The following is a 72,089-nucleotide window of genomic DNA, read 5'->3' as shown; positions in this document are numbered from 1 at the left end:
GGCAGTAGGTCTAGTTGGTGGAAGGATGCAATCCAGGGCTTCTAGCAGTGTGGTTCCACTGGCATTGCCACCTTTGTATATGACTTTTCATCCCTTGGACCACAGCATATTAGCATTTGGCTTCAGCATGCTGTCACCATTCCAGCTGGAAATTGGCACAAATGTTACCCTGTAGCTACTTTTCTTAATGTAGGTGCCACCTTCCTTAACAATTTCCTCATATCTGTTTAGCTTCAAATTCCCTGACACCAGCAGCAATAATCACGACACACAGTCACCTGAGACGTGCCTGTAATCATGTTGTTGACAAAGTCTTTGTGTCCTGTGGCATCAATGAGGGTCACATAATACTTGCTAGTTTCAAACTTCCACAGGGAGATGTAGATGGTGATACCATGCTCATGCTCGGTTTTCAGTTTATCCAGGCATACTTGAAGGAGCCCTTCCCATCTTAGCAGCCTCCTTCTCGAAATTTTCAACAGTTTTTTCGTCGATGCCAACACATTTGTGGATTAAATGACCAGTGGTAGATTTACCCGAATTACATGTCCAATGACCACAATGTTGATGTGGGTCTATTCCTTTATCATTTTGACTTTGATTTAGTAGTGGTTTTCATGATGCCTGTGTTCTGGCGGCAAACCCATTGCAAAGAAGCAAGTGCCTCCTTCTTTAAGAGCAATTTCTACCTCTGAATTCCTTCTCTGAGTCAATTGTAGCTCTGTCAATACTGTGCCAATATTAGAAAAGCTATGTTCTTGAATTAATTTATAGAGAACTCTTTTTTTTTTAGTAGACCCATGACTTGAAGAAAATAGAAAAAAATGAAGATGGGAAGGATGAGGTAAAATAGTACAACATGGTGAGGAAGTCATCACTTCCTGAATCTTTATGAGAATATTTTTAATGTTCATTTGAAAAAGAAGAGTGAATTTTAAAGTGGTTAAGAAACACTGCCCTGGGACCTGATACAATGGCTCAATGGCTAAATCCTTGAGTTGCATGTTTCAGAATCCCATAAGGGCGTCAGTTCATGTTCTGGCGGTTCTACAACCCATCCAGCTCCCTGTTAGTGGTCTGGGAAAGCAGAGGTGAACAGTTCAAAGATTTGGGATCCTGCACCCACATGGGAGACCCAGAAGAAGCTCCTTCAGATCACTTTGGTTCAGGTCATGGCAGCTACTTGGGGAGTAAACTAGCAGATGGAAGATCTTTTTCTCATCTCCTGTCTATAAATCTTTCCAATAAAAACAAAGTAATTATTTTTAAAAGAAAGAAAGAAGAAACACTGCTTTGAACTATAAACACTTGAAAGTAAAGATCATAATCTCCAAATGCATTTTTCACACTGCCTTCTAAGCGCTGATGTTTTTCTTCCTGGATAAACCGTGAGCAGATTATGACAGCAGATTTATAGTTTTCTTGCACATAGTAGGTGATTTATTTGAAGGACTAAAGAGGAATTTGTATTCCTTACTAGAAGAGTTGACTGCTTGGGGAAATGTGCACTCAAATAAATCTTACAACATTCTTTCCTTACTTATGAACATTAATACACAAGTTTTCATATTTCATGTCTCTAAGGGAAATTGGTCCAACAAAATAGTCATGGCATGACCCTCACTGCCTGCAGTACCACAGCCTGGTCAGTACCACTTATGCTGTTACCAAGGCCTTTTGTGTGTAAGATAATCCCCACAGAAAAACAGAACTCTTCAAGATGTCATGAAAAAAAAGTATTCAGAGGATGACCTGGTTATGTGCCTCATTTGTATCATGTAAGTTACATAAATATCATTCAAAAAGTCACCTAAGAGAATGCATCATGAAAAACATTGAGGGCCCAGCACAGTATTCTAGTGGTTAAAGTCCTTACCTTTCATGTGCCAGGATCCCATATGAGCACTGGTTCACATCCCAGTGGCCTCGCTTCCTATCCAGCTCACTGACTGTGGCCTGGGAAAGCAGTCAAGGAGGACCCAAAGCCTTGGGATCCTGCACCCACGTGGAAGACCCAGAAGAAACTCCTGGCTCCTAACTTCAGATCAGCCAAGCTCCAGCCATTGCAGTCATTTGGAAAGTGAATCATCAGATGGAAGATTTTCCTGTCTCTCCTTTTTGTATATCTGACTTTCCAATAAGATCAATCTTAAAAAAAAAAAAAAAGATAAATTAAAAAGAAAAACATTGAACTTAAAAATGCCTAAAAGAACATAGAAACAATGATGCACATAAATTTTATCTCTTTAAGATGTATTTATTTTTATTGCAAAGTCAGATACACACAGAAGAGGAGAGACAGAGAGGAAGATCCTCTGTCTGATGATTCACTCACCAAGTGACTGCAATGGCTAGAGCTGAGCCAATCCAAAGCCTGGAGCCCATAGCCTCTTCTGGATCTCCCACATGGGTGCAGTGTCCCAAGGCTCTGGGCCATCCTCGACTGCTTTCCCAAGCCACACGTAGGTAGCTGGATTGGAAGCAGAGCTTCTGGGACTAGAACCGGCACCCATATGGGATCCTGGCATGCACAAGGCTAGGATTTTAACTACTAGGCTACTGCACTGGGCCCCATAAATTTTATCTTAAAAAGCAATACTAATTTTTAGAGAAATCATGGTCCCATGTTCATGGGACGTAAGAAAAGCAAACAAGTCCAAGTAAATAAAGGTGTGCTACCTAATTTTGGTGGGAAACAGACACAAGAATTGACTTTTACATGCCAAATAATACAACAGCAGGAAATTTTTTCAAATATCTCAAAATTAATTTTCATTGTGAAAAAAACTGAAAATAAGTCATTGTAAAAGTTCAAAAGACAAAGTAAGAAAGGAGGGAGGAAGGTAGAAATCCTGACAGGTTGGAGGCATCACTATGCTCCTAAATCTGTGACATATATGAAATTTATTTACCGCATATAAATTTATTTACCTCATATAAATAAAATAATAATTTTTAAAAGTGCAAAGTGATCAAGATGGTGGAATAGGATAAGGATATGTTATATAGATGGAAAACCATTACCCAGGGTGAAGCAGAGAGGGCACGTCCCAAGAAACAGGAGAGGAAAGACAGACAGCAGAGGGGTACCTGGAGGCTGACAGACACAGGAAAGCAGCAGACACACAGTGTGGTGTTGAGGTGACCAGACACCCCAGTGGCATTCAGCAAGCAGCGATCTGGACTGCACCAGCAGCTGGAACTCCACCAGCAACCAGGTGGGAATGGGAGTTCACCAGGAGCTCAGGAGGTAAATACAGACAAAGAACTGCCCATCCTGCTGGTTTGATTGATTTGAGCAGGAGCAGAGACAGAGCAGCAGATCCCAAACAGACAGTACAGAAACAGGTGGATTTCACAACCCAAACCCCCAGTAGGGCCGAATCGAGTGCCATCTTGTATAGGGAGGCAAAGGCTATGGGACAGGACTGCACATGCACTAAGCTAGGAGCAAACTCATTTTGGGCTTAGTGAATTGCAATGATGTGGCATCCTACATGTTCCACCCAAAATAGGTCTGAATAGCCCCCAGACCTAATGGTCAGCAGATCAAGAACTCCAGCAGTGGCACATCAGGTTTCCATTTTGTACAGTGTGGCAAAGGCTTTAAGACTGCAGAGACAGCAAGTGAGCTGCACATATACTGAGCTGGGAGCAAACTCACTGAGATCAGTGCATTGCACTGGTCCCAGAATGAAACTAATACTGACTTTGGCATCTTACAACTCAAAATAGGCCCATGTGGCCCTCAGATATAATGGCCAACAGGTCCTGGCAAGATCAGCACCACCAGAAACCTAGTTATATAGGACACCTGGTATTACCCTAATCCTGGGAACTGCTCTAACAGGAAGTGGGGAAAAGTTTATACAGACAATGCTGTAGCCTCAGCATGGTATCACAGGAGCTAGAGAGTGGTGAGCCAAGAGCTGGGGCTACAGAGACCATGGTGGAAGTCTAACACAAGAGCCCAGGTCTGAAACTCACTGGAGGGAGTAGCACAATTGACAAAGAACCATGTACCAACCACAGTAAGTAAAATCGCATTGTAGACCTGTGGGTGACACAGCTTGGAAACCTGCCCCAAGGAGAAGAATCTGCTAACCAGACATACAATGACAAGAGCAAAAGAGGAGACAAAAACACAATGAATATTACTGAAAACTCCCCTACAAAAGAGCAAAACCCTATGCCAACCTCAGAGCTAACTGAGGAACACATTAGGAAAATAGAGGATGCAGAATTCAGAAAGCTCATTATAAAAGCTTCTTATCAGCAATGAGAAGCACATATAGGAGTTCAAGGAATTTAAAGAGTATGTAACACAGGAAAGAACAACACTGAAACAAATCCAAGCCTAAATATTGGGAATGAAGACTGCAATAGAAAAAATTAAAAATTCGGTGGAAAGTCTCAATAATAGAAAGAAGGAGACAGAAGAAAGAATTTCAAAATTGGAAGAAATTTCTAGTCACAACAGGGAAACAATCAAAAATCTTGAAACAAAGCTGGGTCAAGCTAAAAAAAAAGTATTCAAAAATTAAGAGACATTATTAAAAAGCCAAATATAACAGTTACAGTCATTCCAGAAGGCACAGAAACAGAAGGTTGGATTAAGGGTGTGTTTAATGAAATAATAAAGCAAAATTTCCCTAATCTAGAGAAGGAACTAGAAAACAACAACCAAGAGGTGCACAAAACTCCCAACAGGCTTGACCAAAAGTGATCTTCACCACGACACATGATAATCAAGCTCTCTTCAATCAAACATAAGGAAAAGACCCTTAAATGTGCACATGAAAAAAATAAATTGACATATAGAGAAATGGCAATTAAATTCACAGCTGACCTCTTACAGGAAACTCTACAGGCAAGAAGAGAATGGAGTGACATATTCCAGATTTTAAAAGCAAGAAATTTTCAGCCCAGAATAACATACCAAGCAAAGCTCTCCTTTGTCTTTGAAAATGAAATAAAATTCTTTCACGGTAAAGTTAAAAGAATATACCTCTTCCAAACCTGCCCTACAAATGATACTTTAGGCATTCTGTACCATGCTGTTTAGCTTCATGGCATTGTAAAGTTTCTATGTTCTCTTACTGTTGTTGATTGTTTTGTGGCTTCTCATTTGAGGGGATATATAGTGATTGTGTAACGGAGACTATCATATCCAGTGACATGTTGTTCAACCTCATGACATTATAAATTTCTGTTTTTCTTCCTGTTGTTGATATTGTTTTGTGGCTTTTCACTTGGGGGGATGTACAGTGACTGGGTAGTGGAGACTGACACGTCCAGATGTGAGGATACAGTGCAATCTGCATCTCTACTTCCGAATTGAGGATGGACTCCCAGTGAAACTGTTGGATGTGTCTTGACAACTGGATGCTGAACTCTCTGCCATTGTCCATGCCTGCAACTTATGACTGTTTTGAGGAACTATGCTGTTGTAATAATTTGGGAGAACTCAGGGGATGGAGTAAGGAGTAAGGGAAATCCCAGGGCCTATGGAATTGTATCATAAAATGATTATAAAAAAGTAAGTAAATCATAAAAAAATGCAAAGTAAGGCAAGATCCTATGACCAATTTGCATATCAATACTATTGTGTTAGGCATTTGTCATAGTTTAAGGCACATTTTTCTTCCTTTCACATTGATCCACAATGTCATGGTGTGTCAAGCAACCCATGATACCCTACCTCCAATGAAAATTTTCTGGATCTTGGAGAAGGGGACCTTCTCTTCAACATATACATGGCTGTAACCATGAATCAGCTCACTTCATTGCTATAGGGAAATATTTGAGTCTGGAGAATTGTGGGGAGAAGCTGTCTATTAGGGTAAGAATCCAAACAGTGTTGTGCCAACTCTGGTGAGAGATTCCTAGCTGTGCATCTCAACATGGCAGACAGCGGAGACACAGAAAGCCAAAGAGTGACCCAAGGGCCAGACTTTCTGTCTTATAACAACTTATGGCCCAACTACCTGGAATCCCATGAGAACTACGTAATCCTTTCTGAGAGCAGCATTCCCAATGACTTACTTACCTTCCACTAAGCCCCACCACTCAAAGGCCACACTACCTTTTAACACCACCATACTACCAGGTTTCTAATACATGAACTTTTGGGAGACAAATCCCTCCAAAACTAAAGCAATCTGTGGAGAGGCCATGTCATGAAGGTAGCTCTTTGTGTCTCCTCAGTTTTTTTCTGGAGATGTCCTCAAGCCAAGTTGGGCCAGAAAGCCCAACTCTCTGAGTGGGTTTCCCTACCTTTGTCACACAGCTATATCTGCTAAAACTCCATGAGAATGGTAAGATTATAAAATATGCCTTTAACAAACCATAACATCTCAACATAGCATGCGGGTGCTATTTCATGAGATGTGACAGTACCACAACCTGCAGCAACATAATATTGACACTGGCAAATGCAGTTGGTATCATATTGATCAGTCTGTGACCACAAGCAGTCAGCTACTTCTACATCACAATGTCATGCACAGAATGAATACAACGTTTCCTGGCCAAGATCTCACATCCTATATCCATTTCATTGCTTTGCACTTAATAAATGTTAAATAAAAATCATTAACTGTAAGAGAGTGGGCATTGTGGCAGGTTCAACTATTGCTTGGAAATTTCTGCAGCCTGGATCATTTCCCATCTCTGCTCCTGATCAAGCTTCCTGCTAAAGCATGCCCAGAGAGGCAGCCAATAACATTTTAAGCACTTGGGTCCCAGTGACCTATAAGGCAGACCTATATGGAGATCCTGGCTTGTGGCTTAGGGACTGGTTCAGTCCTAGCTGGGGCTGTTGAGAACATTTTGGAAGTGAAATAGGGATGGAAAAAAATCTTTCTCCCTCTCTCTCTCTCCCTGTTACTCTACATTCCAAATAAATAAAAGCAAACATTTTAAAAATAAATATAACTCACTGAATCCATTTCTTATATAGAGATTTCCACTTCAACTGTCACATTAAGGATACCTAAATATATGAAATCCTTATAATTCTAAAATCCTGCCCCTTTTATTACTCAAGGAGTATATCATAAAGAGGGTTATAAAAGGTTTATCTCTATCCTTCACACTTTCCCCTTCTCTATCCTAGTTAAGGTACTCAGTGTAGTCCCTTTGCCAAAGGAACAGAGAGGGAGTAGCATTCACCTTCAGGATTATCACTCAAATCCATAGAGTTTTCTTACCTATCCCAAAATATCCTTCTCTGCGGGATTCTGGGAGTGGGCTTGAACTGGATTCTGTAAGTTAAGACTTGGGCCCAAGGCCATCTCCACAGCCTCCAATCTACTAAGCAAATAAACCAATTTAATCCCCCTGACACAAAGAGGTACTTCTGGCTTCTCATTGCTTCATAGAGGAGGCAGTGAATAACAGAATGATGTTGGTTAAATATATCAACTGCATCCCTGTAGGTCTCCACAGTCCATCTCATTTATTCTCTCCCAGAAGTATTAATCCACAACTGTCTGAAGTACATCCCTCCACCAAAACAGCACTCACTCCAGTGTCACCAATAAACTGGCAGGAGTAATTTAACATTTTGCCAGCATCGATGGTTCTCTGTGATCTATTAGAGCTAAGACCAAATTTTTCTCCTGCACAAACGGAAGATCTCCCTTGTCCCTTCTGGGGAAACAGTCTCCCTGGCACTTCATTCTCCAAATTAGCTTCCATGTACATGCTCAAATATCATGCCATTTGCAAATCATCCATTTTCAAACTCAAAAGAAAGCTTAGACCCATGAAACTGGCACACATAGAAGGATTCCTAGGAAGATCCCTCCAAATGACAATTCAGCTGACTTGGGGCAGCCTCTCTGGTACCTTGCCTTTTCTTTATATACCCCAGGTCAGCCACCAGCTATATGCTCAAGCCCCCTTCATTCTCACAGGAAAGCTATGGTGACCAAGTCCATTCTCTGTTTATTCTTCATCAGATGTCACTATTTGCCACTCAAACAAACATGAAGCCAGCAAAATAGATCCCAAAAACTTAAGTTAGTGCCACAAGAACAGATTCATCCACCCATTCAGGACTGGCTGAACCAAAAACTCTTCACATCTTTGGAAAGGAAAGAAACTCATGTCCATAAGTGACAATCCCACTGGGTCCTGTATGTGCACCTCTTCACACCTATTCTTTTCTCCATCTGTGGGCATCTCCTGCATTATAAGATCGTTGATTTTGTGGTCCCAACAGAATCCGGTTCCTTCTATTCCTGTACCCCATTAAAAGGGTTTCCTGGGTCCCTCCCTGCATACTGGACAGAGAGAGACTGACTTGAGTCCAAAGCATGAATTAGCCCTTACTCTCCCTCCAGAAGGCTGGAAATAGGAAGCCCTATAACAGAGGCATGGCGGGGGAGACAGAATCTACCTTGGTCTTCAACTTGCTGCATCCACATCACACTCTCTCATTCCTTCATTTCCTCCATGTTGGTTTGACAGCAAATGTGCCCACTGAGCCCTGGATTGTATACAGAAGCTGATGCAGGAGTGATATATCTGAAAGTCTCCAAGAGTATAATCTACACAAGATAAATGAGGCAATTACCAATACTGCTCATACTCTGCTACACGGGTATGTTCTCAAATCCACCCTATTCTTCCTCCTTCATAACATGCTATCTTATACCATCAACTGACCTTACTAGGACCCAGGCCTCTCTAAGAGAGCACGTACCCTGCTTCTGACCCACCGGCAAGGAAGCTTCATCACCTGACTTTCAGCACCACACATCATTCCAGCAACTATCATCCACTCAACTATACAGGAAACATATTGCCTTGTAATAAAATAGTCTGCTGTAGATGTAGTTTTAAATATATTAACTCTATGAAAGCAGTTTTGTATGCAAGTGCAGCACATATTATTAGTGGGTGTTTTTGAATAATAAGTAAGTATTAAAAATCATTGTATTAGGAGCCATTCAGTGCTGTAGCATAGTGGGCAATGTTGCCACCTAAGGCAACTGCATCCCATATGGTCATTGGTTCTAGCCCTATCTGCTATGCTTCCAGTCCCATTCCCTGTTTATGTGCTTGGGAGAGCAGCAGAGATTGGTCCAGGTCCTTGGGCCCCTGCACTCACATGGAAGACCTGGAAGAGGCTCCCGGCTGCCAGCTTCAGATTGTCCCAACTCTGTAATTTGGGGACTTTATTTTCAAGATTTTTTTGAAAGGCAGCTTTACAGAGAGGAGAGATAATAAAAGAGGAAGAGATCTTCCATCCACTGGTTCACTCCCCAAATGGTCACAACAACTAGAGCTAAAGCTGATCTGAATCCAGGACCCAAGAGCCTCTTCCAGGTCTCCCACATAGATGCAGGAGGCCAAGGAGCTGAAGCCATCCTCCACTGTATTCCCAGGCTATAAGCAGGTAGCTGGATCAGAAGTGGATCAGCTGGGACTAGAAGAGACACCCTTATAGGATTTTGGCACAGCAAATTGGAGGATTAACCCGTTGAGCTAATGCTCCAGCCCCATTTGCAGCCATTGGAGGAATGGACAAGCCACTGGAGAATCTGTCTTTCCCTCTCTAACTCCTTCAAGTAAATACGTAACTCTTTAAAAGTCATTATCTCAGCTTCACTGCATTTCAGTTCTTCCAGTGTTGCTGAGTAGCTGACATGCTTCTGCAGGAGGCTGGACATTTTGACACTAAACTTCCTCTAAAAAGTCATTACAGCTCTGAATTTCAAGGCCAGCCTACAGATAAGTAGCTGCAGACTCTCCAGAATTGTCTCTAGTTTGGGGAAAGTGAACAATTCTATTCATACACCCTGAGAAGTAAAACATCATTGCTATGTTTTATCTTTAATTCATGGCTGAAGACATCATCAGAAACCATAACCTCCAATGAATTCTGTGAAAGGACTCAACATGGCTGACAGTCACTGAGGACCAGTTTATCATACAGCCAGGCGTTGTGGGGCTATGGAGAAGAAAAGGATGAGAGAGGGACAATTCAATTAGGGGTGGGAGGTAGACACGCAAATCAGCACAGTTACAAACAACTAAATAAGCATCAAGAATGTGACCATGAAGTTGATCTTTGTGATCACACAAGAAAACCACCAACTACATGAAAAGCACCATTTGTGTTGAATCTTGGAAATATATAGAAATTCAATCAGCATAAAGCAACAGAAAGGTAATTCAGTTTAAGAATACTATATGAACAAAGAAAGGAAGATGTGAGTCTGTGACTTATAAGTAAGGAAAAAATGAGAAATCACTTATTGCTTTAGCCTATAACTTTAATATTTATTAAGACTCACAGGGGAGGAGAATCAAGATGGTGGAATAGGGTAAGGACACGTTAAAGCAAACAGAAAAACATTTAATAAGGATGAAGCAGAGAGAAATAGAACAGCAGCAGAGGGGTACCTGTAGACTGACAGACACAGGATAGTAGCAGGCACAGCAGTGTGGTATTGCAGTGACTAATACTCCAGCACAGCGATCTGAACTCCACCAGTAGTCAGAACTCAACCAGCAGTCAGAACTCCACCAGCAGTCAGAACTCCACCAGCAACCAGGTGGGAAGGGACTGTCACCGGGAGCTCGGGAGATGAACCCAAAGAACTGTCCGTCCTGCTGGTCCATTTGATTTGACCAGGAGCAGAGACAGAGCAGCAGATTTCAGATGGGCAGTGCAAGAACAGAGTGGATTTCATAATCCAGTCAGCCCCCTAGAGCTGAATTGGGCGCCGTTTTGCATAAGGGGGAAAGGGCAAGGGAAAGGACGGAGCATGCGCTGAGCTGGGAGTGAGCTCATTTCTGACTCGGTGAACTGCAATGATGTGACATTCTACAAGTTTCACCCGGGGCAGGTCTGAGTAGCCCTTGGATCTGATGGCCAGCAAATCAAGAACTGTAGTGGTGGTACATCAAGTGCCATTTTGCACATTGTGGCAATAGCTTTAGGACTGCAGGGGACAACAGTGAACTGCGCATGTGCTGAGCTCCCAAGAACTCACTGAGGTGCGTGGACTGCACTGGTCCTGCAGGAAAATAACACCAACTGTGGCATCCTACCAGTCACAATAGGTCCGTGTGGCACCCAGACCTAACATCCAATAGGTTCTGACAAGATCAGCGCCACCAACAACCTAATTATATAGAATGCCTGGTATCTCTCTAATCCTGGGACCTGCTCCAACCGGAAGTGGGAGAAAGGTTGCAGAGACAATGGTGCAGCTTCAGCACGGTATCACAGGAGGTGGGGAGTGGTGAGCCAAGAGCTGGGGTGTGGAGACCACGGTGGAAATCTGACATAAGAACCCAGACCTGGAACTCGCTGGAGGTTGTGGCACAAGTGGCTGCAAGCAGAAAGTTGTGTACCAACCGCAATAAGTAAAATCGCATTGTAGACCTGTGGGTGACAAAGCTTAGAAACTTATCCCAAGGAGAAGAATCTGCTAACAAGAAGTACAATGATCAAGAGCAAAAGAAGAGACAAAGGCACAATGAATATTACCGAAAACTCCCCTGCGAAGGAGCAAAACCCTATGCCAACCTCAGAATTAACTGAGGAAGACATCGAGAAAATGGGGGACACAGAATCCATAAGACTCATTTTAAAGCTTCTGATCGAAAATGAGAAGCACTTACAAGAGTTCAAAGAATTTAAGGAAGCAACAAAGCAAATCAAGGCTGGTACATCAGAAATTAAGAACACAGTAGAGCAAATTAAGAGTACAGTGGAGAGCCTCCAAAATAGAATGAAGCAAGCAGAAGAAAGAATCTCAGAATTGGAAGGTATTTCCTGTCACCAGGGGGAAACAAACAAAAAGCTGGAAGCAGAACTAGATCAGGCTAAAAAAAAGTATTCAAGAATTGAACCACACTATTAAGAGGCCAAATATAAGAGTTATGGGAGTCCCAGAAGGTGCAGACAGAGAAGCTGAGTTTACAAATGTATTTAATGAAATAAAAAAGGAAAATTTCCCTAATCTGGAAAAAGAATTGGGAAACAAGATTCAGGAGGGGCACAGAACTCCCAACAGGCTTGATTAAAAGTGATCTTCACCACGACATATGATCATCAAGCTCTCTTCAATTGAACATAAGGAAAAGATCCTTAAATGTGCACGTGAAAAAAATCAATTGACATATAAAGGAATGCTAATTAAGCTCACAGCTGATCTCTCACAGGAAACTCTACAGGCAAGAAGAGAATGGAGTGACATATTTCAGATTCTAAAAGAAAAAAATTGTCGGCCTAGGATAACATAGCCAGCAAAGCTTTCTTTTGTCTTTGAAAATGAAATAAAATTCTTCCACAGTCAAGAAAAGCTGAAAGAATTTGCCTATTTCAAACCTGCCCTACAAATGATACTTCAAGATATTCTCTTCCAGGGAAGAGTAATAGCACCTACCAAAACCAAAGACAAATGGGAAGAACATCCCAGTAAAATGACAACAGAAGACTAAACCAATGAACAACCCATTCCTAAAATGACAGGACCAAAGTAACACCCATGTATACTATATTAAACTCTGAATGTAAATGGCTTAAGCTCAATCAAACATCAGAGATTAGTAGATTGGATTAAAAAACAAAACCCATCTGTTTATTGTCTGGAGGAGACACACTTCAACAAAGATCAGCGGAAACTATATCGCATGGGTTTTGTTGTTTTCTGTTGGTTTCATCTCTTCAAAACACTTTCTTCTGATTAAATAATTCAGTGACTCGTAGATCATGCAGTGGCATCATTTTCTTCAAGAAGGTTCTTGGTTTTCATTTCTTCAGCTACACATTAGTCATTTAATAGCATGTTATTTAACTTCCTGGTGTTGCTAATTTCTTTTTTCTCCCAGATGTTGATTTTGTTTTGGGGCTCTTCATTTAAGGGAATGTATAGTAGCTGTGTAATGGAGACTGTCATATCTAGTAACATGTCAATTTCAGGGCACTGTAAATTTCTATTTTTCTTTCTATTGTTGATTTTGTATCATGACTTTTCATTTAAGGGGATGTACAGTAGTTGTGTAATGGAGACTGTCATATCTAGTAACAATGTCATTTAACTTCATGACATTGTAAATTTTGATTTTTCTTTCTATTGTTGATTTTGTATCATGAGTTTTCATTTAAGGGGATGTACAGTAGCTGTGAAATGGAGACTAACATCCAGATGTGAGGATGCAGTGTGGTATGCATTTCTGCTTTCAGACAAAGATGGACTTACAATGAAACTGTTTACTATATCTTGACAATAGGATGCTGGACTCTCTGCCATTGTCCATGCCCGCAATGATGGACATATGACTGAGTATGAAGAACTATATGTTAGTAATGATATAGAGGAACTAGGTGGGGGGGAGGGAATTGGGGAGGGGATAAGGGAATATGGAGCTGTATCATAAAATGATAGCAATAATAGTAAAATGTAAAAAAAAAAAAAGACTCACGGGGGAGGAGCTAGTTAAAATGTATATTACCAGGCATCATTGCTAGTGGCTCTGATTCAACAAGTCTGAGATAGACTTGATTTTATAAACATCACAGATGATTCTGAGGAAGGTGATCTGAAAGCACACCATTAAAGGCTTCCACTAGGGCACATGCTGCTTGGAAGGAAAATAATAATGGACAAGGTAGAAAGACAGGTTGGGGCCATGTCATAGAGAATTTTGAATGTCACATTAAGGAAGTCAACCTCCATTCTACCAGCAGTGGGTAGACATAACTCTGTCTTTAAATGATTCCATTCTAGGTCAGCACCATGGAGTCCTAGGCTAAGCCTCAGTCTGCAGTGCTGACATCTCATATGAGTGCCACTTCAGATCCCAGTTGCTCCAGTTCTGATCCTGCAGTCAAGCAGCTAAGATCTCTGTCTGTCCTTCTCTCTGTAATTCTGCTTTTCAATTACCTACATACATAAATAAGTAAATTTACAAAACCATTCTATTCCACTTGAAAGGTTTAAAATATTCTAGTATCTTTGAAAAATACTATGTGGGTGTGACAGGAATCTAGTCTAGCATTTCGAGATGTCTATATTCCACAACAGAGTGCCAGGGACTGATTCCAAGCTACTAACTCCACCTTCCTGCTAAAGAGGACTCTGGTGGATCAAGTAGTTGGATTCCTAGAACTCATGTGGGAGACCAGACTGCATTTCCAGTTCCTGACTTTGGCCCTGCACAGCCCTGGTTCATTCATTCATTCGTCCGTTCTACCTCTCTTTCCCTCCCTCTCTCTGTCCCCCTTCCCTCTAGCCCTCCCTCTTAATAAAAAAATTCTTCCTAAAAAATTAATTCATAGAAAATGGAAACAGAAGATGTGCATCTTATAAATCAATAGAAATACAAGTATGGTATTAAAAAGAACCCCCTTGCTTTGAGGAATTCACTATAGAAACAGTAACTAGTTCACTTACTGATTTTATATTTCATTTGAATATAGAGCTGTTGGTTGTAACAGTAAGCAAAAATGATTTGGGATGACTGCTAGGATGCTGGGTATATGTGTTGCTGAAGCAAGCAGGATGCTGCTTCTCAGAAAAGGGTAAAATTAATTGAGGCCCTAAAGATCTGTGTGGTTACACTCCCTTTTTACTTAAACGAGTAAAGACAATGCTACTTTTATAAACATAGAAACATCACTAGGCATATCATATCACTAAGATAAAACAAACACAAACTTGTCAAGTTTTGAATCAGAACACTCAGGAAAATCACTTCAACAGTTGTCCTTGTAGAGGAGCAGTTCTCAAGCTTTCTGGTTTTCAGAATCCTTTGCTTTCCAATACATTAATGTGGAGCCAAAAAAATATTTTTAAAATGAGTTACATCCAGATAGGTTCGTTATATTACATGTCAAGACTAAGTATTCAAAAACATTTAAAATCACAATAAACCATCACATCTTAGCATAAATAACCTTTTATTTAAAAATAACACTTTTAAAAACCAAAAATTTTAATGAGTGAAACTATTTTTGCATTTTTACAAATTTCCTTAATGTCTAGTTTCATAGAAAACATCTGCATCTCCATTCAACCTGTCATGCTATCAAGTGTCACAGAGCTTCTGGAAAACTCCTCTCCATGTTTATGAGAGAAGAAGACAGTAAAAGACAAATGATGTATCCATTTTATTACAAAAACAGTTTGGAGCTCACAGAACCTCTGACTTTGGCTTGCAGACCTCTGAAGTTGCTAGAGCATACTTTGATTCTAGACTCCGTTACTCTGAGATGGAGTGAGGACATCTGATGCACAGGCAGACCTGACCGCAGCTAGACAACAGGCACCGTAACCCTGACATGCCCTGTACGGCACAAATCCAGACTGACTAGAGAGGTGCTAGGAACCACATCTATGCAGGTCCAGGAAACAGAACCAGAATTAGGTTAACCACTGCAGATAGTTAAAAATGAGTGAGAAAAACGACAGGAAGTATCTAAAGCTTGTTTATCTTAAATTTCACTCTAGAGTTCAGGACACTAACTTGGCATTCAACGAAAAACCACTTTATAGAAAAATGAGAAAGCACATTTTTAAATCCTGCTCCCAAAACCCTGCTTCACAAGAGTAAACACCCAAGGGGTGGGGTCTGCACAAGGGTATATTTACCTACTTCCAAGTTAAGGAATCCTGGTCTGTGTTTTATATATAGTAAGAACGTGAGCTGGTTATATAAGAGAAACATTAATTTTGACTTTTATTCCCAAGTGAATACATCTTCCTCAAACTTCATCGACAGCAGTACTGGTTGGTCTCTGGTGAATGGCATCTCCCTCTTGGTAAGGAATGTGTGTCTCCCAGAAAGCTCAGCTTGGTTGTGGTGGGTAAGCCTTCTGTCCCAGGATTTTAAAAATCACACACCCATTTTCTAAACATGACAGGCATACTACTTACTGAGAAATATGGGCTTTTTCATCCATATACACTATTTTTTCTAAAAATTAAAATGGTAGAAAAGGCTATTGCTATTCATAAAACAAATGATGGATGCACTGTTTCCATAATAAACATTTAAAAGGGTTTGTTCCTGATGGAAACTCATTGTTACAGAATAAAAATCTTGGAGCAGAAAAAGAAGTACCTTCATATATAATCTACACTGGCGATGCAAATTGTACAGAAACAGGCACCAAAGGATTTGCATGTAATCAAATCTAAAGCAAGTCATTTCAGAAGCATCATTACTGCGTACAGAAGGCTTACCCACCACGACCAAGCTGAGCTTTCTAGGAGACACACAATCCTTACGAAGAGGGAGACACCATTCACCAGAGACCAACCAGCACTGCTGTCGAGAAGGAAACTCATAAAACCACCGAACATGGAAAGCGGTAAGTTGATGCCAGTTAGGACTACCTTTAAAATGTAGCACTGATCTTAATTCTTATATTTTTGATGGTCCAAAGTCATGATATGAAGCAAAGATAAAGTAGAAATATTACTAACGCTGACTAGAACATACAAAAATGGAAAAACAACATAGATCAGAGGACAAGTAATTAGAGCTTTTCGTGACACCTTCATAATACGTATTGCTAGATTTGACTTTTGTTGCACAGTGTATGTTGGTATGATTCTAGAAGATAACTTAGATGAACATGATTTTCATAAAATGAGACTTGGATATGTACGCATTCTTTTCCAGTGTGCTGAAATTTTATGTCACTTGGAATGCAGTTTCAGTAAGCCTTTGATTATCAAGTGCAGAAGAAGAATCCACATTCACACAGAGCTAAAAATAAATTTGATTCGTGCATCTTGACTCAGATTTTTAGGCTAAGGATGAAGGATAATACATATTCACATATGACAAGGAAGAGCCTAAGCTGTTATTTCATGAATTCAAACTATAGATTGACCCTTCCTGGCTTGTTCATCCTAAAGAAATAAATGTTACTGTCAGTCTATGGTCAAATCTGTCTATTGCAAGACAAATTGAGAATTTAAAGAAGCTAGTGTTGTAAATGTTAACAGATAAATGATGACAGAGGAATATTTCAAAGTTGTCTTTTAAAGTGCCTTGAAGGAAAAATTGATATTTTTTTTTTAATTTTTTTTTTAATTTTATTTTAAATTCATTAATTACATTGTATTATGTGACACAGTTTCATAGGTACTGGGATTCTCCCCAGAAAAATTGATATTTTAAGAGCTGTGGCTCTTCGAAGTCTGATCGCAGAAGGTAAGAAGATAGTAAGGAACATGCAGCTTCTGCAGCATGGCATTGGTTATGAGCAGTAATGCTGGTTTTAGTTCCAACTATGAGGCTCAAAAGGTGTGAGACAGGGACACTGGGAGGGGGCTTTGCATACCTACTGTGCAGGCCAATCAAAACTTCCACAAAACCATAACATGTTAACTAACCTGACCTCACCTTTGTAAAACTTTCAGCTTTTATTTTGAGTAAAAGATTTCTTAAGTACTACACATTGTTTTTTGCTTACCAATAGTTTGAACATTTCCCAATTCTCGATGAACTTGGAGACCACATGTTGCCTTAGCTTGTAATTCTCCCAGAGGTTTTCCGTGATAAAACTAACATATCATCTCCACAGACGAGAAGGGTTTCTATAACATTGGGCTCCAACCACCACAAAGCTGGAAGGTTTGGTGCCTAAGCAAGCTTGCACTTTTTCAGTGCAGGGGCTCAATTGTTCAGCTGAGCTGGGATAGTGGAGGAAGCAGAGGGGCTGGCATAGTTGTGAGGGCTGGCACCTGAGCCAGATGGCAGCCCAAATCACAAGACTGCCATTGGACTATTCACTACCACATCAGTGGCATGTCCCTGTAAGCAGGGGATGGAAATATGGAAACTATCCACCAATAACCCACCAGTCTGGGTTTTTATTGTGTTCTGTTTTGAGGGCCAATGTGCCTGTGTTCCAGTGTCATGAAGGACTATCACTCAGAGAGATACCATATGCCATCCTCGGCTGGGCCATTTTCCAGTCAACAGAACTCAAAAACATACAATCTGGATTTTAAAGTTGTGGAGTAGTTTTAGTTTTCTCTTTTTTTATTTAGAACTATGTATTTCCTTACCTTATGTCGCAAACACCTGCTTAGAAACTCTAAAAGCTTAAAAGAAAATGTATTCTACAAATATCATTAAGCACAGTAAAAGAATGGGCTTCAGATACCTATTTATCATTTAATAACTAGAAATAATCTTGGATCACCTGTATTTTAAAAATATTCAACTTCAGAATATTAAAAACATAAAAAATATCAAATCAATTTCAATGTGATAGAAAAAATGCTTAATTCAAAAAAAAAAAACAGCATTAGGGCAACAGCACTTTTAAATCTAATACAGACCAAATTCTTTAAAGACATGAATAAGCAACAATTTCTTATATGTACATATTTATAATCCTACAGTGCCAATTTTTTTTTCCGAATTCTAAAGGGTAGGCTGTTTCCTATTGATGAATTTGCTTGTTCTTTCTCTCAGGAAACACATGTCTTTGTTTTCTCAACAACCAATCTGAATGTAAGTTTGTATCAAGAGCATTTGAATAAAAACTCTTAAGCTCTCTTGGTTCATACAGGTGTGGATTCTTTAAATAGACACAATGCACAGGGGGAAATTAATGTTTTGGTGTAGAAATACTGGCAGCGATTTTTAACTCTCAATAGCACCCTTTTTCAAAGGAGGGTGGAATAAGTTAACATACTTTCAGTTTTCTCAGACACACAAGGCAAATGCTCCAGGTAATATCTTTAAAAATTGGTGCTGGGTTCCACTACTTTATAAAGATTGATTTTGATTCGCCCTTTGTGCTGTTGTAGAATGCAGATAACACTGCCCTGGAGCATGATCCATCCCGCTATCCGTATTTCCTTACCACCTGTGCTCCCACAGAGCCCACCAAAACATCTTCCTCCTTCTATAAAACTGCTCTTGCTCACCTTCTGAAGTTCCTTGCTTTCCTAAGCCCTTTGCTCTTCCTCATTTTGCTCAACCTTTTCCGAAGCATTTTATTTATTCCATAATTATTTGCTTAATCTACAAGGTGCCACACATCCCGGAGTATTCATCCTTCTGCACACTTCTTCATTTCCCTGATGTTACCATTCTGGTGCATCCTCCCCCTTCAGCTTCTGTTTCCCTCAGCTCCTACACATGCAGTCCTTCCTTGGTCCTTTCCCTCCTGTGGGCTTCAGGACAGTATCCATTACTCAAAGCTCCATGCTTTTCTTTCTATAAGCTCTTCCTTGGAGAGCTTTATTTTTACAGTTTTAGTCATCATAGTTTTAGAAATGTTTCTTAGTTATATACACCTAACCCTGGTCCAAATCATCAACCTATCTATAGAATGTTTTAATCTTTACTTCATTGCATCACCTCAGCCTCAAAGTCAACATATTTAAAACTGAATTCTTTACCCCTACAAAACCAGTTTTTTTTTTTCACTGACTTCTTGAGTCCTCTTCTTAACCATGGCATAGTTTTCCTGTGTGTGTATTTCATGGAAAGTCTCTGAAATTCATTCTTCCTACATCATTGCCACTATTTCCAGCTAGACTTTAAACATTTTACAATTTTTTACTTCCTTGTTTCCTCATTTTCAACCCACTCTAGGATTTACTCTCAAAATAATCTTCTAAAAGTTATTCTAGGTGTTCCAAAACCAAGTTAAATGTACAATACTCTTCTAAATAATTCAGTTGTTTGCATCATAAAGTACATTCATGTGACTCATAACATTTAAATGACAGATTGCATCCATTCCCATAGATTATAATGCCCAGTGATGTCATAAAAGCCTTAGTTTGCATAAGTCCACTCTATGATGTTTGCACAATGGTTAGATATTGTAGTAATGCATTCCTTGGAACTCAACCCTGAGCTCCAACTCAACTTTAAGTATAAATTTATAAAGCTAGATTTGTAAAACCTTCAACATTTTCATTATTCTCAAACAAACAAAAAACAAAGTCTTTCAATCAATACTTACTAAACACTTACTATGTGCCAGGCACAAAGATGCATCGATGAGTAAAACCAGGCAGTTTCTCATCCTCACAGAGCTTATCTGCTATCAAAGAGCAGGCAGGGGATAAACAATAAGTTCACTAAATCAAGAAATCACATAGGACATTATAAAGTGACTGCTGCCACACAGAAAGAAAAGACAACAGGATAAGGCAGGGGTGGTCAAAACCATTTCATGGCAAAGAGGCAACTTACATAAGTACCCACAGAGAAGATGGCATTTGAACCAAGACCTGAAGAAGACAAGAGCATGTAGTCATGTGGATAATGCAGGGCAGAACATTCCAGATAATAGACAGAGGTAGTCAGTGGAATGTCTTGAGGCAAAAGTACATTGTGTTTCAGAAACTGGCCGAAGAACAGGCACCAAGGGAAAGAGTCTTAGGAGCTGAGAACATAGTCACCAGGGAATGGGGTCATGTGGGGTTGTTGTAGAAACTTTGGTGCTTACTCTGAGGAAATGAGAAACCATTACAGATTTCAAGCCCAGAAGCGATGTCATTAAAATTTTTAAGATTCACTCCAGCTTCTGTATTGAAAATAGTCTTGGGTCAGGGGTAAAGAATGGAAGAAGGAAGACAAGTTAGATGGCTATGGCAGTAATCTACATGAAGCAACCACAGAATGAACCTGGATAATAGCGGGAGAGGGAGAGGGAGAGGGAGAGGGAGAAGGGAGAGAGGGAGAGAGGGAGAGAGGGAGAGAGGGAGAGAGGGAGAGAGGGAGAGAGGGAGAGAGGGAGGGAGAGAGAGAGAGAGAGAGAGAAAGGAAGGATGGAGGGAGGGAAGAAGAGAACGGCACAAAATCACCAGACTCTGGATCTTTCTAAGTAGTGCCGTCACACATTCCTAAAGGATGGGCTGTGAAGTGTGAGAGAAGGAAAATAAAGGATGACACTACAGTTTAAGGACTGAGCAACTGCAAGGATTCATATGCCATCATCTGTATTAGGGAAGGCTTCAGATAAAGGAAATTAGAAGGGAAGAATTAACTTCATATCTGGACATGTGGAGTTTGAGACATCTGAAGATCAAGGTGTAGGTGGATAGTCAACTCTAAAAGTAAGGTGTGAGCTGGAAATATGCATTTGAAATTCATTTACATAGAGATGGCATTTAAATCTAGCAACTTCAGTTACACTAGGTCCTTACCCCTTCTGCACAGGTGTTGCTCCTTCCTGTCTCTTCACTCTTGCTTATGTCCACCGACTAAAAGGCCTTTCTCTCCCCTCCCATCTGATCCATATTATTATAAATGCAATCTGAATTCCATCTCTCCCTATAGAACTTTCATCATTGAACCAAAGTGTCACTGTCATGCCTTCTCTGCTCTTTCACATATAATTATCTCATTCCTCTTACTAAAAAAGGATCTCTTTGAGAACATCTGTTATGTGTTCTAAGATTATTTTTCATCCCCTGTGGCATATAGTTCCATACTTGGCACTAAGTTGATGCCAACTTGTATATAAGATTGATTCCCTTATGCTATGATCTGATTATTTGTTATCTCAATAACTTTATTCTTCTATTATTTATCATATGGTTATGTCTTAAACTTACTTAGGAGAATTTCCCTTAGGGTTTTCAGCATATCTACAAACCAAGAATTGCTATTTCATATCAAAATTGTCAATTAAAAATCCCTTCAGAAAAAAAATGAAACCATAATTCCCTCAGTCACAGAGGATCTGGTCTGCACCCCCTTTAACTCCCCCACCCCCTCCTTCTCTGACTTAGGTTTATAGACCTACTATTGATCATTTAGGCAGCTCACTTCCTGCTCAGTCAGGACTGACCTGGCTCAAGTTGTCCTCCCATCTCTGTCACAGTAACCTCCAAAATATCTTCCTTCTATGTAGGAAAGATCATCAAAACAGTGTATGCATTATGAATAAACTATTCATGGAGTTCAATTTTTGCACAGAAATAGCATCTTTTAATCCTATATTTCCATAAACGTTTGAAGGCCACTTGTATATCCACAGTCCTCAAACCTAAAAAAGTCAAAAGTATCTGGAGGGCCAGACCTCAGCCTGAGGGTTTCTGGTTCAGTAGTTTGGGGTAGGGCCTGAGACTGTAAATTCTTAAGTCTCTGGCCAGTGCTGATGTGGCTGGTCCAGGGATCACCCTTGGGAGTCCCTGAAGAATGGGCTCCCTCTCACCCTGCCTTGCTCTGACCTCCAGTATTTCCGTGATCTCCCGGTTGGGCTGCTCCAGGTTGAGTAGTCACTGCCCACTCCACCTTCACACTCTGCCCCTCTTAATTCCAGTCGCAGTGGTTGAGGCATTTATCCCCTGACTCCAATCCCATTCTTCCTCCATAAGATGTTCTCCCATAATCTCCCACTTCTTACCTAAATTTTCAGCCTTTCCCTCCATCCTCTTCAGATATCCTCAACTCTCTCCTATCCTTAAATACATAGTCATAAAAAGTACAGCAAAGCTCGCCTGACACTGGCATTTTCTCCCATTCTCATCTATTCTCTTGCTTCTCTTGATTCCTTCAAACTTCAAGAGTAAGCAGTTTCTCCTCCCTACCTCCACATTTCCAAAATCATTCTTGCTAAATGAAGCCCAACAACTGAACTGGAAGCAACAAATGTTTTTCTATTTTTTCTGGCATAATCTTCCTGGACCATTCTACCCTGAAACTTTTTTATGCCTCTCTTGACAAACCTCTTTCCTGGAGTTCTCTGATGCCTATTCTCCTGGTTTGTCCTGGTGCTTCTTCAACTGGTCTTCCCAGGCTGTCTTCACAAGGTTATCTTCTCCTCCTTCTTCAAATCTGAATGATCCTTGGTCTTCCATCTTTAATATTTTAGTCTAGGACTTCACAACCACTGGTTCAGAATTCAGTGCTCCAGGTATTCCCAGGACATGGATCTTCTCAGCCCTTGGTCTGTTCATCTTAGAGTTTGACACACATCACTGGTGTCTGTGTATACTGTCACATGATGGCTCCCACACACTGCTCCAAGGGATGTTCTCCACTTGCCTGGATTCATTATCACCCACTTCACAATGGCTCCAACACAGGTGTACCCAGAGCATCTCTGGACAGAAACTTGAGAATCCCCCTTGGATCATCCCTCATCTTTACCTACCAAATCTGAACAATTTCTGTGTCTGTGGAAGCCTTTCCTCCCCTATTCAGATTATCATGCCTGAATTATTCTAGGGTCCTTCTGACTTATCTCCCTATACATCGTGATTAGATCTACCCTCCACGCAGATGCCAGAAAAGTCCATCTTAAATGCAAATCTAAGCACACACCCCTTTGTTCTAAAGCCTCTGATGATCACGGTGAGAAGGTGAAGTCCAAACTCCTTTCCCACACCTGGACCCTCGTGACAGATCTGTGCTCCTTTTCAAGCCTCTGTTCCCTCCATTTCTACCGTCACACTCCTGGTCTGTTCTAGCCCATGCAACCTTCTACAACTAGAATGATCCTGCCCATTTTGCTAGCATCACCCCACAACCCCTCACCCCCAAGCTCCACTCAGCTATCACTTTGTCACCCTGACTCCCTTCCTATGCCCACAAGGAAGTAATGAACTCTAATTCTCTCAGTATTTTTTATTACACTCAGCAATAAAATCTGCATTATGATCTTTACCAGTATTTCTCCCTTAAGTGAGACAGTACACACTTTTGCATCCCTAGTTCTGACATGTAGAAAATATCCAGTAAATAATTGGTACACAAAGGTAGCCTTGGGTTTTCCCATATTCCTTGAAGTCATACTTATATTCCTTTGGAACGAGGTCATTGGCCTTTAAATTGGAGGAAGTACTTCCAGCCTCTATAACTAAAAGAAATCCATATAGAACAACCTCTGCCAAAATTAGACCAAAAGGGTCAAACAGCCTTGATTTTGTTGAAATCAATTTGCATATGGCTTTATTTGAACTAAATACTACATTGCCTTGGAACCTAGATTTGTTTTCCTTTATTTTTGTATGGATGTTTTTTATAATACCTGGTAGTTTCCTAAGCATTTTCATGTGCATATCTCATTTTTCACTTACACATCTCTGAAGACATCTAAGAAAAACACATTTTACGCAGGAAGAAAACAAAGCTGAGAGACTGTCATATTCCCAGTTCAGTGATTAACAGGTAGCTGCGCACACCCTGTCTCTTAGGCTAGCCCTTCCTTTACTCAAGGCATTGTCTGTCTGTAGCTGCAGTTTTGGTCTTTATCTTTTTTCTTTTTTTTACTTGTTTTGCAGAATTTAACTTTCATATCCAATACATCCCAGGCTATCTATGAATCAAATCAAATTAGAGAATTTGTTTTATTATGGGCTTCATACAAATATGCGTTAGTATAATCTGCCATTTTAGCTTGATGCTGACTCCTGTCCCAGATGAATTTACTAATAAGCCAGCAAACACCTCAATTATTTTTCTCTTATTTTTATTTATCTAAATGGCAGAAAGAAAGGGAGAGAAAGAGATCCTCCATCCACCAGCTTTTTGTTCAAATGCCTGATATCACTGGGACTAGACCAACTCTAAGCTGACAGTCCAGAACTCAATCTAGGTCTCCCACATGGATAGTTGAGACCTAAACATTTCAACCATCATCTGCTGCCTCCCAGGGTATATATTAGCACGAAGTTGGAATCACAGGTACAGCCGGGACTCAAATCCATGCATTTGGATATGAGATGCAGACATTCCAAGAGGTGTCTTAACTGCCAAGCACCTCCTCCAGTAACAACAACTCAATGAAAATAAAGTGAAACCAATCTATTTCAGAGTTAGAGAACAGTTGAAAGTTCCTATAGTTCAACCACTAATTTACGCCTTCCAGGCTTTCTGAAACAGCCTAAGCATAAGATTTCCCTGTCACTACTTGATCATTCTTAGTGATAGTTCACTAGCCCTAGAAAAAGTGCTGCCAATGTTAGAGCCTAGGAGAAACATTTTTCGCTTTGTAGCTTTCTCATAATGAAAATAACAAATACTTCTAGTTGTTAGTATTACAGACTGAAATCTGAATCCCAGCCCTGTTATCAGCAATTAAAAAACTCTGCAAAAAAAAACTTAGCTCTGAAACCCAAACGCATCAGAGAAATAATGTTTATAAATTGTCAAGGACTATGATCCTTCACTAATTGCACACAGTGAGCACTTGAAAAACAATTGTTGAATACTGAATAACTCTCCTCTTGTTTTGGGCCTAATTTTAAAGCTACCGTTCCTGATATCCAATCATTAAATCTTCGAAAACAAAGCCTATTTTCTTAAAGATTTATTTATTTGAAATTTAGAAATACAGAAAAAGAGAGAGAGAGAGAAAGGGAGAGCCTGAAAGAGATGTTCCATCTGCTGGTTCACTCCCCAAATGGCCACAACACCCAAAGCTGGGCCAGGTACAAAGCAGGACCAGGAGCTTCTTTCAGGTTTTTTCATATGGAAGCAGAGGCCCAAGGACTTGATCCATCCTTTACCCCTTTTCTGATGAACAGGGAGCTAGATCAGAAATGGAATAGCTGGGATTCAAACTGACATTCACATGGGATGCCGGCACTGCAGACAACATCTTAAACCACCAGCCCCAATAAAACATTTTTAGTGCACTAAACAGATTACAAATGGTTTTCTTCTTAGGAACAAAAACCTCTTAAAACAATCACTAGGGACAACATTGTGGTATACCAGGTTAAACTGCCACCTATGATGTCAGCATCCCACCACGAGTATTAGTTCAAGTTCAGGCTTTTCCACTTTCAGTCCAGTGCCCTGTAAATGTACCTGAAAAAGCAGTGGAAAATTACCCAAATGGAGTTCCAGGTTCTTGGCTTCAGCATGGCCCAGCCTTGGCTACTGTAGCCACTTGAAGATTAAACCAGCATGGAAGATCTGTCTCTCTCAAACCTTGTCTTTCAAATATGTAAATAAACCATTACAGAGGGAAAAAACAACAGTCCAGATGACCTGCATACTCACATCAGGTCCAGATGAGATCTCTGTCATCTGAAAAATGCAAATCTTTATCTTCCCAGAGTGGGAGTTTCAAGTTGCATTCCAACCCTTTGTATTGTAATTAATGCATAAACTACAATTCTTGATACAGCAAAACACAAAACCACAGGGCTCTTTGAAGAAACATTATGTAAAAGATGGACTAGCATTTCTTCCCCTTAAGCAAAGCTTGGATGAAGCTATCAAAGACCAGGAGATAGGACTCTACAGAAGCTTCTTCAAATTCAGTAATTTTATTATTGCAATGAGGAAACAGCATCGCCACCATCAGCCCTTGGATATGTCCCTCAGTAGGTTAACCTAATTACTCTAACCGTATCTGACTGTGACTATTTCATTTGCTCAAGTCCCAGGAGACTACAGCAAACGAGTATACCAAGGGGTGAGAGTGAAGCACACAGTCAAAGATCTCCTGGCAGAGAAACGGTCCAGACAGACAAGTAACTCGAGATTCAATGTAAGTGCCAATTTCATGTATTCTAAAGCATGAGAGCTTAAGCTTCCTCTACAGGTTAGTCATCTGCCCTTTCCCCTTATCTCTATATGTATCGCCCACCTTCACCTTCTCCACCCACTATTGTCAACAGAAAAGTTACCCTTCAACTGGTCCACACTATATAATTACATTGACTTTCCCCCCCCCCTTTTTCCCCTGTGATAGATAATCTGTCCATACAAAGCACACCTGCTTGATATCTCCTATCTCTCACTAGTGATACTAATGTTTATATTTGAACTTCCACATTTTCTTATGCCCTCATCATTCTATTCTAGGTTATACTGGCTTGTGTGTCCTTTTAAGGAAAGGATGTTATACCTCTACTTACATGCTATTAATTATACATCTTGGAAATATAAGTTGTGTTCCTCTGTAACTGTACATCCTATAAATCATAGTGACTAAATGCTAGCATTCCTCCTGACAAACAGGCCTGGTAAAATGGACAGGATGTGTACAGAAAGGGGGTCATGGCCCTGCCAGGAACCAGTTGTATGATCCTGGTAAGGTCACTTTACTTCTCTGTCCCAACATAAAATGAATCAATCAAAACAAGTCCCTTTCAATTATAAAAATCTGTATTATGAAAGCACACCTGTCATTCACCAGTGTGTGCTCCAAGAGCTGTGATTGTATTGTCCAGCTATGTCAGTGAGTGACAATGGAAACATGATTTATCCCAACTGTTTTCTTTTTTTCCATCTGTAAATTATCAAGGGCCCAGTTGGTGGGAGTAATGATGACCTTCATACACATGTTATTCTAAACCCAATACAAATAACTAGGAATATATCCCCCTCTGTAGCATGCAGAATCAGACTTTAAAAACATGGAAGCAACCAAAATGCCCATCAACAAAGGATTGGATAAGAAAGCTATGGTTCATCTACTCCATGGAATACTACTCAGCTATTAAAAAAAACAAAATGCAGTTCTTTGTGGCCAAATGGGCCAAACTGGAAACCATAATGCTAAGGGAAATGAGCCAATCACAAAAGGTTAAATACCACATGTTTGCCTTAATTTAAGATGATATGATGTTATGTATAACATGTTATGTTTTGAATGTTATATGTTGTGTATAAACTAAATTGAAGTATAGGTGAGGTGGTCACAGAAGGTGGCTGGGAACTCGCATTTACTTTCAACATGTTGGTTACTCATTACTATGTCAATTAATTCCATAATGATGTAAATTTTTGCTGATGGTATGATGGAGCTTTCAATTGACTGGGATAATACTCTGCTAGCTCTGTCTTCAGACCAGAGAGGGTATACCTAAGAAGACGTTGAACTTGACTGGACAATAAGATGCTGGACTCTATGTTTGGTGTATGCTTGCAATGGGGGAATCTCAACTGAACTTGAGCTGTGGTTATGCAACAAGGTGGAGGAATCCACCATGGTGGGAGGGTTTGGGGAGGGATGGGAGAACCCAAGTATCTATGTAACTGTGTCACATAATACAATGTAATTAATGAAGTTAAATAATAAAAAAAAAAACCCTAGTATGAGATGTCTTGATTCTGAAACCTTTACCTGCCATCTTTGCCTTCTGTTTTATCTGTTCCTATGCATCCAGAGCTCCAAAAGAACTTCCAAAATAGCAATAACACTTAACTGTAGAGACTGGTATATAACTACCTATTCTGCTAGATAAAATACAATGTCATAGCAGGCGTTTGTTGGGCATTGGCAGATGAAGAATAAGTGAGACAATAATGCACAGGACCTAATGTAGGGGCCAAAACACAACAGGTACTTCTCCTGCAGTTTGTCTGCTGCAAACACTGACAGCATGTTCAACAGGGCTCTGAAACCAAACTCCTGAGGTATGTTTCAAGTTAACCAACTCCAGCTTCAGTTTTCTGTTATTTATTTGCACCTTTAATTACATGCTTTCTGTGATTCTTTCTTTTAAGCCACCTCCTCCCTTCTAATTCAATAAATGAAGTCTAGCTGATTAGACAGAAATCTAAATAATCAGCTCCTTGCTGATCCTACTTCAGACTTTCTCATAATGCCTGCTTCAAATCATCTACAGTATAAAATATTGATGCAAACTTAGTCTCTTGAGAGAAGCATACACATGGAGAAAAGAGAAAGAGTAAGAGTGATCCAAAGTCAACTGGAAAGGAGTCACACATTCAATGGTTGGTAGAACTAATGTAGACTGCCACAATCACAAGTATAGAATGAACTGTGAAACTTGATCAAAGTGCAGGTAGACTATTAATTAGAAAGACAATATTCATTTATAATGATAAGGAACAGAAATTGTATCTGCCCAGAGTGAAGATATAACAAACCTTAGTTTTCATAAATACTTAAATATAAATGACATGGCACTCTGTCAGAGCTATGTACAGAATACAAAATAATATAGTGTAGAAAAGTAAAATTAACATCTGGAGATTCCATGATTAGAGCTCTTGTCTATACTCCTAGGGAATGGTGGCCTTTCTACTTTGTATTTGTTGAATTCTTTAATAAAGGACTAAACTTGAAACTTGTGATTGTAAATTGGAAGTATAACAAAAAAAATCAAAAGTAATATAAGGTAAGGAAATGCATGAAATCTGTTGTCTTTATACAATAAACAATTTTATTTTAAAAGAATGTAAGTTTCATGAAAAAGACAAAAAGAAAAATCAGCATTGTCATGCAGCAGTTTAAGTCTGTTTATGACACTAACATCCCATTTCAGAGTGGCAGTTCAACTCATAGCTACCCTGTTTCCAAGCCAGAAAATATTGGTCCACGTGCTTTAGCCCATCACCCATGCTGAAGACCTGAATACAGTTCCTGGCTTCTGCTTTCTGCAAATTCCAGCCCTAGCTATTGTAGCCATTTGAGCAATAAACCAATGGAAGAAGACGCTTCTTTCTCTGTATTCCCAAATATTTTGCCTTTTAAATACGTTAATAAAAAAACACAATAAGGCATACACACAATGGTAAAAATATTTTTTTAATTTTTATTTTTCATGATAGTTTCACAGGCTCAGGAATTTGTCCTTCCACTCTCCCTATCCCTCCCCCCACATTTTTCTCCAATATAATTATAGTAGTATACACCTTTAGCAACAATCACAAATCTATTATTCTGCTATTTAAGTGTAACATGACGTATAGACAATGGTAGAAAGTCCAGAATCCTATTGTCAAGATATATCCAACAGTTTCTTTGGGAGTCCACCTTTTATTCCAAGTAGAGATGCATACTGCAATATATCTTCACTTCTTGGTATACCAGTTTCCATTATACAGTTTCTCTGAGTCTATCTGTGTGTGTGTGTGTACATACATACATACATATACACACATTATATGTATTTTTACCAATAAATATTGATCTTGTATTTTGCATGAAGTTTACCTTTTAGTAGAGAGATTATGTGATATTTGACCTTTTGTTTAATTTCACTAAGCATAATCGTCTCTAATTGGGGCTATTTTGTTGCAATTGGCAGAATTTCATTCTTTTTAATGGCTGAGAAATATTCCATGGAGAAGATGTACCACAGCTTGTTTTACCCATTCCTCTTTCGACAGTCATCTTGGTTATTTCCACGTTCCTCTATTATAGAATGTGCTGCTATAAATATAGGAGAAGAGATCACTTTCTCATATGTAGATTTCATTTCCTTTGGAGATAATCCCAGGAGTTAGATAGCTGGACCATACAGATCACTTTTCAGTTGTCTTAGCACTCTCCATACTGACTTACATGATGGCTGTTAACAGTCTACACTCCCACCAACAATGAAGTAGGGCATATTCCTCCTCAACATTTCTCTGAAAGTTTAGCTCATATTGGAGTGGCTATTTGAACTGGTAGTGAAGAGACCAACTAGGATATCCATGTCTCATATGGGAGTACCGAGATCAATAATAGCTGTATTTGGCTCCTGGCTTCAGCTTCCTGTTAACTCAGACTCTGGGAGGCAGTGGTGATGGCTCAAGTCTTTGGATTCCTGCCACCCACAAGGAAGACTTTGAAACCATCCTGACTGTAGTCATTTGTCTTTGCTATCCTGGAAAACTAACATATGCATCATGAAAATTGTCATCCTGGATACATAAGCATCAGGAAATATTACATTTGATGCCAAATTACTGCTTTCTAAGAATGCTCTGATATGTTTATGCAAGATCATGTTGATCCATCTTACCACAACTTCCTTAGAGAACATCTGCTTTTAATACTATGAAAGGTCTTTCACATGTTTGCGATAGGAAAGAAAAACAAAAATCCCTTGCTTTAAGAGGCTTTCACCAAAGACTGTAAATTAAAACCACTTCTATACATTTTAGCCTTAATTCTGTGATTTTACAGCCTTAATTCTGTGATTTTAATTATAAGTAATGGTTTTTTATTCTCCTTTGTAAATTTTTATTCTTATTCTTTACTGCTAAATCTTCTACCAGAATATATAAATATGATCCAGCCACCAACATTTAGTACTGAAAGTGTATAATTAGACCTTCGATCACAGCATTTTTTTTTCAATAGCACTATTTCAACTAACTTTCATAAAAGTTGATCACTGAGGCCCGGCGCGATAACGTAATGGTTAAGGTCCTCACCTTGAACGCTCCGGGATCCCATATGGTTGCCAGTTCCCTGCTTGTGGCCTGAGAAAGCAGTTAAGGACAGCCCAAGGCCTTGGGACCCTGCACCTGCATGGGAGACCCACAAAGAGGTTCTGGCTCCTGGCTTCGGATTGGCTCAGCACCGGCCATTGCAGCCACTTGGGGAATGAATCATCAGATCGAAGATCTTCCTCCCTGTCTCTCCTCCTCTCTGTGCATTTGACTTTCCAACAAAATCTTTTTTAAAAAAGTTAACTATTGAATTTTACAAAATAACATCATAAAATTAAATAAGCTTTCTATTATCTATGGAGGAAGAAAGAAGCAATATGTCTAATAGCCACAATTTTTCAGTTTTTTTTAACTTCAGTGAATTATTGAATTTTCTAATCAATTTTTTTCTTAAGCTATAATAAAGATTAATTTTAAATAACAATATATCACAGGCAGCATAAAAAGTGAATTTTTAAAACTACTTGGGTAGGAGTTTTAAATGGAAATCAGTTTGGAATTAAAATAATAAAAACATTAAAATGCGGAGAGAAATAAGGTTATCATGCAATATGAGAGGGATTAGGGGTTAGCATCATGGCACAGACTAAGCTGTCACTTGCAATGCCAGTATCCTATCTTACCACTGATTCAAGTCCAAAACAGAGTAAAATAAAATTACTGCAGAAAGGAGGAATGTTATGCGATATGAGGGTGATTGAGGAGGGGTCTAAGAGTTAGGGCCTAATGGTGAATCAGCTCAATTTATACACACAGTGATGAATTTTTGTTTGTCTCATTCACCAAAATACTCAGTCTACAACACTAAAGAAATAGAAACAAAAGGTCTTTTAATTTTCCACATAGACATCATGAAAAGAAAATTTCTTGTTCTATTTTTGGAAAGTATAAACAGAGAGAAATGTTAAGAAGATATAACCTGAGTGGTAAATTATACACATGGATAATTATATATCTTTTATGGACATACATCAAAATCTAACTCTTATCACGCAAAAAGTTTCTTTTGTATCCACCTGAAGTACTTTTATGTCAAAACATAATTACCTAGCTATTTCTTTATTCTCAACTTTCCCAAGTCTTACATGCAAAGTAATGCCACAATCTACTCAGTAACATTTGTGGGGGTCTTCATTAATTTCACAGAAATGCTTATTATTAAAATGAAGCATGCAGTCTTCAAAAATATTCACCAAAATAAACTGATCATCTAATTCTACTTTCCATGAATTTTCAGAGTATCTTCATAAAGCATAAGGCCACAGGGCCAGCCGCAGTTCCCTAGGCTGATAAACCTTTCTAATTATTTTTAAAAGGGAAACATTGCAAACAATGGAAAGCAGGGTAGCCATTGTACATGCTTGATGGGACATGTGGATGAACAGAAGGTAAATGAATGCCCTATTCTGTGTTTATGGCATAGAATAATTGAGAGTGTTTGAGCTTCGCTGAGAGGTGGACAGACCAACTGCAGAACAGATGCGTCCTGGCTGTCTTCCCATCAGGACTGCTGGTTGGAGGGTTGTTAGTTACATATCCAGCTGCTGCTTCGCTACACCAATCACACATTCACTGAGTGTAAACACTATGATATCCAGATCTGTGATTTGCATTTAGAGTTCTCGGATAATACTAGGTGGGAAATAAATAGTTGGAAACTATATCTCAACTTAACTGCAACTTGAGGAACTATCCCCAACACAGCTCTCTGACACCCAAAACGGACCTTTTTATTAGCTTCAAATCCTTTTTGACCTTGGAAGGCATTGGGCACTTCCCTTCTTGTCTCTGAATCTCAGCACCCTTGTCAATAAAATGAGAGTTGGACCATACCTCATTGCAATTCTGCTTTAATTTCAATATTCATTTTTAAAATTCAGACTTGAAAAATTATATCACATCTCTTGACCTTTGTTAGGCATGTCTCAAATGTTCCTATCTCACTGTGTAGGTTTTGAAATAGGTCTGCATCTCAGAGAACCCACTTGTACCCAATCTAAAGTGTCTTTGGGATGTTTCAGATCACCATCTGGAAACCCATAGCATTAAGGCTTTCAGAGGCTTGTCTTCTAAGACACTAAGACACGGGCAGCATAGCATGGTAAAGGATTTGGATTCTGGTTCCAGGCAATTGGACTCCAAGTCACAGCTCTGTCATTTTTTAACTGTGTGATGTCAACAAAGTTACCTGTCTTTAATGTTAAAAGAAGATAATAAAATGACTCGCAAGGTTACCATAAAGGTTATATTTGAATACTGACAAGGGCTTGGCATATGGTAGGTGTTCAGTCAACACTGTTGCTATTAAATCCTTAACCACTTACAAGAAATGAAGCTGATCAGAATTCAGTGACTGCATACAAGAAGTGATGCTGAATACTCAGAATCCAAAATGGTTTAAGAAATTCAGAGCTTTGAAGAAATGTACAGTTTAATTGTGGGAGGAGAGGTAATCCATGAAGCACATGGCTAAAAATACAAAAATGGCTTTGCTCCAAGTTCCAAAAGAGTAATTGTCATCAGTGGTAAATATTACAGAGGCCCAAGGGGAATGACCCAAGCACAGACAGGATTGGTGGAAGCAGACTTCTGGGAGGAGGTCTGTACCTGGGCTAAGATTAGAAGGAAGGAACTGACTTAGATGAGCAAGCAGAATACAAGGAAAAGAAAGGAGGCATTCTCTTTTTCTGCAATGTGGGGTCCATTAAGGAGAACTAACAGGGAAGTTTGGATGATCTGCCTTGTGCCTAAGCTTCCTGTTTTTTGTCCTAAGTATTGACTGTTAAGGGCTCCCAGAATTTTCTGTTCCCATAGCTTCCGGTATATTCTGCTAAAATACTTCTGACATTGGTCTAAACTTTCCTGCCTGCATGCTTAAACATTTCCCACAGCTAGCTAATTCCTTGCTGTTTCTGTGTTTATCTTTCGGAACTTTCAGCCTAGGAAGACTGATGGAATAGTAGAATGGTTAAGAGTCCGCCTCTCCTGTGGATATGTTCTGAGGAGTGAAATAGCTGGTTCCTATGGTAAATCTATTTTTAGTCTCCTGAGGAATCTGTCTTCCATAATGGTTTTCTGGGGATATTGGCCTCTTAAGAAGAAATAATGAAAACCCTTTACTTACCTTTAGGCTAATTTCATAATTTTTATCATAATGTTTTCTACTGCTTTGTTTTCTTTATTAAAATTTTGATTGTTTAAAAAACTCAAGTTGTTTGTAAGACCTAGGGGCTTTTTTTTCCTCCCACTAGGTAACTTTCTGCATTTGTTTTTTTAATTTTTTTTTCTGGCACTTTGGTTAAATAGGCGTTTTAAATGGTGAAAACTTGATTAAAGATAAAAATTAATTAAAAATCTTTTTTCTGAAGAGTCTGCATCTCAGAGTGAGAAAGATGTAGGCTTTAACTTCCTCAGTTTCCTCCTGTGTAAACAGAGACCACGATACTCCATGCAGAAGGGGGCAGGAGAGTGAAATGAGATCATGTGCATAAAGCACCTGGTGCAGCACATGGCGAGTGCTGAGCAAATGGCAGATCTGATGGTTTTTATAGAATCTGGCATTTGGCACACTTGATAAATGTCACCGTAAAGGTGTGTTACCCTAGGGCAGACATGCACTAGATTATAGAGGTTCTGAAGAGCACACTTGAGAGTTAGATAATCCTGATCTCATCCTTATGGATTCTAACGTGATATACGCAACTCAAACCAGGAGGAAGGCCACTGGATGGCCTTTTTAGGTTTCATAAATTTATCCAGAGTGAGTGAATGAAAAAAAAAGTGCAAGCAGCAGTTAGGAGCTTCACTTTATTCTGACTCAAAACGACCACCCCATTCTGGAGTCCTTAAACATCCTTGAATAACAAACCAAAAGCTACTTCTCTAACCTGGATTATCATTTTATGAAAAAAATCCAGCTTCCAACAGGAGAAAGAAGCAAGCAAAAGCGCCAACATTTTTATCAGGATTTGCTACTAATTCACCGACCTAACAAGTAGTGTTATTTTCTTAAACTTTCATTTCCTCCATGTCAAGGGATTTTATGAGCAGAAAGGGATGAGTGTTCACAATGTACTCATGAGGTCTCTGTCTAAAGCTGTTTCTCCTACTTACTGGTTATCCTCCTAAAACAATCTATTTTCCCAGCCCTCAGCACATGTTGCACCCACTGGCATCTCTCTATCTATTCCCTAAACTGAGCCTCCTTTTCATTAGAGCAAAATAAATCCCATTTCTTGTAGTTAACTAGAATTCTGCAATTTGTGTTTCAAGAAAGGTAGAAAACAGAAAATTAATAAAGCACAAAAACAATGTTATGGCCTACAGATGTCATGACACGGACTCCCAGGATCTGGTTAGATACGGGAAAGGTTAGCAGAGTCAAGGTGACTAGCAAGCCTGGGTCCTTTTCCTTTGCTTCAGGTCCCTCTGGGGTGCATAAGAGGCAATATAACAGCTATCTTATTACTTCTGGGCTATGAAACAGGACTTCATAAATATTCCCACTTACTTACTTTCAAGGTCATTTCATTTATCAACAAGAACACAATTGTTTCACATTAGTTTTTCAGATGAGGGAGGGAGAATCCTGTGATAACAGTAGGATTTAGATTGAGGCCCAGGCTTATAGGACTCCAAGTCTTGGTTTTTCCCCAACAAATTGCCTTCTTAAGTTGTTCTCCCCCATTCCAAGACAGGAGAGACTTTGGAATTATCACTTTGCTCCAATTCCTCCTGCTTGGTTTCCATAGTACCCTTCAGACATCATACCGGATGCTCAGTCCAACTAGTGTGTCTTTTGCTCTGTCTCCACACCCTTCCTTCCTTCCTGTGCAGTCACTGCTCTACTGGTGCCATATCCTACCTGATCCAAGACCAGTGCCTTCCTGTCCTGTGACACCCAGATATCTTAGAACCTGCTAGAATGTAGCCTCTCTTTGGCATTCCCCCACAGCACCCAGAGGACCCTGGTCCCCTGGGGTTCTCCACTTCCTGACCTACAGTCAGAGGTGCCATAGACTTTGCAGGATACTCTTTCATGCTGTCTTCGAGAGCAATAGGGCCAGTCTCATTCAACTCACTCGTCTTTGACTTTTGCTTCTTCCCTGAAGCATACTCCTCTGCAGTGTCTTTTGATGAAATATGATTTCTTCTCTAGGCTTTGACAAATTGATCAGAAAGGCTGGTATCCACTACCCCACCCTTGGGGCTGGATATAGAATGCCACTTTTCCAACTTCAGAAAGTAGAAGCAAGATCAGCTCCCTGGGCTGTTACAGTTTTCCATATCAGTTTACCTGCTATCTCTGGAGACTTCCTCCAGTGTTCTAACCATAAGATGTCTGTGGTTCCCTCATACTTGTATACATGAAAGCATGTTCTTAATAAGCATAACAGTCTAGTTTCCTTGTGCCCTTAGCTTCTTGGAGATGTATGAGAAGAACTGAAGCAATTTGTGGGAGGTCAACACCTTTTTTTTTTCCAGCTACTAAACTCATTTTTTAACAGTCATGTGAAGGACAGATGGGGCTAGTAGCTAGCATACTGAATGTATTGTAATTTTAATCAAGCTGCATAGCTAAAACCTGCTAAAATTTGGAATAGTTTGGATATATTATATAGTATGCTATCACCCTTTGGCATTCTAACAGTGATGATAAACAATATGAAAAGGACAAAAAAGCATCCAAATGCAAATATGCCCACAAGCTAAATATTCATGTCTTAAAATTTCGTATTTGGCCATATAACTATTCAAGATCGAAATGACAGCCACTGCAGTCATTACAGTATCATCCCACTCAAGAATATAATACATCAAAGGCATCTGTTGAGTCCATGGTTGGAAGAAGGGTCAGCTTTGGATAAAGGCACCCCAAGAGCAAATCAGCACCACTGCTACTTCCAGGATTCCTCTGCTTTCTCAATATGCATATGAAAGTCATTTTCATCTTTTCATATCACTGACTGAAATAATCCTACAGTATGAAATGCTTTAGTATAATCGCCATGCTTTGCTGGACAAAGAGCCATCATAAGGCCTAACGTACATCTTCCTGCCTCATTGCTTTATTTTTCCTGTATTATCTTTATTTTTCCTGCATTATCTTTATTTTTCCTGCATTATCTTTATTTTTTGTGTGTTTTTAGCAGTACCTATTGTTCTTTTTGCTCACCAAGGCTCTTACAGAAATTGTAATTTTTCTTTGTTAAATACATTTCATTTGCCATACTTTTTTACTGAATTGCCAACAGGAGCTTTATTTACTTATTTATTTATTTATTTGCAACAGTACTGATTGAGAGAATCAGAGAATCAGTGGAGAGAATCATTAGCAGTGTCTCCCCTGTAGCTCTTGCTCATGCTCTTTGACAGTGTTTTACATATCACTTGTTACTGTAACCAACTAACTGCCTTCATGAGCCCAGAAAGGAGAAAAAAATTCTGAGCAGGCGATACCTTGTAAACTCAAAATGCCAATGTTTGAACACAGAGGTATACATCACATCCATGGCTTTCATTTGAATGAATGCTCTGTTTTCTAAGACTTTCTAAATGGCCCATTGTCTGATTTTAATTAGCCCACTGTCCTTCCCTGTTTGGAAAACTGAACCACATTTCCAGAGCTTCCCATGTTCCCCACCCTACCACCTGTTCCTTCACAACCGCAGATTTTTTAAATAATAATAATAAAGGCAAACTTTTTGCAAGGAACTTATTTTTTCAGCTGCTCTATTGGTTTTGTGGAGGTTTTTTTTTTTAACATCATGAAATTTAAAATAATCCCTGGTGGTGAATTCTTTTATACAGCTTGCAAAAATAATCAAACCTTGCAGTGCAACAGCCAGGACGAGTCCATCTGGCAGGGCTAGGGTTCCACAGAGTTCTGTTCAAGTGCATCCCCGTGACTCCTGTTGTTACATAAATACAAATAGCATTCCAAAGGCACACCAAGATCCAGGGCTAAAAAATATGTTTCACTTTGTAACTTAGGCAACAGGAACCATTTTCTCACAAACACCCTGGATGCAATTTTCTGCCAAGCAGGAGAGTGGTAACTACGTGGGTTTTCCAAATGACTTAAAATATTTCAGATCCCAGAAATTTCAAGCACTTAGAATCATATTCTTCTAAAAAGTTTGAGATCTACAATAAGCATATAAGACAAAGAGCCTATGCATTTATTAATTTAATAAAGCTGGGCTTGAAATTCATTACAATCCATTATAAAATGACAATCAGAATGAAAGGACACGAAGTGAAAAGTGGAAGTCTACTGGAGCCTCCTCGGGCCCTAATCCTCCCCTTTGTTCTATATCCCAGGGGCACCATAATCAACATCATGTGCATTCTTCCAGAATTCTCATTTACCAGAGTAAAACTAAGGTGTTGATGCATATCCAAATCTGTCAAACAATCATATGTACTATTACCAAAAAAAAAAAAAAGCATGCGAATGGATTTTCATGAAAAGTCTCTTTTCCTGAAGAATGTAAACATGACTTTTAGTCTTCATTCTACCTCTTATACATCTGAAAGCTTTAAGAAAATTACTTAATCCTTTTATGCCATCAGCATAGCCCCTGCTGTTGTTCAACATTGGTGATAATAGACACAAGGTGTGCAAAATCAGATAAGCACTGAATAACTTCTTCCTTCCTATTCTCTAGGCTTTGTAGACATAAGGCAAGGGTTTTGATGATACATGTTTCAAAATTACTTCCCTAATTGAAAATTAGGACCCTTACAATGAACTTTTAAATCACTGAAGAATATAGGATTTTGTTTTGTTTATAAAGGGAATACAAATGAAATCTGCCAGTCCCTTCCATACATATACACAGATACCAACAGGACAAGTTATGAAAAGAGACAGAGAGACAAGCAGAGAGAGAGAGGAGAGAGGAGAGAGAGAAAAAAGGCGGCCTTGGAAATTGCCCACCTCCCAAAGCAGGTGCTAGCAGTCCCTGGTGTCACTGGACAAATATCTGCCTTGCTAAGACACAACCCCTAAAAGGACACCAAATAGATCTGGACAGAAATGTCACCTGCTAGCTTCCTAAATATCCAGTCCTGCCGATTCCCAGATCATCGTGGGGTCTCTATTTCAGCTACAAGGGAACACACACACACACACACACCCCACCAACCATTTCATACCTAGCATTTCTTTTTTTTTTTTAAGATTTATTTTTTTGGAAAAGCAGATATAGAGAAGAGGAAAGACAGAGAGGAAGATCTTCCATCCAATGATTCATTCCCCAAGTGACAGCAACAGCTGGAGCTGAGCCAATCCAAAGCCAGGAGCCAGGAGCTCCTCCGGGTCTCCCACCTAGTGCAGGGTCCCAAGGCTTTGGGCCATCCTCGACTGCTTTCCCAGGCCATAAGCAGGGAGCTGGATGGGAAGTGGGGCCACCGGGATTAGAACCTGTGACCATATGGAATCCTGGTGCTTGCAAGGCGAGGACTTTAACCACTACGCTATTGCGCCAGGCCCCATACCTATCATTTCAGTACCGCATTCAGTTTTCTAGAATGATACTTCCACCATGACTCATTCCTGATGTCTCATTGCCTGACACCAGGACCAAGCACAAGTTCCTTAGCCTAGCTCAGGAAAGCCCTTTACAAGCCACCTCTTGCCTCAGCTTCCTGCTTCTCCTCAACTTTCCTGTCATCACACTTCCTGTTCATATCTCCTTGTGTCCAAGACACCGTCTGCTGCATTGGAACCTTTGCTTTTCTCCTTCAGGACAACATCCTAGCTGCTTGCCTGTTGTTCATTTCCCTCCATCCTTCAAAATTAAGCCAAGGCTTGGAGCTAGATTAGAATGTGAGTAACCACGTTCAGCCTCGCCTCCACCTCTCTCTTTCTGTATCTAAATCACAGTCATCTTAATTTCAAAATTAAATTTCAAAACTAAATTGAACTTGCTTTTGATCCAGGCTAGAACCCTGCCTTTGTCACTCACTAGCGTTGTGACCTTGGATAAGTCATACAGAGTATCAGTTTCCCAATCTATAAAGGAGGGCCAATGATATGACACTCCATCTCATTAATAGAGAAAGTTTACTGAGATGTGCATGTAAATCCTTTCGCATACTATAGAGTATGAAAAGCACACAGATACTTGAAGTCACTAAAAACAAAATCGACAAAACCAGACACATTCACATACACTCACATAAAGTATCAGACTGAATCTGACAGGAACTCGGACTCAGGAAATACTGCTAGTGCTTGCAACCTCAACCCATATGTATGTTACTGCACTAACCACATAGTGAAAGTGTGTGCTGTCCAAGGATAGAGGCTCTTTTACCCCCTCTTTGTATTTCTGGAAACTACACCATCCAGCAGCATTTTCGACAGTATTTCTCTAGGCTTCTGTTCCCTATCCAGCACCTTGCTTATCACACCCTGATGGACAGCTGTGTTGGCCTATCCCAAGGATCGATTTACAAACTTCCTCCAGCCTGGGTGCTTCTCCTCCCTACACGCTCTCAGGCTTCAGCTCACCGTTCAAATCCTCAGCACCTGGAGTTTCCTCTTCTCTGACTTCTGGTCTGCAGAGCATCAAACATACACCTTGCGATTGGGTATAAACAGCTGTTTGTCAAGGCTTTCTCGTGGTTATGTCCCCATCCAATATTAACTGCAGCATAAAAAAAAACACCCAGACTGTAGTAGCTTAAAGCAGTACTGATTGATTCTTGGAGTTCTGCGTGTGGATTCTTCTCCTGGGGGCTCACTCACGCAGGTCATTTAGCCAAGTGGGGAGAGTTCAGAAGCACTCCCCTTGCACATCTGCATAGTTAGGCTGGCTGGCTGCCTTGATATGCTTCCACACAGTCGTTCATGCTCCAGACAGCTAGTCTGCTTTTCCTCTGAGGAGGCAGAAATGCACCATTTCATACAAGTGAAGGTTAAAAAAAAATCTGCATATCCCCTAGAGGCCTAGACTCTGAAATCTGCACAACTTGCCTTATGTTTTATTGGCCAACACAAATCATAATACCATCCTAAGTTCAAGAGGTAGAGAAATTGAGTCTACTTCTCCAGAGGAGACACCACAAAGAGACTGTAGCCATTTCTGATCAATCACAAAAGACTTGTCTCCCTAAGGAGAGGCTAATCTCTGATTGAGAAACTAGTACAGAGAACTTGCTTGCCATGGTCTTGTCAGGTGTAAGAATTATCAGTTTGGTACTCAGGGAGTCATGAGTTTAAACCCTGGTTCTGCAGTTTACATGATGGGTAATCTTGGTCATGTTATTCAACCTCTCTGAAGCTCTTTCCTCTTATGTAAAACTGGGATGAGAAAACCTATTTTACACTAAGATAGCATCATATAGCATACCTGATACACAGTGTGCCTATAACTGCCTATCCTACTTATGTAATATTTTCTTGTTTATAATTAAATAAGTAACTCAAAAAAGTGATCCATAGGTCAAAATGTTTCAAACTTACTATTTCAAAAGTAGTGAGATTTATTAGACAGTGTTTAGAATAATTTAGTCAACATATAACATTTTACACCCATCAGAATGTTCCTGGTTTTATTATGTTCTTTTCACATTAAGTAGGACATCTCATTCTCTATGCTCATCCCCCACCTGGGGGAAGAAAGTATTCCAATCTAACAGGAGTATCCAAAGTCTGTGTTAACATCCACCATGGATTTTGCATTCATCCCAAAGTTAGAATGAGAGGCATATGACCTCTAGGGAGACTAAATTCAGACGTTAAAATGTGATGTGGAAGTGTTCAATATACTATTACCTATGTTACTTCTCTCTCCATGAGATGTTAAATGTTTAAGATCGGGCTACTCCCTCTATGATACTGCTGTTCACCTTGGTAAGCCTTAAGTTTAAAGACACACATTTTGAACTACATAATTCAAGTTAAAATAACACTATGCAATAATACGAAAAATTTGATACCAACAAGAGATTGCATCCTTATGACATTTTAATATATTCCTTCAACTAGGTTGACACCTAAAAATATTATTATAAGGCCATAAAAATGGCCATGAGTATACTCAAAGGAAACTCATTACATTACCGCCTTGATAACCTATTAGTTCAGATTAAGTTATTTTCATGGAACGGCTTTTGGGACAGCTGCACGGTTGCTGAGTTACTTACAGGAAGTTGCAGACTAGCAAATTTCATTCAAATGTAAACCTCTAAATTTGGCTACCTGGCATTGCAGGATCCTGTTGTTTGCAGTATGCAAAAATAAAAAATATATACCATCTTGCTTGGTCAAAAGTTAGGGCTCTTCAATATTAACATCAATATTATCTCCAGGGAATTCATAGAATGAAAGGCAACTGTGTGAAATCAATATATTAAACAAGAAAGGAATGTGAATGTCCCGTCACATGGGGAATGACAAGTACAAGTGACTCCCGCAACAGAACATTCTCTCCCAAACAAGGAATTATGGGGATGGGGTAGGTTAGTAGGTCTCAACTCTAAAATCTGTCCAGTGCAATTCTTCCCAATCCTACTTAGGCCCTTCAGAATTCTTCTGTGCTGAGATGAACTGAAGAGGCATCTACCATGGATTTTATTTGTCCAGTTAAATATTTTCCAGCTCACCATCAAGGTAACAGCATTAATTTTGACTGTAAAATAACAAATTTTGTGGAAATGTTTTATTTCATGGTCACAATGGTATATCACATGTGTTTGTCAAAATTCATCATACTATGATTAAAATTTGTTGGTTTTATTTTATGTAAGCTTTATCTTGATAAAGCAAATCTCCAAAAATTCAATATTATTTAAATTATTAAGCATACATGTATATATACACATATATATGTATATGTATCTTATAACTCTGTGTGTGTATATGGTATTGGATATTTTCCTGCTTGATGCATATATATATGTGTGTGTGTGTGTGTTTTGAATAAAAGTATACAATATCTCCACATTCCTCAACTCTCACTTACATAGTTTTTTTTTAAGATTTATTTTTTATTTGAAAGTCAAATTTAAAGCAAAAGAGAGACAAAGAGAAAAATCTTCCCTCTGCTGGTTCACCCTTCAAAGGGCCACAACAGCCAGAGTTAAGCTAGGAGCCAGGAGCTTCCTCCAGGTCTCCCACACTGGTGCAGCATCCCAAGGCTTTGAGACATCCTCTACTGCTTCCCCAGGCTACAAGCAGAGAGCTGGGTGGGAAATGGAGCAGCTGGAAAATGAACCACCACCCATATGGAATCCTAGCACTTGTAAGGCAAGGATTTAGCCACTGAGCTCTGGCACTGGGAGATATATATATTTCTTTTTAAGAAAAAACTATGATGCTTTCGTATTTTTACTTTTGAGTTATTAAAATGCTTAGAGAGCAATCTAGTGTGGTAGTTCAAAATGTAGACCTTGAAATTGGAAAGGTCCTCATTTGATACTATCCACTACCACCATTATCACTACCACAAAATGCCCCATCCTAAGAAAGTAACTTGGGTTATTTTCTCTGTACTTCTGTCTTCACATCAGAATAATGAGAATAATATTACTTCTGGAGTTGTTTTGATAATAGTACATATAACAGAATTAACCACAGCAATACTTATGAGTGAAATTACTGGAAGTACTTTTGCTACTCAATTACTCCCTTTACAATTTAAGCCTCTGCAAGGAAACATTGGAAAATAACGAAAAATAAAACTATATGTGTTAAGTAAAAGCCAAGAAGGCATCTACATCCTACATCTAGGTTCAATGATCTCTCAGGTAAACTGGAGAGTCAGCAGGGAAGAAGAGGTGGATTCTTATAACAAAGCTAGATCCCGCATACAGCAAAGTTTAATCAGTGTAAAACTGGTAAAATGTAAATGAAATCTCCAAAGTTGGAGGTAAGGAGAAAGAATCTGGCATGGGAAACTGGGAGTAAGTTTGGGCAAAAAATAAGGCATTGACTGATGAGAAAGTAGACACACAAGGCGGCATGTTGCCCTGAGGATCAGGTCAAGATTGGTTCTGAAGGTGCTGCCAACAGTGCAACACTGAGTCTAAGACCTCAGGAGGAGCCCAGGGAACCTGGAAGGCAGCTGGTCACCTAGGAAAATAAGGACAAATTGTCTACCAGAAAACACTTCTATTTAGGACATCACAGTCCCAGATTACATAGGCGTTCAAAGATCCCCCGCTTCATAAGAAAATGAATGACAGTGAAACAATCAACCAAAACAAAGAGCAATAAATTTAAATTTCCAGAATTTTCAGATATTAGAATCACCAAACACAAAATATACAGTCACTTAATAACACACACTCAACAAAATACCATAAAAAGTTATCAAGTAGAAAAAGTTAAAAAACAGAATTTGTAAAAAAAAAAAAAAAAAAGAAAGAAAAGAAAAGAAAAAGAAATATATAAACTAATTGGCACATACAATTCAATGTGTGAATTAAGTACTAAACTAACAAAGAATTTGTGAACTATATTTAAAGAAATTTGTGATATTCTATACCAAAATGCAGAAGGGAAAAAAACAATACAAAAATAATAGGGATCAAAATACACAGAGCATAAAAGTAAAAGTCTAACATGTATTTGAAGAAAGTCTTTGCAGGAGAGAATAGGGATAATAAAAACAAGAAAATACTTGAAGAGAAGATGGCTAAAAATTTCCAGAATTTATGAAAAACATAAACTCCTGGATACATGAAGCATACCCTGCTTCAACCAGGACAAACAAAAAATACATTTACTTCTAGATAAAAAAAAAAGGTGGATTTGGAGAACCTTCAAGACAGAGAAAGCATATCAAAGCAACAGAACAGAGAGACTGGCACAAAAACCAACTATAAGATTAATAGCTGACTTCTCAACAGCAATCATGGGAACAAACTGACAATGGAACAATATTGTCAAAGTTCTGAGAAAAGAATAAGCACAAAACTACAATTATGAGCCCAGAAATACTACTTCTCAAGTATAAGGACAAAATAAACACTGAATTTTCTCACTGGTGCCACCAAACATGAAGGACTTTATACTGAATTAATTTAGAGGAAGATAATAATTACAAAGTCTGAATAACAGGAGGAAGCAATAGATTTGATTAACAAAATGACAGACACAGTGTCTAATTTTTGCAGATTTAATAAAAAGGAACAAATTGAAAGACAGGGAAATAGCACATACATGTAAATTAGAAGAGGAAGGGTAAGAACTAATGTTCTAAGTTTTTGTCTGGCAGTGGACGGTTTAATGTATTGTTTGTAAACTTTGTTAAATATGCATGGTGACCATTTATGGATGCTCATCAAGAATGAAAATAATGACTAGAGCAGGCTGAAGGTCAAGTTATATTGGAGAAGAGTACCCAAGATGCTACTTTTCACCAGATAATATATCAACTAGGCTTTGCAATTAGGAAGTGTTTGCAGTTTTCTGATACTAAAATTGAATTGGTACTTCTCAGTAATAATTTAGCCTGGGAAGGAGCAGGTGGCATTAAGAAGATGCTAAAAGTTGTTGGCAAAGATAGAGAAAGGTAGGAAGCTTTTGAAAGGTGAAAGGCGAAGGAGCTACATCAGGTGCAGAGATTTTGCCTGGGGTGTATTCACACATGGGGCAGAGGCAGGAGGCACAGATGTGCCAGCTGATGGACAGATGAGTAGCAGACTAATCCCAAGGGGAGATTGAAGTGCTGTCCACCAAATTGGGCATGTGCTCTATGTTTCACAGACGCCTTCATCCTGTTCCCAGTCTTGATTCAAGTATTTTAAGAGGAACAGGCAGCAAGAGAAGATGGGAGAAGAGATAGAACATTCTTCCTCAGGCAGTACCCAGGACAGCTACCACCATGCCACCCTCTATTTATAAAGGAGGCAGGAGGAGAAGCCCGAAGGCATTGGCATAGATTCTCAAGGAAAGCTGGAAATTAGAGGCTGTCTCCAGATTGTAGGGAACCTAGTGACAAGGGAAAACATGTCCAAACACAAATGTGTACATATGTCAAATATGCCTCCTGTTCTTGTCTACTGGTGATAGGGGGACCCTGATCTGCACCCACTTCTGACTATGGGGCCATGAGTTCCCTTTTACCATCTAAAACAGGTAACTTTAACAGGAAAACATTTAAGAGCATTTTTAGAATATAAGATGTGAAGGGATCTAAACAAATGCACTGTCACATCATCGCAAAACATGTACTACTTACTCCATTCCAGGTACTAATCCTCATGCTTCCCATGGATGACCTCATAGAAGAGGCACATGCCCAAGATCCCCCTAGCTAATAAGAGCCGGTGCTCAGCACAACACTCCCTGGTTCCAGAATCTTCATCCTTAATATTGTGCTGCTTCTGAGCAGTTGGAGGATATTTGTGTGGTGATGCTATTTGAGCTAAAATTCTATGTTAACCCCATCAACTAAATGTGTCCCATGAGACTCCTATGCTGAAGTTCTAATCTTCAGGGCAATAACATAGAAAGGTAGGTCATGGATGGGTGACTAGGAGAGGACAGCAGAACCCACATGAATCTCTGTAAGAAATAAGATCTCTTTCCATAAAGACACAACAAGAATGCAGCCTTCCACAAACCAGAAAAAGAACCCTAACCAAGAACCCAGCTTCCTGAACTGTGGGAAACCAACATTTCTTGTATAGGCCATCCTGTTTACGGAATTTTTTTAATGGCAGCCCAAGTTGACTAAGTCAGCTGGGAAATGACTGGTTATCCTGAAGGTCTGTATACAGAAGATCCTAACTTATACTACAGGGACTAAAGAAATTAAAATCAAGAAAGCAACTCTGCTTAGCCCATCTTGTGAAAGTCAGGGATTCCCAAAGCAAAAATGGACTCCCTCTGAGGACACTGAGTTCCCTGTTCCTGGAGGTGAGATACCTTTGGTATTACATGGTGAAAATATAAACAGAGCAGGTAGCTGAAAGAGATTGTCTATAAAATCTCTTGCAACTCTTGAGTATCTACAGAGCTCTGAAAGCCAGGCCTAGGATTTTGAATTCAAAGAAGTGGATGGTGAGCGTCCTTAACCCCAACAGAAGCATTATTTTCCACTTGCCATGATTTGCATTTGTATATTTTCAGACTGCACACCTGGATACCCTTCCTTCAGAGGTCAGCCTGGGCAACACCTCCTCCAGGATGTGGCCCCCACCTCTAAGGCCAGCAGAGGTGCCTGCATCCCTGCCTCTTCTCCAGCCTCGCCACTTCTCACACTACAATGAACTATCTTTTCCTTCTTCAATGTGACCCCATACCAGTTTTCTAGCGTTTCATCAACAAATTCTCTCACGGTCCTGGAGGCCACAGATCTGAACTGCAGATGTCAACAGGGCCATGTTCCCCGTGGAGGTGCTAGAGGTAAAAGCTACCTCACTCCTGCCCTGCTTCTGCTCTTTGCTGCCAATTCCTGGCAGTCCTTGGCTTGAGGCTGTACCACTAAGGATACCGTCTCGTCTCCTCTGTGTCTGGATTTTTCAGCGTCTGTCTCTTCTTACGACAAGAGCAGCCAAATCAGCCTATGCTAATTCAGTGTGACCACACTCAACGTAACTCATTTAAAATTCCTATTCCCAAACAAGATGCTTTCACTATATGGGGACAAAGATCTTAATACCTTTTTCTCAAAAGTAACACAACCCACACCTCAACTTCTCCCACTCACCGGACCTTGAGTCTCCAGCCCACACTTATATTGTCTATCATGAACATGTTCTTTGTGGGGCACTGAAGCCAAGTCAGTCAAGGTCCCCAGAGTGGGTAGAACTTCTACCCTGTGTGTAAACAAGCAGCAAAACCTGGACATTCCATGTAGAAGTGAAATGCCAACACACACACACACACACACCCCTCAAGGATTTCATGGAAATGGAATTTAAAACTACATTTATTTTAGTATAAGACAAACTTGAAACATCTTGTTTTCTCATAATACTTATTTCCATGAACTTTTTTGAAGCGTTCTTGTATATATTAGATGACAGACTATTAACACAAACGGGAAAACACAAAGGCCCAAGGATTCTACACCATCTACCCAGTACCGATTGGCACTCTGACCACCAGGCCTAAAGGTTGAGTTTCTCTCTGTCCCTTGTATAAGTTCTTTCCATGTACTCGAATTCTCATTCTAAACTTACTTCCTCAACCCCACTCCCCAAATAATTTGAGTATCAGAGAAGAAAATTTTTATACAAATGGAATCCTAACTTTTTGTTGTTCTAGTTAAGTTCAAGCTTGCAACTAAAGTAGAAAATGCTTGCTTTCTGTTTGCCTTCCAGGGCAGTGTCAGCTCCTCTCCATCTCCATTTGCCCAGATGCCAGGTGAGTACTCAAGTCAGTGAGCAATTCATTTCCTCTGGAGTTGAAACTAAGTGTGTGGGTTTCTGCTCTTCTATGACTATCTTACAGAACTTTCAAAAATCTGCATCCTCTAAGGAGTCACTTATAAAACACAGAAACAGTGAAGATCTACCCAGTCATTCCTGAATATGTAACAGCTGAGGCTGGGCCAGGCCAAAGCCAGGTGCTAGAAATGTAATTCTGGTCTCCCACACAGATGGCAGGGACTGAAATACCTAAGCCATCACTTGCTGCCTCCAAGGTGATGTTAGCAAGATCTTGGAATTGGAAGCAGAGCTAGAATCAAGCCCAGGCACTCAGATCTGGAAGACAGGTATCTCAAGATGTGACTTTAGCCACTTTGTCAAATGCCCACTCCAAAGGTAATCTTCTGATCTCTTCCTAGCAAGAGCAGTTGGGGCAAAAGCAATAGCAAGTTAGTGTTCAGATGACTAAAGTTCTGACAGGAAACACCTGTTGCAGAACTGAGAAAGGAAAGAGATCTGAGGGTAGGTGAGGGAGCTACCAGTAATGTGGTACCCTGTATGTGAGACACTGAGTTCAACATGTTGTACCCATTTTAATGCACAGGGTTCATTCTTAATAACAGTGATGAGTGCGCACACACGCAAACACACACACACACACACACGCCCTTCTGGATCTCAAACTTAGAAGTGCCCACAGCCTTCTCCATAGCATCAGTGCCTTCAAAGCTGAATTAAAGAAAGAAATAAGAACCAAATACATGAACATTTCTATCCTGTGTGTCCCTATGTTTCCTGTCACTGGAATCTTATTGCGCCCGCTCTTCTACAAAAAGGAAATTTTTGCAGCTTCTTTTTACAACTCAATCTATTCTTCCTCAACTAAAGGACAAAGTTGCATGCTTAGGAGGGCACAGGCTGTTGCTTTCACTCCATGATTGCTTTTCCTTGGAAACTGAAAAGAAATCCATGACATCCTGGAAGCCTTGTTAACACACTTTTCACCTTCATCACACTCATGAATATAAACTTATGACTTGAGACAGATCCGCACTCATCATTAATTTTCATCTGAACATATTTTCCCCCAAGGGAATGTACTTACAATGAAAACTGTAACTGCAGCCTCCAAATGCTTGAGTAGATTAGAAGTTCTAGGTTATAGAATTTGAGGTGGAAAAAAGGAGTAGAATTAAGCTAAAAAAAAAAAAAAAAACTTCCACGGGAGATTGTAATTATCTTCTGAGTACTCCATGGAATTGTGGGACGCAATGTCATACTCTTGGGTGTGTAAGGCGTGATCCACGCCCTCAGCGACCTGGCAGAGCGGCATTAGGTGGAAGCAGTGGGCTTCACAGAAACAGCCAGATTATATAGACCTGGGTACGCAAAGTTATGGATGACCACGTCAAGGTGGCAAATGGGAGGAGACAGTCTTCCCGAGTCTGTCTTCCCTCTCCGTGGAAAAGGGGGGCAGGAACAAAGCTCAGAAGGGGCCCAGCGTGGTGAGTGGAAGGTAAGGAAGACGCAGCCCTTTTGTGAACTCATTAGTCCACACCCACCAGCAGCTGGCAATGCTGAACCATCTGCTCTACAGGCCTTGAGTCCATGCTCTCCCCAGCCCAGTTTAAATGAGCATGAATTTCCCGCGACTGCTGAGTTAACTCGGGGATTGCACCCTTCTGAAACCATTTCACTAGCCTCACCTTGAAAGAGACTCATCACAGCCTTTCTCCCCTGCCTCCATCAAAGGGAAACTGCTACACTTGCAGCTCCTTGGGGAGCTGGGGGAAGGACCGGGTATGGCCACAAGAGGGCAGCAAATAACACGAGACGGCAACACGAGGCAGTCTATCGTCGTCTGCAATTGGTGCCTGTGAAGTCGTTTGTAACCCCGAGGCATGTCCTATACCTGATGCCTGCTGGATACAAGACCCAGTGTGGGAGGATGAGGGGAGAGCACGCAAACGCTGAGGCGGCAGAGTGCAGCCTGCCTGGGATTCGAGGCTTGCATGTATGCCCTTACCTGTGTCTCGGGCAGCAGGCCCAGCGCAGCCTCTGGTTACGGGATTCTGCCTGCTAGGACAGTTTAAGCCGCTGGGCATCGGTGCTGGGCACCTGGAAGCTGAACACAACAAAAGGGTGGTGCATGAGTGAATGATTCAGTAGTTGCCACACAGTCTACATGAACTTGTCCCCTTTAGGTAGCGCGACATGGGTTACTTGGTCTGGAAACGTGAAAAATGCAGGAACAGGCCTGTGTCTGAGGCCCGCAGTAGCGGCGGGGTCAAGCTCACCTGGGAAACACTTTCCTCCCCGACCCCATCGCGGCCACCTCCCCGCGACCCGCCACACACACACCCACACACACCCTGGCTGCACCAGCGAGGCCTCGACCTGTCCAGGAGCCACCAGACGCCCACTCGGTTTCCGTCTGCCCGCAGGCTCGCCGGCCTTGTCGGGCTACTATGGCGTGCGGAGGTCCTTCCTGTCAGACTCAGACTTCCCCAACGGCAAGCCGTTCCCGAACGACGCCTACAGCCCCGGCGTGGCGAAGCCGTTCCCGTGCGAGGCGGCGCCGAGCCACACGGCCCTGCTGGAGCCCTGCTTCCCCGAGCCCTACGGAGACTACCGCGGCCCGGGCCTGGGCCCTGGCGCGGGCTCGCTGCTCGGCGCCGCGCCGCTGCTGCCGCCCTTCCCGGCAGACCCCGCGCACCTGGTGTTCGTGAGTCCACGGGGCCGAGGGCGGGCTGGCGGGCGGGCGCACCTGCCCCGAGATGGGCCTACCCAAAGCAGCAGGGATACGGAGGACCCCGAGGCAGGGGCATACATTCGTTAACACTGTGGTGGTTCTGGCAGAAGCCCCCCCAGCCGGTGAGTGCAAGTCAGCATCGAGGCAGGGCCAGGAAGTCATCCCCCCCAAGGCAGGTGCCTCCCTCATAATCGCCTACCTCCCCCTCTCCCCTACATTATCCCTACCCTAGGGTTACTTATTTCTCCCTCCTGAGTGAGGAGAGTTCCCACACAGCTGAAGAGGGCTAACCCTTCTTGGGGAAGGACACCACAAAAGAGTGAATTCTCTACAGATGGAATTTTGTGCCAAAGGTGTAAGAGATGGGAATGAAAATGATAGTCTACCCCTTCCAACACCCCCCAGGAACTTTTTTTTTCCTTTTTGTTCATCTAGTTTTTGCAACAACCCAACATGTATTTTTAAAAAGTCCCATTTTACAGGTGAATGAAGCCAAGTGCTGAGTCAGGAAGCAGCCTGGCCCCAAATCTTGCCAACTCCAAGCTTAGGAAGGCAGAGTAAACCGCTCAGCCCTCTCAAAAGGCATGGCGTGATGGGAGACCTCTGCCTTCCAGAAGTGGGCCTGGCATTGTCCTCTCTACCCCGAGGGAGTGTAAAAAACCGTATTCCTGTAGTAAATTTAAGGCTAGGAAATGATGCAGGAGCGTGCCTTATTATAAGAGTCAAACGGTGTGGAGATTCTCACCTTGCACTAGTTTCCGGTGAAAACAATCAGACACACGGAGAGTATCTGGAATAGAAAGGAACTACCACTTACACTGGCTGGCGGCAAACACCAGGGGGAACTCCCCCAGTAGAGGGAGGACATGAAGGCTGCTGTGGAAGCCAGGGTGCCCACCGCACCCCGTAAGTCCTAGACCTGCCCAATGACTCTGCCCCTCGCCATGGCCTCTCTCACCTCTGCAGAGGGATTCGTGGGAGCAGACGGTGACCGATGGTCTCAACCAGCCGGAATCGCTCTCCGCTGACGCCTTGCAGACCATGCCACCCAGCACCAATTGCCTCTCGCAGCTGGAGCCCGGGAGTGCCAGCCTACACAGGAGCTCCAGCTGGGCGCCCGCTCTGCCAGCCACCCACTCCTACTCGCTGCATGCGCTGGAGGAGCTGCACCACCCACCCGGCTACCCCACCCCACCTTCCTACCCCTTTGCCCCATTCATGGCCATGCCAAACGATCTGCCACCCAAGGCGGCACCGCTGGCCCCGGATGAGGGGGCAGACGCCTCTTTACTTCCTGACCCTTCTCCTTGGACGAAAGAAGAGGGCGGCACAGCCTGGGGAGCATATGAATGCCGTAGACCTTACTGAGGAAGGCTCTTCCGAACAGATTGCCCTAGGCAGGTCAGACCACTCGTCACTGGATCTCCAGGATAAGTCATAAAGCCACTCTTTGTGGGTGGCCAACGGCATCGTAATTCTCCCTGCCCTACCCAGCTGAAATTCCTGCACAGCATCCATGAAACAGGCAAGGATTATTTTAGTGACACATCCTTACAAGCTCCTTCTCAAATCTTCTGCATCCCCTCACCTATGCGTCCTCTATCATCTTCTGGACACAGATTTTTCTTCATAAATTACATTAAAGGAGTTTACACAGATCACAAAATATTCTGATTTTCTTGTCTTGTTTCCCTTAGCAGTGAACCACATGAATAATAATAATAAAAAAAAGAGTGGATGGGTTTGATATAAATTGGGGCATAAAATACAAAGTTGCACTGTGTACATTTCCCCCCTCACAGTGACTTGGAAAGGCCCAGTGGAAAATATGATGCATGTAAACACCCTGCACTGTCAGTAAAGTAGCAAGAGGTCAGGAGGCTATGGCTTCACCAATGGACCATTTTGGTTAGGACCTAGCTCCTGGGATGTCCAAGGATTAGACCAACCCGAAGAAGGACAAAATTTTCCTTTGATCATTAAAGTACACCTTGCTTCTGATACCCTGCAGTTGCCAAAGTGGATGAGTAAAATGAGCATTCAAATTCGAACCAATACACTCGAAAGAAAATCCAGAAATTAGGACTAAGCTGTTGACGGGGAAACAACAGACTTCAGAGCACCCGGAGGCAAAGACCCTTGAGAGCAGCCCACTGTCGGGGGGGGGGGGGGGTGCAGCAGGCAGCATCAGACTCAACCTCTCCTAACTGCGAAGCCCGGCTGGCGCTGGCTTGTTGGAAACACACAGCTCCTCCAGGAAAGGCTCCAGCAACTGCAGCATCACCCTGAATGGGTAAGCCTGGTTGCTGTGGATTTCCTGAGTAATTTCCTCAAGCACTGAACCCATCTGCAGGTCCACCCATCCCTAAATGGCTTTCAGACACTTAAAATTTGCAAACACACGAGTTAAAGCTGCCTTCCCCGCCCCCTCCACCTATGCCCTTCCTCCTGTCCTCCTACCACCTCCCTTTCTGTACTCCCTTCTCACACCTTTCTGAACCCTGGTGACGCTCCTCACCCAGTGTTTTGTCTCTCAGCTTCTGAAAAACAAGATTCTCACTTTCCACCCAGTTGCCCCAAAGCCCTCAACCCAGTGGTTATCATGCCCTCAGTTGACATGCTACTCTCTGGCTCAGGTAGATAGGGCGTCAGGAAAGCAGGGAATTCATCCATACTGACAAATGAATGATGGCTCTTCTTCCTTCTCTGGGCCTCCAAAACCATGCTGCTATTTATGGAGTACAGGCCCAGAGGTCCAGCTAGGGGCTTTCCTGTACCTACCCAGGCTGCCCCCTGCAGGAGCACATCAAGCAGAAGCAGCCCTCAGCTGCTGGGCAGCCCTCTTCTGAGTCCATGCCCTGCTTCCCTCCCACAGTCTCCACCAGCAGCTCTTCTCTGCATATTACTTTGTTTTTACTAACAGCATAAAAGTTATATGCATTGATGGGAGGAGTGTAGTCATGTGGTGTTTGCCTTTCTGTGACTGACCTCCAGGTTCATCCATTATATCGCAAATAACAGGATTTTTTTTTCTTTTTAGGCCCACGTAGTATCCCATCAGGTGTCTAAACTGTATCATTTTTATCATTTCACCCACTTGCGGACCCTGAAGTTCTATCCCTTGGTTATTGTAGATAAGAGTTACATTAACATGAGAGTACACATATCTCTCTGACAGTAAAGGCATCCTCAAAACTTGTACATAGAACTACCTTCTGACCCAGCAAGCCCACTAGCCAAAGGAAATGATATCAGCCCAGTTGTTACTTGGCTAAGAACATTTTGCTCTTTAATGAAAGGTGGCAGCACCCACTGTGAGAGGGAAGATGCTCTTTCTTAATTTCTATGCGACTTGAGATGCAGTCCTGCTTCCCAACGTCCTTGGCAGAACCATCTGTTATTCACTTGGTCATAATCTTGACAGCCAGACCCTGCATTGAAAAGAAGAGATTTGTCACTGTAGATTTAGAAGTCTTCACAAAACACCTGGAGTCACTTGGTTGTGTGAAATCTGAAATGATTACAGCCACCTACCACTTGCCATGCATTACACAGTAGCAATAACACAATAATGGTTGTGTCAATCATAAAGACATACCCATGTAACTTCCAGTTGATTAGAATATTAGATATTAGCATTATATCATGCTTATGTGCTTTATTGTGCTGACATCTACTCATATATAATGCTGACTCCTCTAAGTGAAGATGAGTTCGGTCACTGATGAGTAGAGCTTAGCAGCTGTTGTATGTGGGGATGGGGGTGGAATACTGTGAGTGCTATGGTACCTACATTCTCAGAGCATCCAATGCCTTTCATAGTGTTTGACGATATTATAGAAAGGGAACCATTTACAGGACCATACTTCTTCTAATGTCTGTTTCAGTCACCTGATCTAATAGAGTCTAGCATGATTAAGAGTAGTGCAAATAATTCCAGATGGCTGGATCCAATGTGGTGACACATTAGGCTAATCTTACACCCTTTGATGCCAGCATCCCATATGCATGCCAGATTATGTCCCAGCTACTCCACTTCCTAGCCAGTTCTCTGCTTGTGGCTTGGGAAAACAGTGGAGAATGGTCCAGGGCCATGGAATCCTGCACCCACATGGGAGCTCCCAGCTTTGGATCGCAGCTCTGGCTTTGCAGCCATTTAAAGGAGTGAACATAAATAAATCTTTAAAAAATAATTCCAGATGCTTCATGATTGTTGATAGTTCTATGTAGCTTAACAATATGCTTTTATATTACATAGATTTTAATTTGTCCTTTTTATTGTCCTGGAAATGTCTTGTAAAGTGAAACCAAACCACAAAACTATGATAAGGAAACCAATTTTATTTCACTATTCCAGTTTCCATTCAAGAATTTCCTGCTTTCTACTACATGTATAGGCTAATTTCATTTCATAGAAATGCATAATGCTGGTATATGGGGAAAAAAACACTGCATACTCTCTCTCCCTTTCTTCCTTTACCCTACCATTCTCTGACTCACAACTTCCTGGGAAGACCAAGAAAATGAAAGAGCTCAGGTTCAAAAGTCCACCTCCTTCAGGCCCTGCCAGGACAAAGGAGCAAGCAGCAATGTTGATGTTGATGTCAACTTCAAGCTGCTTAAGAAAATTGACTAGATGACAATGTCAAAAAGAAGCTGAAAGTGAAATTGGCCCATGCAAAAGCTGCATTCTAGTCAAATCCTCCCATGAGTCACTGGAAATAGTTGAAAGTCTTTGTGTTGCTCTTACACTATAATACAAACTCCAAAGAATGAGAAAAGAAAACCACCTCTTTATCTTGTTTATTTAATAAATGCTTTTAAATGAGCTTTGTGACTTGCTACAGCTCAATTAATAATACAACATCATGGTACTTATTGTGGTAAAGGAAGAAGACTGAAGTACTCTAAAAGAAATTATACAGAGGAAAAACAATGGTTAACCCCAATGTTATAATACAGTTATTTATACATACTTATATATACACATGTAAATATACCAGTATTACTAGTATCGTGGCAATCCATATTCAATGTGTAAATCCAAATAATACAGTCATAAGGAATAAAACATAAATGATATTTAAATTACCAAAATAACAGTTGATGTCCACAATTGGATCATATTACATGATAATGATTCCACCAAAATTACACTCTTTGCTTTAGGTCTTACCATTGAGTTGAGAGAGGTTCTACAGGATTATCTCTTTTCAAAACAATAACTGTGCTGTTCATTTTACATATCATGTGCACTAGGTACTGACTGCAAAGAGGTGAAATGCAAGTCATGCACTCTGGAAAAGAGTCATACTCCAGCCAGAGAGACTTCAGGGAACACTCATGAATGGCTCACTTCTGCATACTAGCACCTCGCTCAGAGCCCAGAAGAAAATAGGTGCTCAGTAAATCTTTGTCAGAATGCAGTAAAACCCTGCCACACAAAGGAATAACTATCCAGCTCTTAGACAACAGTCCTTGAAGACTCCCATATATCACAATGAAGCTCATGGGTTCAAGTATCAACTCTGCTTCCCATCCAGCTTCTTGCTCAGGTAGTCCCTGAGAGCCAATAGGTGCAAGTTTAAGTACTTACCTCTCTGCCATACACATGGGACACCCAAATGAATTTCTAGACTCCTGATGTTCACTTCAGGGGTGAACCATGCAGATAAAAGCTCTCTCTTTCTTGCTATCCCCCACCACTTCAAGTGGCTATTGAGTGTTAGTAGTAATTTACTATTTCTACTTGTACTTAAGAAGGAAAATTATGAAACCTGTAAAGCAGCACAGAAAGTGTGAATACTTCATTTATCATCTACCAACACTACAAAATATTGCCAAGAAGCCTTATAAATAAGCTTTCCAAAGTTTGATATTATCTCTTGAGTGACTGAAACATGTATGAAAAATAAATCAGGAACCAGAATCCCCAAAGTTCAAGATAATCACATAACAATGAAACCTTCTAAAGTTATTTGCCAATGATGACATCCTGTTATAGCTGATGTCTAATATGGAAATAATTCTAACCATAACCCTTAGTAAGTAAGACATATTAGTTTGTATTGCTCAGTGTCACCATGAGTATGTTATTAAAGGAGGGGAAGAATACTTAAAAATATTACAAATTCTAGAAGGAAAAGGCTGTGGACCAATGAATTAGCTCTTTTCGATTAGCAATAGTAAGTTACAGCTATTCCTATAACCTCTCTCCTAATCAAATAATTTGAATGAAATAAAAAATTAATGTTAAATAAATAAATTCAGTCATAATGGAAAGACCACTTAATTTTTTTCTTTCTTACCCAAAGTGATACAGTAATAGGTTTTCAACATGGTACTTTTTATGAATTTTTAGTAAAAGAAATGCATTTCTCTTATTTTAAATTATCAAATGCTTGTTCTCTATGGAAACCTCTCAATGAAAAGTTAAAAACTTTGAATATGTTTTGTGAAAAGAGACTGAGTTGACACAAATCATAAATCTTCATCTAAAAGACATCCTGGTCATTTTCCAATGGACCAAACGTTCATCTAGGACCTGGTAAGTACTCACTTCCTGCATGTAGTCAGGTTTTTGGAACTTGATATCTCCCACAACCTTTGATAACAGTGTCCCAAAGTCAAGGTAACAAAAGAACTTTGCATTAATATAGAGAATATAATGCTATAGTCAAATTTAAAGGGAATAAACCATCCCTTTTCCCTATACTACAAGTCTTTTAATATACAAACATCTAGATTGAATGAAACCTCCTTCTTTGGAGGGTAACTATAACACTCTGCAGTTTATCTGCATACAAAAGACTTAAAATATTTAACACTCTAAAAATAAATCAATTGTATCCTACCATTTTGGGTGCTGCCCTCTGACTTGAAAGTCAACAAGAAAGTGAAAAGTTTCTGAGCTCAGTGGAAAGAATATTAGAGATCTAGAAACAAGAGAAACTTTCCTTCCTGACCTCAGGGAGAGAAGGCATGGGTGGAAGGATACAAGTTAACTTATCAGGCTCAGCACTGGCCTTGGTCACGACGGTATAATCACTGAATAAATGAATGAAGCAATGAATGGACTAAGCAAACCAATGACAGGAAAGCAACCATGTGGAAGTGGAAGAAGACAGCTGCTGATGGCAGAAAGCCGAATTTATCTTTTTATTCCTGGTAGTTAACAAGCACATCTAGTACAAAGTCGGTATCTACTTAAGAATTAATTGGATGACAGCTCAATCCCTGATCATGACGTTTAAAGCAGCTCACCAGTGGGAAAAACTGCCCTACAAAGAGTGAGTTCCAATATCCTCTGCTCAGATTCTCCTGTGAATCAGGGACTCTACCAAGCAACAGAGCCAAAGGTTGCAGTCACCACCAGAGAGCACAGGCGCAGACAATCCTCCCCAGAGCCTCAGAGATCGTTTGTAACCCCCAAACACTGAGAACCTGTGTTATATTTCCAAACCAGTACATCAGCTGAAATATCCACCATATTCGGCTCCAGAGAGATGATCTGTACTTGAGAACAGACACTATAAAGGTGACAGTGTCCCCTGCAAGACAGTCCCCAAACGCAAACTGTGGTTAGCATCATTTATTACCCTCACCTCCGGGACATCTCTTCTTCAGGCTTCCGAGGTTTCCAGGCTTTGTGAAACTCTCTCCAGTCAGTGAGACTGTCTTAGTCTCTATACACGTACTCACCGGTAGTGAAATTCACACCACACCAAATGATGCTCCCACACACACACACACACACACAACACTGAACTGTGTGTTTGCATATTGTACAGGTGCTGCTTCTTACTTACAACCCATGAAGGACCCTTAAGCTAACACCATATATTCTTCATTAATGAAATGAATTGGGAAAAATGGACTATACTTGATAATATCTGAATGCCTCTTGTATATAAAGTGTACATTGATTCAGGCTTCTACTTATGGGTATTGTTAGAGACATATATGATCATGTAAAACAAAGTTCCTGGGCCTGGCACAGTAGCCTAGCAGCTAAAGTCCTCACCTTGCACACACTAAGATCCCATAGGGGGTGCCAGTTTGTGTTCCGGGATCCCTGATTCCTATCCAGCTTCCTGCTTGTGGCCTGGGAAAGCAGTTGAGGGTGGTCCAAAGCCTTGGGACCCTGCACTCAAGTGGGAGACCCAGAAGAGGCTCTGGGCTCCTGGCTTTGGATTGACTCAGGTCTGGCCATTGCAGTCACTTGAGGAGTGAATCATCCAACAGCGGATCTTGCTCTCTGTCTCTCCTTCTCTCTGTATATCTGACTTTCCAATAAAAATAAATAAATCTTTAAAACACACACACACACACACACACACAAATTTCCTATTTGGGGTTGAAGTCCTCCAAATTTCAAAGTACCTGTAACAAAAGATTAAGAAAATGCTGGTAAAGAGCAAGGGCTTTGGAGTTCAAGTTAGTAGTTTGAACACCTGCCATTTACATGCTAAATCACACAGTGCTGTACATTAGAGCTGGACTCCAACAACAACAACAACAGCAAGACAAGCTGACGAATACCCAATCCTGTGGCTGCCTGCAGTCTCCGGATAGATATGGTGGCTGTCCCACACCTCGTAGCTCTCGCTCTCTCTCTCTCTCACACACATACACACACACACACACACACACACACACACACACACATCTCTAAGCACTCACACAGTTCACTTAGAAAAGACCCTCCCTTCCTTCCACATGCCCCCTGTATGGCTCCTAAAAAGCCTGAGCTGGGGACTGACAATTACAGAAAGAGTAGGAACCTAAACTCCCACAAATGTGAGTGGGAAAATTTGGGGAGTTCTTTCTGAACACAGGCCTTGGTCCCCAGGGAGGTGAACAGCCAGCAACAGCCCAGGGATGTCCACCTGAGCAAGGAGGCTGACACATATGCCCTCTGGTGGCTCTCAGTCCAGTCAGACGCTTCTGGAGCAAGGGACAAAGGAGACCTCCATAATGCCAAACTTCCTTGCTCAGTTTCTTCACAAGGAGCAAGGTTAGGCATGGTGGAGGAGGGGATGGGGAAAGTAGCAGGTGTTCTCTCAACTCCCACTGTCCTCTCCCTACTTGGTTTGTCCTCAGGCCTGACTTCTGCCAGGGAAACCCACCACACAGGCTCGAGGCTTGAGGGGGGTGGGTGGCAGGAAAGTGACAGGGACAGGCACAATCTCCAGTCCCCCATGGCCAGGTGCCACATCAGGCCCTGATCCTCTTCCCCAGAGGCCTGACTCCAGCTGCCAAGGAACTCCTGTCTGCCATGGTCTCATCACTCCCAGAGTTCCATCATTTGCCCCAACACACTCAAGGGCATGCAGTTTTCTGGGGGTCTTTGGAGGCTAATCCTCATTCTTTATATCTCAGAGAACTTAAGGAACAAAGAACAGAGGCCTCCCACCAGCACCTGGCCTGGGCTCCTGGGAAAATCTCTCGACTTGCCAAGAGAACCCCACCCTGCTCTGTGTCTTCTACGCCCTGCCCTTTGGGGGCTATGAGAGGATTTGGTCCAGCACTGCACCCTCTCTGGATTCCTCCCATCTTCTCTAGCTTCCTGATCATACGGCAGAGCCACAGCAGGGTGCTTACAGAGATAGCCCCATAGGGTCTGGAATCAGTCGTGAGGGCCTCATTAGGCCAACAGGGTAGCTTGACACCCTAAACCCTTATCCCTCGGCCCTCACAGTGAGAAGATTGGAAAACAAACCATGTTGCTTTGGCTAAAATGAGCAGGCTTCCTAAATGCATGCTCATACAGAAAAAAAAAAAGCAATAATAGCTGTAGAGGGAGGTGGGAAAGAAAAAGAGAGGGACTGTCACAGCGTGGGGACAAAACACCAGTGTCGTAAAATCTCCAGAGGCTAGGGCCCGTGGGCGAAGCTTCTGCACTGAAACTTCATTGCCTGGATCTCCGGCAGAGGGCAAGATGCAAAGGGGAGGGAAGCCTGCACGTGGCCAGGAGGAGCCACAAGGAGACGAGGCCCAGAGCCCAGGTCTCTTCTGGGCCTCCCTGGGCTGGCCACCTGGGCACTTGGCCTGTCACCAGGGCCCAGCGTGACTCCTTGCGGCGCCACACCCACAGGCTGCCATGTTCTCTTCCCACAAACCTGAGATTTTCCCTTAAAGCAGAGCTCAGGCTAGCAGGGATGAGTGCAATTAGCCAGCCTGGCTTGGGTAGTGGCTGCAGGGCAGGCTAAGCAGTGCCTGGCCACTGAGCTGCCCCTGAGGCAGAAACCACTGAGCATCTTTGAGGATACCTGCTCTGTATGTGGCAAGGTGGACAAAATGCCCAAAATACAGCCAAAGCAAGAGTCAGGACCCAAAAGGGTCCCACTCCCTGTTTCTCTGGACTCCCTGTGGGGTGCCTGTGTGTAGGATTTCTGCAGAAGATAGTCCATTTTGTTAAGCCTTTGAATATTCAAATTGAAAGTATCGCGCAATCATTGATTGTCAAATCATGGGTTTCTAGAGGTTTTAAATACTTGGCATGAGGGGGAAAAAACTCAAACCTATACCCGAAGGTATAAAACATTAATTCTGTTTGTCTCCTGCTCCAGGGACCTGGGTGCAGCCGGATGCTTTGTGAAACTTTAAAAATGTTGCATATCTGCTTCTCTCCCTGCACTAGGAGAAGCCTCCTTAGGCACCAAGACACTGCAGCCGCAGGATCCAGCCTCCGACAAAGCTCGTGCTGACCACCATGTCGGGTAACTTAGCCGCTTCTCCTGGGATCGGGTCAGGCGGGGCCAGGGGTCACTGCAATCCGGGCGTTATTTCCACAGCTTTTCCTGCATAGAACAGAGAGGCACAAAGTCAGAGCACCCGAGTAAGGACCGGGCGGGGATCCGGGAGAGGGCGCGGGCCACGCTGTGTTTGCTCCCATTCAACACCTGCTCCGGAGGGCAGAGGCCCGGAGGCCGAGATGGCCGCTCCGGACGCTGGTGCACCCCGGGCCCTGGCCCACCCTCCCACATCCACCATCTCGGGTCTCAGCACTTTGCGGCGCCAACCCTGCACACCCAGAAGCGGCGGCTGGGGGAGCTAGAGGCTCATGTTGGAGCCCGGGACGCGAGCAGGGCGCGCTGGCCATACCGAGCAGGGCTCTGGCTGTCCCTGTGCAGACCCCAGGCGGGCCCGCCAGACGCGCAGCCCAGAGACGAGCGAGGAAGAGGGATGGGGGAAATACTGGGGCACGGAGCTGGCGCGACCTCCGGGCCCGCCGGCCGGGCGCAGGCCTTTCTGGATCTGGGCAAGGAATCCCTCAATATCCTTCCCTGGGGAGCCACTAGCTCCCTAAACTTGGCCTGGACCGAGGGGAGAAGGGATCCCCACTATGCCCAGTTGCGGTCCCTGCAGCAGCCAGACGAGGCGCTGATGGCCTGGCACAGTAGCCACGCGCCCAGATTGAACGGCCCCTCCCCGAGCAGTCCCCGGGACTCACTCCAGGGTGAAGGTCAGGATTGGGCTTATTGGGCTCCTGTGGTCACCCTCCCACCCCACCCCGGGAGCTCGTCTGGCCTGGGCCAAGCTTGGCCTTACGGCGGGTCCGAGCTACTACTCACTGCGGCTCTACAGGGGGTCGGGCTGCAACTGCCCCACTCCCACTGCACACAGGGTCCCACCCTGCGGACCTCTCCAGCGCGCCCAAGACCAGTCGCTCCAGGGCGCTACGGATCGGCCTCTGGCTAGCCCTTGGACGGCCTCCTCTCGGTGAAGTGCACAGTCCTCGGGCGCCTGGGGACCGCGTCCCAGGTGCTAGCGCTGCGCGGACTTGCCCGGGAGGCTGCGTGCGCCACCAGAAGCGCCTGCCCCAGGAAGGGAGGGGTGGGGAGAAAGGGGAAGAAGGGAACAGCAAGAGCAATGTTGGGAACGAAAAAAGAGAGGAGGGAAAGATGGAGCACAGAAAAGGCTGAGAAAGGGTGGGGGGAGAGGAGAAGAAAAGTAAAAAGGATAAAACTAGCAAAAGGACAGGGATTCCTGAACCAGATTGTGCTTCTGGGGTCAGCTTGGCAGGTCCCTCCCTCCGCGGGGGACCAGTTTGTCACAGGACTGCCATCCAGACCAAGGGTGTATAAAGGTCAGGCCCTCTGCTGTAGCCAGGCCTGGTGTGGTGGAGAGGGGCCTGGGAAACACATGGTGGGGTGTACTAGGGCCCCCACTGTGCGACCCAGAGCAGGCTACAGCTGCAGGGCTGGGTCCAGAACTCCAGGCTCTCCCCTAAATGTTAGCCAAGGGGGTGCATGCGTCCAGAGCCTAGGCAGAACTTCCCTGTGGCCAGGGCGAAACTCCCCTCTAATCTACACAGCTTCTGTTCCCGTGGGGGCGTCCAGAAACCTGTTTAGCCTCACTGTGTCCTTTGAATATGGAAAAATCTGAGTTTCCCACTGCCTTTCAGCATTCTCTTGGTGTCCTCCTAGAAACTGAGCTATCCTGGTGCCATAGCCTGTCAAGGGAAACCCAGCCCCAATATACAAACCTTGGACTTGACCACTGACTCAGTTGCCTTTTCCCAGAAAAACCGAAGGTCTATCAAGGTGTCCGTGTGAAGATCACAGTAAAGGAGCTGCTGCAGCAGAGAAGGGCACACCAGGCGGCCTCGGAGGCGACCGTAAGCATGAACCTGTCCCTTGCTCCCCTGGGCACAGGGATGCCCCTGCCAGCCCTGCAGTGTGCAGGCCTGGGGCTCCCCAGCTGAGAGCTCGCAGGTCCCCTTTCCCTCTCAGTTCACCACAGGAGGCCAGAGAATGGGGGATGGGAGGTGGGGGGATATTGTGGAAGTTTGGGGGACTGCATTCTCCACAGATCAAAGCATTAAAGGCTTGCTGGCCCAATGCAGGGACAGGGCTGGGCAGCAGGTGAGTAAGCCATTATGGTGTTAAGAAGGCAGTGTGTGTGTGTGTGTGTGTGTGTGTGTGTGTGTGTGTGTGTACATACCTCACACACCCACAGTGTAGCTCTCCTAGAAATCCCGTTCATTTTAGGGAGGGCTTCCAGGGATGCACCAATGGAAAACCCCTTCCAATCCTCTGTTTCTTTGACCTCTGGGGTCACCTCTCTGTAAATCGCCAGGCCCTGGAAGCTTCCAGCAAAAAAGAGCCATGCCATTGCTGAGGTGATAGCTCAGAGGGTATATGAAACCAGTTCCTTAGGAGTTCATGTTGCCAGAATGCAGTTGCAAGTTGTTACAGAGTTGGTCAGGACAATCTTAAGGACACTTCTACATAGCCCAATGCAAACAGGCATCTCCAGAAGCACTCTGGGAAGTGGCAGCAGAGGCAGAGGCAGAACCAAAGAACCCAAGTGGAGTTCCCAGGGAACGGCAACTTATTGCTGAAAGCCCTTGGCCACACAATTGCCAAGGTGGGTGTGAGGGTAGGATCTGACAGCTGGGTTGTGTATTAACCACGTTAGGGTTGGTCCTTCTCCAGCCTGTTGACATCTGTCGCCTGTGGTTTTGTGCCTGGTACTGCTTGTGGGCAGTGTATGGCTTCCTATGAAACAGAAGGCAAATGACATGGGGCTGTTGAGCAGATAGATGGAGTGGGTTCAGATCTGAGCTTCTCCATGGTGGATATGCTCTAGCAAAGTATTTCAATCTCTCTTTCTTCAGTTTCTCTTCATCTTAAATTTGGAGGAAATGGGACTTTTGTGAGGGTTTTAGACAGCATTTGGAAACAGTGTTTTCCACATAATGAATGCTTAAGAAATGCTAGCTATCACTCCAGCTGTTGGAAGAAAACAACTAAAACAAAATGCCCACCAAGAATTAAAAACCAGCTCTTCAGCAATGCTCCTTCACACCCTTTACTTAAAACTTTGGCATTCAAGTGTGGCTTGCTATGATTCAGCATACACAGCCAGGGAAGCTAGTACTTTCCTGTGCAGACTGCCAGAGAACACAGCAAAACTTCCCTACTCTTAGAGAGCTTTCCAGTGACTCTTACACACTTTTTATTCTTTTTGGCATCCTCATGTCATTGATAACTATCAGAGGAAGTAAACAGGTCATCAGAAGTCTGTTCCCCTATCACAGCTCAAGTTCATATTGTTGCATCTCTTCAAGATAGAGCTAGAAGCGGGGCAAATTTGATCTCATTCTTAGTGTGAAAACCTTGCCCACCTATGGGTGTTTTAACCTCCTCTTTCTGGAAATCCTGCAACACTCAGCAAGAGTCTAGTTAGCCAAAAAGGGGAAAAAAGAAAAAAAAAGAAAGAAAGAAAAGTCCTCATGTTCATGTCCATAACAAAACATATGGTTCTTTAAGACACTTTGGTTGGTAGTAGCTGGAGCAATCAATCCCCTGTGGGTTTGGTAATTGTTGCTTTGGGGGTCTTTACAGATTTTGTTTGGCCACTGTTGTCCTCCTTAGGCAGCTACAAGAACTAAAGCCAAGATAAATGCTCTCACTTGAGTATCTGACCATTTTCTGCTCACTGGTACAGTTAGACTTAACCTTTTTAAAAAATTCCCTCACTGCTGAAAACAAAGCAGAACTTCTGGACCAGTGCCTTCCATAAATATGTAGAGTGGACAGAGCTTGCCCTATTTTGCTTTCTCGAAGAAGTACTGATCTATGTGCTCACAAGCATTTAGGGGTAACACACCCATAATTTGATGGGGAGTGTCTAATGTCAGAATCCCTCCATTAGAGGCAGCAGGTGGGATTCCGGAAGTGCTGTGCAAGTACACCCAGTAGGCAAGGATGCCAGAGACCAGATGATAACTTGTGCCTGCCGTGCCGTCAGTGCAGACTTCTCTGGTTTAGCAGAGATGATCTCCAAGTTGTTCATCTGTTGAAGAATACTTCTAGACGACTATAAGCCACAAAGAGAATTAACTGTAACCAATATTCCAGAACAGGAAAGTTCTCTTCGTTTGTTGTCAAGTAAGAAGGTCATCATAAATGCAGATTATAGGCTAGGACCAAGAGCCCAGGTCTCAAGCAGTGCCAGAGGAAAATGTGTACAACTGTGATTGGTAAATAGATTATATATATATATACACATATATATCTAAAGGATCAGTTTGTACCCACATGCACATACACACACGCACACACACACACACACACACCTGCCTTTATGATAAAGAAAAACTTGAGTTAGGACTTATCTAAAGATAAAATTTACCTTTCCTTTTTTAACCATTAATTTTTTTTTAAACAGCCTTGATGTGTTTTACTAAATTGTAGATTGTGTGGATTTGTGCTGTTTGAAATCTAAGAGAGAGAGGTGCCTTTCTTTGTATTCTTGGAGCAAAGTAGAAAGATAACATCAAGTAGGATATTGTAAACATACCTCGGGGAGATAACAACAGGATAACAGAGAGGCCAGCAAACAGGCCCATCCAGGGGGAGGAATTGGGTTAATGAGAGCTCTACACTGCAGCAGATTGTTAAAAGCCCACACCTTCCAAGTCCTTCAGTTCAAACTGCAGCCAAATATTTGCATAGAGTTGGTAAAGGATTCCAGCTTCCTGGTTCATGACTTTACAGCATGGATCATTTTCAAAATTCACACCACCTCCTGTTTCAGCAGAAGTCGATGGCACAGCAGTCCCAGTGGCTCTCGGTAAGAGAGTGTATACACCCTGCAACCTAGGACAGGTGTTTCGAGCTTGGCTTCCCAGCCCAAGAATCCCAGGGCAACGCTGGTCCCTTTAAAGTTTAAAGCCACCACCTGAAATCTAAAAAGAAAAAAAAATCCTAAATTACTCATTTAGTATAATTAGCCATTCAGCTGGAAGATGCAGGCTGCTTGACTTTAAACAGTGAAAAGGAACAGTTTCATCAACTTGCAGTACTCATTACAGCAATGAAGAAAGCAACCTTTCTCTACAGCAGTCAGAAGCACACAAAGAACTGCATGATCTCCTACCGTAAACTACTGTAGATTGCTATAACTCACTGCCTCCAAGGCTTTAAGGAAGTATCTTCTATTCTGATATTTTATACATAGTAAGAACATGCAAGCATGTTTGGCTACTCGGGATTCAAAAAGGTAGGAATTGAGTTCTCTGGGGGAATTCCTACAGCTCAGGATCCAGATGGCATATGAAAATGTTGAGGAAAATGATTGACTAAGTTATAGATAATTGGCTTTAAGTAAATGTTAGTCCTTATTAGTTTGAAAGTCAATACTAGCAAGGCTGTTTGCCGAGTTTTCTCAAACTGATACATTTCTGTAACAAAGTATTTACATTAATTTATTTTAGAAAAATTAATAGCCTTAAAATGTGTGTGGGAGAGCTGATATTAAGGAAAAAAATTCCCAAGCAAACAGAAACCTTGACTCTAAAGTATAGCATTTTTTGTTTTGAAGGAAGGCAACTGTCTTTAGGAGAAAGAATCAGCTTACCTTACAGTACAGGCAGAGCTCCTGCCCAAATGTCTCAGCTTCCCCTTGTAGAGCTTGAACTTCACTTTGTTTCATGGTCATGTCCTTGCTTTGGCAGCTGTCGGGAGGCAGCAGTATCCATCGAACAGAGCCAGTCACAACATCCTCTGCAGGTCAGTAAAGCCAGCATTTCAATTCCCTCAAAACCTCTTTCATATATTCATCTGGGAAGTCTTTCAAAAGTGCTTGATTCGGGGGTTAAGATAGGCACCGCCATTTAATTGGAATCCAACCAATCAGAAAGGGAACAAAGCTTAGTGACTGCAGATGTAAGCTCTGTAAGGAAGCAGGCACACATTTCTGTCTTTGTTTCTAAGCTATCTCTTCTCTGCTGTCTAGGCAGTCCCCAGTCTTGTTCTTCACATTTATTCTACTTCCTCATCTCCAGGCAACTGGAGCCCTAGTGATCTATTGCAGTGAACTTTTCGGTGGGACACAGAACATCCTGTAAGGCGTTAGCATATTGCCTTTGCCCTTGTTCATTTACCTTCCAGCCGACGGGGGCTTCCCTCCCCCGTTCTTTTCCCAGAAAGCAGTTCAAATAAGTGTGTAAGTTTTCTCAGCCCAGGTCGAATAACCCCATTACGTAAACACTGCTGCCAATGCTACTCAGCAGCGAAGAGTTTAGGAAGGTCATATGTAAGGAAGCCTGCGCGTATGGTGGTTCCCACTTAAAAGTGTCACTTTAACTTAACCTTAAAGGAACCTGAAACTTTCAAACAAAAATCAACTTCCTTGCAGTTCTTTACATGGACGTACCCTAGACCATTCTTGAAACAGTTAAGAAAAATTACCAAAAACTGAGCTTACTGGTACCAAAAAGAAAAAAAATTTTTTTTCAGTTTATCCTTATTTAAAACTTAACAACTTATTCTGGTTAATAGTATGTTAACATTTTCACTATCATGGTCATATGTTACATATTACATGATAATGCAACATGTGACCTTTTGTCCTTTAAAACAAGTAGTACTGTTTCCTACTGCATTTCCTGGCTTCTCTGTTTTGTCATTTGCATCACCATTAAAACACTTCCTAAAGCTCTAGCCTCAACAATTACCATAAAGCAAGAGAATTCTTCGCCTTTGCGTCAAAGTTGTCTTACCACCTCAAACAGCTCTATCAGTTATTTCTAGGTGGTTTACTTGAACTGCAGATTGAGGGGCTGGGTGTTGATGATTTGGTAGTTCAAGAAGAGACTTCAGCCATGTGTAACTTGACTATGATGCTTGGAATCAAGTTGAGTTCCTCTTTTATTTTTGCACTTGCCACATTTGCAGCCAATGTCCTCATTATAATCCAAATTCAATTCACTAGGATTTGAATTAGCTAACAAAAATGTCTGAAATTACCTGCCTTTTTACCTTTTCTGGTACATCTTAAGCCCATCTCCCCGAGACATAGTAAATATTCAGAATATAGAGTTTCATTTAAACCCATAAGTGCCAATTCTCAAGCAAAAATCTGCCTCTTTTCTTTCTCCTCCAGGACTGTGTATTGAACCTGGACAAATTTCTTCCACGCCCAGTTATTTTCAACCCCGAGATTTCTCCAGCTGTGCTTCTTATGAAGAAAATCCAAGCTGCCTGGACCAGATCTTCAATTCCTGCCTTCAGACAGAGACCCTCTCGGAACCTTTGCTCCATTCCACGCAAAGTGCTCCACACTATTGCCCAGACAGTTTCCAGGCTGCCCCTTCCCGCTTTAACCAGAACCTGGTAATTCATCTCTGTTCTTTATATAACTTGGTTGTTGCCAACTAAGGGGTAATCATGCTTTGTAAGAGATGGCAGCATCTCAGGAGAAATCATGCAAACACGATCAACAAGGAAGTCTTCCAAGCAAACAAGTACGGGACCATTTAGAACTCAATGTGTGGCAACAGTCATACATTGCAGGGCATCATTAAGATTTCCCAGCCTATACAAAGTTGTAAAAATAATAATAATAATAATTTTTTAAAAAAAGATTTCCCAAGGAGCTTATCCACACACACAAGTAAGCTGAAGTGTGATCATTAAAAGAGGGCTTCCTGGCAATATTTATTTGATGTCTTTTAAACTGTGACAGTAAGACATCTACTAACCTGAAGTTAACTAACATAAATCATGGTCATTGAATTTTTCAATGAGTCATGAGTTCTTGAAAATGGAATTAAAGCTGTGTCTACACAGGACTGACTTCACTCTGATAGTGGAGATGTGTTTTGCTTTGTCACTGAAGTGGCTTTGCTAGCAGGCCATTTGGGTCTGGCATGCCTAACAAAGATGAAACCCTAATTATTGAAAGAATCTGGATTGTGTCTGATGAATATAAAATTTTGAAAATGTGGTATCCTTTAAAATGAAGTATGCTTTCTAATAAGAGATACTAGTTGAATCTAAAAAAAACTTTTAAAGTTTTATTTTTAAGAATTATACATAATTTTTTTTCTTGGTTGTCAGAAGTCTGTGTAGGCCTGAGGCTCAATTTTAGAAGGAATAGGAAATGAACAGAATATGCATACTGTATTGAGGGGCATACTGGGTCCCAGACACCCAGTTCCTTTCTGGCCTCCATATTAGGCTCTCTCTAAAACAGTTGTAGGCTTGCTCAAGAGGAAGCAGAAGGTACCTTTAGCACACCAGTAGTGGGAACAGTAGTTACTAGTCTTGGAATATCCCAGAGGATTTAAATTCTACCGCTTCTACATCCACCTGCTGCTCCATGGTCAAAGTATGCAGAAACATCCAAGGTGCCACCTGCAGCTTATATGAGAAGGATCTGATGTGCCGGGGACTTGAAGCATAATGGGATTTTGTGGTTTAAGAACAAAACATCCTCTAAAGTATGGTTATAACAAAGGAAGTCAGCGAAGCAAGGCAATCAATTGTTGGGAAATAAATGGGTAAATGTAGGCTGTGGTGTCATGAAATCACACAGTCAGCAAATAAAATTACTTCTGCCAACTTGGCTGTTTTGTTATTTACGTCCTTACTCCACGTTAATAAACCCACACGGTACAATTCAATTACCGAGCTCTTTGTTCCTTGCTTTTCACTCCTGCAGATTCCGGGATCACCTTCGGATTCCTGCACTCTCTCTGGCTCCTTAGACTACAGTTACTCGCCAGCTCAGCTGCCTTCCTACACACCTGAGAACTTCAGTTCTTCTGCTTCGGTGGACACCAGACACTGCGGTTACCCCTCCGAAGACTGTGCCTACCATCCCTCGCCCTCCAGTGCCCAGTATAAGTGCTTCCCCGCAGCCGCGTCGGTGTGCTGCTGTGCCTCCTGCGAGGCGGAGCACTTGGATGCCTTCAGGACAGCGGAGTACTTTTCCTACCCGAGCGCAGACTGCGTGGACTTTGCCTCCTCGGCAGCAGCTACCAGTGATTTCTATACCAGGGAAACAAACTGCGACATCTGCTATAGTTAATAGAAACTCCGCTTTTTCGGGACGTGGCATGAGTACATCTGTTTTTGTGCCACATCTAGATGACGCTTCCAAATAGGCCTTGCATTAAGAAAACATCACAAGTACAGTTTGCCTATCACTACATCCAGTTTTTTGACACTAATTTAGGTTTCACTGGCAGGTCTTCAAACCTGGTTATGCTGTCTCTATTACTTGCTCACAGTCAGAATTGTTGCAGGGAACTTTTGATTGTTTCAGCTTTCTGTGTAACGAACAAATCTTATCTATTTTTTACCCAATAAACAATTTTTTATTACTAAATGTTGGGTTATTATTATTTTTTTAATTTCCAAGGAGTTGGAATTGTTCTGAGCATTCTCAAGCAATTCTAGAAATCATTAGTTGTTCTCTGGCATCTTCATCTCACTTTTTCATAGACACTGAAATCATGTAAAGGTGCTGAACCACCCCTGCTCCCCTGGGATTGACAGCAGACACAGTTACAACGGTGGAGAGAATCACATCTGCTTCCCCTGAAAATGTGATGGGCTGTACATCCCGGAGCCACCTCCCAAAGAAAAACATTGATGAATTCCTAGCGCCTCATTTCTGACCTGAGTCTACAAAACGTACATCTGAACCACAAGTACATCCTGCCTACAGCCGTGTCAGTCTGTGGAGCATTCTTACTTGTCTCCAAAGTATTGCTTTAGAAACTCTCCAGATAAATATTTAGTCTTCTTTTCTCTCGAGGGCTGCTATTCAACTGAAATACCCTAAAGTTTAGAATGAGTGGTTGTCCCTAGGTACTTCAGAAAGTTCCTGGAGAAGTAGAACTAAAAGATAAGTTTGCAGGCCGGCCAATGCTGTAGCAGTCCAGGGACTCCTGATGTGGCATAGCAAAGTAAGCTGCTGCTTTTAACTTGATGCTGGTATCCCACATACAAAGAGAGGTCCCGATTCTAGCTTCCCCTGACTTCCAACCCATGTCCCTGCTAATGTGTCTTTGCATGGAGGGAGTTCCTGAACCCTGGCTGGTCCAACCCTAACCACTGTAGCCATCTGGGGAGTGAACTAGGGGAAGGAA

At 41.9% G+C, this 72,089-nt stretch overlaps 2 protein-coding genes and 1 pseudogene across 2 annotated transcripts; 2 read left to right on the top strand and 1 right to left on the bottom strand.

Annotated features, from left to right (window-relative positions):
* The window catches only part of LOC101534548 (elongation factor 1-alpha 1-like), a 1,238-nt pseudogene extending 648 nt beyond the window's left edge, over positions 1-590 (bottom strand).
* A 45,586-nt stretch (positions 591-46,176) lies between these two features.
* Positions 46,177-52,785, top strand: POU2AF2 (POU class 2 homeobox associating factor 2). The gene is made up of 4 exons (XM_058662316.1): positions 46,177-46,204; positions 48,341-48,439; positions 50,649-51,169; positions 52,163-52,785. Exons 1-4 carry the CDS (start codon positions 46,177-46,179, stop codon positions 52,562-52,564), a joined length of 1,050 nt encoding a protein of 349 aa, XP_058518299.1. The 3' UTR covers positions 52,565-52,785.
* Positions 52,786-61,782: 8,997 nt separating this feature from the next.
* Positions 61,783-71,221, top strand: POU2AF3 (POU class 2 homeobox associating factor 3). The gene is made up of 5 exons (XM_058663934.1): positions 61,783-61,917; positions 63,724-63,818; positions 67,665-67,719; positions 69,095-69,324; positions 70,655-71,221. Exons 1-5 carry the CDS (start codon positions 61,911-61,913, stop codon positions 71,021-71,023), a joined length of 756 nt encoding a protein of 251 aa, XP_058519917.1. The 5' UTR covers positions 61,783-61,910; the 3' UTR covers positions 71,024-71,221.
* Positions 71,222-72,089: the final 868 nt, after the last annotated feature.

This window comes from Ochotona princeps, chromosome 4 (genome assembly GCF_030435755.1).
Source record: "Ochotona princeps isolate mOchPri1 chromosome 4, mOchPri1.hap1, whole genome shotgun sequence".
Taxonomy (NCBI): domain Eukaryota; kingdom Metazoa; phylum Chordata; class Mammalia; order Lagomorpha; family Ochotonidae; genus Ochotona; species Ochotona princeps.
The sequence above is the reverse complement of the archived record's forward strand: the minus strand, read 5'-3'. Positions and strand labels throughout refer to the sequence as shown.

Excerpts from the sequence above, each read along its gene's own strand:
- POU2AF3 (XM_058663934.1), top strand. Across the intron at positions 63,819-67,664 it reads AGGCGGCCTCGGAGGCGACC|CTGTCGGGAGGCAGCAGTAT; the intron begins GTAAGCATGAAC and ends TTGCTTTGGCAG. Across the intron at positions 67,720-69,094 it reads AGTCACAACATCCTCTGCAG|GACTGTGTATTGAACCTGGA; the intron begins GTCAGTAAAGCC and ends TTTCTCCTCCAG.
- POU2AF2 (XM_058662316.1), top strand. The coding sequence starts at position 46,177 with ATGAGTTCCCTTTTACCATCTAAAACAG. Across the intron at positions 46,205-48,340 it reads CCTTTTACCATCTAAAACAG|TTAAGTTCAAGCTTGCAACT; the intron begins GTAACTTTAACA and ends TTGTTGTTCTAG. Across the intron at positions 48,440-50,648 it reads TCCATTTGCCCAGATGCCAG|GTAGCGCGACATGGGTTACT; the intron begins GTGAGTACTCAA and ends TGTCCCCTTTAG.